The 60,948-nt window shown below is 33.4% G+C and overlaps 5 protein-coding genes and 1 long non-coding RNA gene across 8 annotated transcripts; 5 read left to right on the top strand and 1 right to left on the bottom strand.

Moving 5' to 3' along the window:
• Window positions 1–745: 745 nt before the first annotated feature.
• On the top strand, window positions 746–3,939 carry LOC126771355 (uncharacterized). The gene is made up of 5 exons (XM_050491211.1): window positions 746–847; window positions 1,254–1,377; window positions 1,897–2,161; window positions 3,011–3,130; window positions 3,811–3,939. The coding sequence occupies exons 1-5, from the start codon at window positions 781–783 to the stop codon at window positions 3,937–3,939; spliced, it is 705 nt and encodes a 234-aa protein (XP_050347168.1). The 5' UTR covers window positions 746–780.
• Window positions 3,940–4,631: 692 nt separating this feature from the next.
• Window positions 4,632–12,408, top strand: LOC126771201 (uncharacterized). Its single transcript, XM_050490958.1, has 5 exons — window positions 4,632–4,650; window positions 6,451–6,577; window positions 7,379–7,649; window positions 8,219–8,341; window positions 12,292–12,408. Exons 2-5 carry the CDS (start codon window positions 6,534–6,536, stop codon window positions 12,406–12,408), a joined length of 555 nt encoding a protein of 184 aa, XP_050346915.1. The 5' UTR covers window positions 4,632–4,650; window positions 6,451–6,533.
• Window positions 12,409–13,903: 1,495 nt separating this feature from the next.
• Window positions 13,904–20,723, top strand: LOC126771200 (cytochrome P450 4c3-like). The gene is made up of 9 exons (XM_050490955.1): window positions 13,904–14,054; window positions 16,937–17,046; window positions 17,456–17,546; window positions 17,797–17,982; window positions 18,062–18,441; window positions 18,575–18,643; window positions 19,080–19,248; window positions 19,838–20,017; window positions 20,091–20,723. The coding sequence occupies exons 1-9, from the start codon at window positions 13,904–13,906 to the stop codon at window positions 20,252–20,254; spliced, it is 1,500 nt and encodes a 499-aa protein (XP_050346912.1). The 3' UTR covers window positions 20,255–20,723.
• Window positions 20,724–26,892: 6,169 nt separating this feature from the next.
• LOC126771271 (cytochrome P450 4C1-like) lies at window positions 26,893–35,492 on the top strand. 3 transcript variants are annotated; one of them, XM_050491065.1, is made up of 11 exons: window positions 26,899–27,074; window positions 28,189–28,340; window positions 28,580–28,686; window positions 29,726–29,835; window positions 30,383–30,473; window positions 30,587–30,772; window positions 31,328–31,704; window positions 32,001–32,069; window positions 32,361–32,529; window positions 32,910–33,089; window positions 34,276–35,492. In XM_050491065.1, the coding sequence occupies exons 1-11, from the start codon at window positions 26,976–26,978 to the stop codon at window positions 34,437–34,439; spliced, it is 1,704 nt and encodes a 567-aa protein (XP_050347022.1). In that variant the 5' UTR covers window positions 26,899–26,975; the 3' UTR covers window positions 34,440–35,492. The 3 variants fall into 3 exon arrangements, with proteins under 3 accessions (XP_050347023.1, XP_050347022.1, XP_050347024.1); XM_050491067.1 differs by lacking the exon at window positions 28,580–28,686 and having other exon boundaries at window positions 27,036–27,074; XM_050491066.1 differs by lacking the exons at window positions 28,189–28,340; window positions 28,580–28,686 and having other exon boundaries at window positions 26,893–27,074.
• A 2,240-nt stretch (window positions 35,493–37,732) lies between these two features.
• Window positions 37,733–41,963, bottom strand: LOC126771382 (uncharacterized). Its single transcript, XR_007669529.1, has 3 exons — window positions 41,871–41,963; window positions 40,793–40,900; window positions 37,733–40,610 (listed from the first exon to the last, which is right to left on the bottom strand). It is a non-coding gene; the product is annotated as an uncharacterized LOC126771382 (long non-coding RNA).
• A 3,072-nt stretch (window positions 41,964–45,035) lies between these two features.
• LOC126771279 (uncharacterized) lies at window positions 45,036–51,442 on the top strand. The gene is made up of 9 exons (XM_050491077.1): window positions 45,036–45,372; window positions 45,748–45,894; window positions 46,207–46,359; window positions 46,719–46,881; window positions 47,411–47,646; window positions 48,112–48,229; window positions 49,206–49,399; window positions 50,193–50,322; window positions 51,045–51,442. The coding sequence occupies exons 1-9, from the start codon at window positions 45,238–45,240 to the stop codon at window positions 51,407–51,409; spliced, it is 1,641 nt and encodes a 546-aa protein (XP_050347034.1). The 5' UTR covers window positions 45,036–45,237; the 3' UTR covers window positions 51,410–51,442.
• The last annotated feature ends 9,506 nt before the right edge of the window (window positions 51,443–60,948 follow it).

The raw sequence follows: 60,948 nt of genomic DNA, 5'->3' as shown, positions 1-60,948 counted from the left end.
AATTCACATATGGCAGAACTTCAGTGAAATTAGACACATGCAGGTTTCCTTACGATGTTTTCCTTCACCGTAAAGCACGAGATGAATTATAATCACAAATTAAGCACATGAAAGTTCAGTGGTGCTTGCCCGGGTTTGAACCCACGATCATCGGTTAAGATTCACGCGTTCTTACCACAGGGCCATCTCGGCTTTTTAATTAATTACTTTATTCTTATTTATCTCGTCACTGTAAATATTATGAGTGTTTGAAAAAACTATATTTAAAAGCTAAAAACGTACTGGAATAATCCATTCCTAATAACTAATTAAATAATTATATAATGTATATTATAATTAACTAATTAAATTTATAATATCGCAATATTACTCCCTATGTAACTTTAATAGTAACAAATGGCTAGACACGGTTGTAATCTAGTTATCGCTGAAAATAAAAAGTATTTAGAGTATTATTTTAATTTAAAGTAATGTGTGCAAATTTTATTATATATAATATCAATTATTATAAAAAAGATTAAAAGTCTACAAAAAACTTCTTTAATTCCTTTATTAAATGAACTTCAATTTCGTAAATATTTTATCTAAGCTTAATAATTATTTTGAAATCAGCATTTAAGACGTTATATCAGTAATATGATGACGCATGAAAGGCAGCTGATAAGGAAAATTATAAATTTTAAAAGTGAAACATATTTACATTGACAATCGAACATATATTAATATTTTTAGTTCTTCAATTAATATTTATATATTTTCTTATATTAATGACATTTCAATATGAGAAAAGAAATATGTGTCTTCGTTTTATTTATTAATTACATATTTGTAGCAAACGCTTCATCTGGTAAGATTTACATAATATATTATTAAAACTTTAATTAAATTAAATATTAGTGTGTATCTCAATTGAACAGTTTTATTCGCGTTTGTTTCGTGTCAATTTCACGAAATTGTCTAAGTCACTAAAAACAGGAGTTCGCTCCGTGTTATCGTGTGACGTCACGGGATCGCCTGCGGACATGACTGTACCTTCCCAACTAAACAAAATACATTACATTGTCAACAGTTAAATTGTATTTTGTTTAATATATTTATATGTATACATTTTTATTTATATTGGTTACATGACACAATCATCTCTTCAAAAAATAAGAGATATTTTATTATACTTTTTCGGATAGACACAGCATAGAAGATAAATAATTTAAAAGTTTTTAAACATTATATAAAATATATACTTTTTGTTTTAGTGTCTCTTGTTCGCTTAGTCGACCACACTAGCTTTGCGCTGTCCATAATACAAGAGACGATGAGTAGAGTTGAAAAAAGTCACTGGTGTAGCCTGAAATTAGAAGACATGTTTATTAATATAAGGTTAGATAAAATATTTAAAGCTAAATGTTATTTTGGGAGTTATAAATAAAACAATATCGGTCTTCTTCTTTTGAATGTCATTATAGATTTGACATCATTAGAAATCAGTGTCATACCCGTGAAACAACGTTTATAAATAAGGTCGTTAGTGATTTATAATATTTAAATTAATTTCTCGCTTCCGTGCTGTCAAAAAGGCTAATGCAATACCTTTTGTCAATACTTACCTTGCGTCAATACGTACCAACATAGACCTCATTGTTAATTTCCATCGGGCATTGCAAAGCAGGAAACATATATTTATTAAAAGTTTCAGAAATGACTGAGGCTTGAGCGCAAATAGACTGTAAGAGGTCACTATATTATAAAATGTCATGAAGATTATCAATAAAATATATTTCACGTTTAACCTTGTCATTTGCTAGCTTACTTTTAGCTTGCCCGCGTAATTTGTAGCTTTTGGGTGTTAATATTAAGCTAAAATATGATTAATAAAAAAAAATAACTATGATGTTACAGCGACGATATACTAGGAGTGCCAACATCAGCTGATGTTGAATTTACTAACGGTTTCTTGGTATCACTTCGAAACATAGATATAGTGAGGAGCACCGTGCAACAAGTATGGATACCATTTACCGGGAACACAACGTCCGTCGAAGTACGCGCTACGATGAGAATGCTTGATGCTGTTATTGGATATGACGTTGTTGCCAAAATGCAAAAAGGAATATACCGATCGACAGGAACGATGCGGTACCCTGAAATCCAGTTTCCATTTGTGGTGAAGTGTTTTATATTCTATTGTATTTTCAGTACAATTACTGTTACGATTACTTTAAGTTATATGTAGTAACCCATTTGTTCAAAATGTTTAAATTTACTTGTAATAATAGAAAGTCGTAACAGTCCGTTTATATCTCACTGTTGGTTTAAGGCTTCCTATCCTTTTAACAATCAGTGAAGTGTAACCAGCACTGGAGGTAGGGTTCTCCTACCTCCAGCGGGGGTAGATGGATTCAAATGTTGCTCAATTTCATCCGACATAAGCAAGTTACCCTTTATCCCCAATAACGAGATGAATAATAAACACAAATGCAAACGTGCTTTTGACATGAAATCTCAGTGGTGCTTAAACGGATTAAAATAAGCGAACTGAGCTCTAGATCCACTTTTTTAGGTTATAGGTAGGCGGACGGCATATTCGGCGCATATTCGGCGCCGGCGAGTCCCACATACCCCCCCACTTCAGTGGGGAAAATGCGTAAACGCGTTTTTCCAGCGAAAAAAAAAAAAAAAAAAAAAAAAAAAAAAGCGGACGGGCTAATGACCCACCTGATGTTAAGTAGTCACCACCTTCCATAGGCGTTGGCCTTATTAACCTTTCATTACATCACCAATGTGCCATCAACTTTGGGAACGAAGATGTTATATCCCTTGTGCCTTTAGTCACACTTCTCTTTATATACAAACCCTTCAAACCACAATACCAAGTAGCAATAGCACTACTTAGTATTGTCACGTTACTTCTCAGACGGGTTTGCGCAAGGCCCAACCACCAAGACCTTGTTCCGTCCACTAAATCGGCTTCCTTGGAATATCACTGCCATAAATGAAATCGTATGTTTTTCAGATAGCTAAAAACTTATTTACGGATGATATAACAGTCACCGTGCGCAGCACACCGGTGATAACATCAAATCTTATGCATTTAACGCCAGAAGACGAGATAAGCAAAGTCGTAACAGTTTTGGTAAGCATATTCAATTGTATGCATTAATTAATTATTTTTAATCAAAATCTTAATTATATTGTAACTAGTTATCGCCCGCGGCTTCACCAGCGATTTAAGGGTAGGGGGATTGCAGGTGTTACTTAAAAAAAGTAGCCTATATCCTTCCTTAAGGTTCAAGCTTGCTTCATACTAAATTTCATAAAACCGGTTCAGTGGTTTAGCCATGATGAACTTAATTACTTTCGCATTTATAATATAAATATAAATGTATTTACGTCAGTATAATTAAAATATTATGTGGACTCGGTATTATCGCGACGTTAATTTTTTGTGTAAAACTGGTTGTTATAAACTCCATACAATTATCAAATTGAATATAATGTTATCGTTTAAATTAATTTATATACGTTTTTGTTTTTTAAAAACATCACTATAATATCACTAGCTAATCGGCTCAGTTCCACACGGGTAGATAAGAAGAAAAATGTATTTTTGAAAAGGATTTACGTAGAATCCGTTCTCAGTGAGCGTCTACGTTCGGGAAGAAGTAACTGGGACAAAAGTCAATCGTCGAGTTTAGGAGATCTCATGATGAGTGTATTTCGCTTATACACACTTGTTCGCTTATGTACACGTGTTATATTTCACTTATATATACTTCTTTTAATTAAGGTCCTTAATAAATATTTAATTTGCAGTTCGACTGGAATTGTACAGCTAGCAGCTTCCTGAGCTGGGCTACTGATATATTTGCCCCAATCGCACTCGATCTGGTGAAGAATGAAATTGAATTCCCTAGAATATGTTACAATTGTAACGTTCAATAAATATTTTTTAAGAGAAAAACAAGCATTTTACTTATTCTATTGCATTGGCAAAATTGGGTGAACTTTGTCCTGTCTCATTTTATAAAACAATGTATGTTCTACTGAGTTACTTACTATTAAGAAGTTACAACAAAATATATAGCACAAAATTCTTCTCCATGAAATAAAAGTATGAGTGTCAATTTTAGCTACCTATTAACCTCATTAATTCAGAAGTGCTTGTAATCTATCTCTTTGATTCAGAAATGCTTGCTAACTAATATTATAAATTTAAAAGTGATTTTGTTTGTTTGTTACGTTTTCACGTCTTAACTACTCAACTGACTATTAAGAAAAAACTTGGTAAGGATACCTAGCGGAAGCTAATAAATAATTTTTCATTTTGATTACTGAACAAATATAATATTAATAAAATTTCATATCTGATTTCGATTACGTCTTTTTTGTTATCAAATAAATTATACATATCTGTGAAATGTCTGGGTGATTGCTACTGTAAGGTCACTATTATCACATAATATGTTTATCAGGATAATTTTATTGTATAGCTGTTTTTATTTAGATTTTATTTATTTACTTTCAACTTTCTTTTAAGTGCCGATGATAAAACACGATTTTATAACGAGTTAGCTACATTAAAAATAATAATTATGCTGAAATGTCTTACGTTTTTTTTTATTGTCATAGTAGCTGTCAATTGTCAAAATTGGGGTGAGTACGTGTGATGTTTTTAATACGATTAATCTTAAGTATAGGGCTTTATTATGCACGTGCTAGTTACATATATTAGTGGTTATTTAAATAAAAATAAAATTCGTTTCTAGTACGTCAAAAGATAAAGTTTTTATGTCAAATTACAATCATAAAAAATTAAAATAACGGTCTTCGTATTTTTACTTCAGCGAAGGTGTAGAAATTCGCGCAAACAAGTATTTTATCGTCACATACAATACTTTTTATGCAAATATCATTTACATTATAATAGTTGTTCAATCAGCTTGTGAATTTTGCATTATTTGCTCGACAGAGATGAGTTTTCTCAGGATATTTTACTTAACCCGTCGTTGTGGGTACCACCCAATAATCACAAGTGCCGCTAAAGATCACTATTTTTTATTCAGTTTATTCACAGCACGAGGGAAATAATTTCTGAGTGGCGTATAGCTTATATAAAAAAATGGTTAATATATCTTACAGCGCCAATGTATATTGACGCTGTATGATAGCATGGGGGGTGCAAGTCCACCTACCTATAAAAAATTATATAAATTCATTTTTTTATCTTTTAGTAGCTCAGATTATACTCGAATGAGTTAAAAATATTTACACAGAATTCATGCATACATTATCGTTTTAATAACAATTAAAATTATGTTAAAAATAAATTTGTATTTTTTTCAAACATCTAAAAAACAAAAGGTTAGTGACTTGTCTGACTCAGGCACTCTGTAGACATTTACAATCTTGCCTGTTTTATTTACAAATATGTCATTATAAGAATTCATGATTTATAAGAATTATGTCATACTAAAGTATGCTTTATAGTATCTGATAACCTGGTACTATAGTCTCTAACTTATAAAGCCGCAGATCCCGAGATTCTGGGTTAAAACCCTGGAACGGGCCAATACAAAAATTTACTATTTTTATATCGGGAAATTCTCAGTCTGATACAGAGTCTGAACTATCAGGAATTAGTGTTTACACTCTGGTACCTCAGAAAGCACGTAAAACTTGCACAGTATATATGCGTGCATGCTTGTGCACTATAATAAGTCCGACCCAGTACTGCTCTCGTTTACTAATGGCCGTCTGGACATCATCACTTCATAGTATATACCCTTATATCTTAAAAATCATGTTCGTAAATAGTTTTATGGCTTATATCTGCGGCTGTATCTATTTCAACTGTGTAAGTTTTTACATAAAAAAAACTTTTATGTTATACTGTTCCGTAACAGCCTGTGAATGTCCCACTGCTGGGATAAAGGCCTCCTCTCCTCTTTTTGAGGAGAAGGTTTGGAGCTTATTCCACCACGCTGCTCCAATGCGGGTTGGTAGAATTCACATGTGGCAGAACTTCAGTGAAACTAGACACATGCAGGTTTCCTCACGATGTTTTCCTTCACCGTAAAGCACGAGATGAATTATAATCACAAATTAAGCACATGAAAATTCAGTGGTGCTTGCCCGGGTTTGAACCCACGATCATCGGTTAAGATTCACGCGTTCTTACCACAGGGCCATCTCGGCTTTTTTTTATACTGTTCAATAAAAATATAATTAAGAAATAAGTAAATATAACAAAAACGCTTATCTATTACGATACTTATTTAACATGTTAAATTATATTGGCTATTTTACATATTCTTTTATATTTAAATTTGTGATAATATTATAAATTATGCTAATTCCTTGATATGATGATTAACAAAAGCTTATAGCGCAATTGTATATGGAAACGTATATACTTACAAGTATTTATTTATATTGTTTAACAATTATTTTCAGGGACAAGAGCCTGTTTAGTTAATCACAATGGATACTATTTGAAAATAATTCAAGAGGTCGTCAGCAGACTGGAAAAAAATATCATGTGGTGTAATTTGAAATTGAATGATGTAAATCAACAAATTAAGTAAGAGTTGAATAAACCTAACTACTTTTTAATTTAACATATAAATGTAGACGAGCCATTTAATGATACCACCATTGTCCATAGACATTGGCAGTGTAAGATATTAATCATTTAATTAAATATAATTGCGTGCTCAATATAAGAAAGGATCTAAGATGTTATGTATTTTAAATTGTTATTTCATTGGCTCTCTCGTGTAATGCTATCAGAATGATTTTATTAAGTGGGAGTTACTTGAACGTGGATGGTGGTAGAATAATTGATTTTTATAGGTTTCTGCTAAGTAAGACGATACGTGTTGAATATTATTGAGCGTTCATATGTTTATAAATGGTAATATTTTTAACGGAATTAAATATGATTTATAAATTTTAAATATGATTTATAAAATATCATATATATACAATATCGTCATATATCATATGTACAATTATTATCTGACATCGCTCGTTAAACGCACACTAAGACCGACTGCTTAAAAATACCTCCTGTCTTCATGAGTAGAAGGCTTAAAGCTCATTTCACTACGCTGCTTTGATACAGATATAGTTTTGTGGACATAGAAGTAACGTTATATTCGGTTTCATCGAGGTCATTTGTAGAATAATCAAGCATGAGATAGAATATAAACAGATTCAGGACATGAAATCTATATGGTGATTGCCCTGATTGCAACCCACATTACCCGATTAACATATATATATTCTATCCACGGGGACATCCCTTTTAGTATATAATAAGCGATTATATATTGATTTTAAGTTAAAAAAAAACTTTTTAATGTACTATTTTTTTTTTCAGCGAACGTTTATTCAAGTGGCATGCCCAAGGAACTGCGAACTACACAAACGGATTTCTCTTACATTTTCGAAATATTGACGTAACAAATATTCGCAGCTCCTTTTCCAATAGATCAGTCGATGGAACTGTGGAGAACTTTGTCTCTGTGGACGGATTACTTAATATTAGAAACCTTTACGTTGGTTACGATGTTGTCGCTAACATAGAAGGCTTTGATACCCAATACTACACCGGAGTGTTCTCGTATAGTTTGGTTACGATGCGGTGCATGGTTGGTATAACTTCTTATAAAATTTAAAAACATTTCTACTAATATAACCTTAACTTTACTTGATAGCAGGGCTTCTTACAAGCCCGTCTGGGTAGATACCACCCACTCATTATACCTTCCAACACCAAACAGCAATTCTTAGTATAATTGTTGTATTTTGGGATGTTGTGTGTCGGGTGTTGACGGGATTGCAAAAAGCCCTTCCTCGAAATAAAACTATCTCGAAGTTCTCCACTGTTTCGTATTTCATTCGGATAATGAGAATGATGGCATAGGAGAGCTCTGAGAGAGATTATGTTCACTTGTGTACTATATTTATAGTGTGCCACCGAACTTTGAACCATGTTGTACATTAACATGTTGAAATTTCAAATTTATGCCAATAGAAATTCAGATAATGACTGTGGGTGAATTATTTCCCCGCTATGAACAGGTCTGCCTTTTTTACTTGTGACAAGCAATTAGAAATTTTCAGTTCTAGATCTGAAGATTCACATAGTTAAGGTTTCATTCAAATTGATTTGGTAAATATCTTATAAAAATAACGTTATAACCGTATCCGCTTTCAGATAGTTAAAAACTTAAAAACAACAGAAACAACGGTTACAACGACAGTGGTTACATCGACTCCGGTTGCGCGACGAATGACGTACATGCCCCAAGACAGGATATCAGAATTGTTATCGAGACATGTAAGATATTTTCTTTTCAATGGCAACAAATCTATTTAGTACTAACAAAAGCACGGCTTCGCCAGCGTGTATTCCTTCAAAATCTGCCATTTTAAAGATTATACCTATTTGAATTACATACGTACATAGATATAAATGACGGTGTCATCTGGCTGACTGATTATCTTAGTTATGATAACTAGCGAATAGCCATATTAACTTAAAATACAGGCAGTTTGAAATCGCAGACAGACATTTCAATTTTAGTTATTTCTATAGATAAGAGGACTGACAAATGGGCAACCTGATGGTAGTGAGTCACCATCACCCATAGAAATTGGCACTTCAAGAAATATTAACCATCCCTTACATCGTCAATGCGCTATGAACCCCCCCATACCACGCTGTTTGAGGTCGAGTTCTCTAACATCCGAGGACTCCACGCTAACCTCAACGCTGTCCACCACCATCTCGAGACAGCACGGCCAGCAATGTTGTTTCTCACGGAGACGCAAATACTCCGCCCTGCCGACACCAGCTACCTTAACTATCCCGGCTACATGCTTGAAGAATCTTTTAAAGCGAAAGCCGGTGTATGCTTGTTCGTCAGGGTGGATGTTTGTTGTCACCGATTGCGCTGCTTGGAGGACCCCTCCTTCTCCATGTTGGTGGTACGTGTGGACCTGGTTCGTCAGAGTCGAGTCTACGTGTGCCTCTACAGATCCCACAATGGTGACTTGGAGACAAGCCGATTATTTGACCATCTTAGTCGGGTGGCAGATGCTGCGCAAGAGCAGTTTCCTACCGCGGAATTGGTGTTTTTGGGGGATTTTAATGCTCACCATGAATCATGGTTGAAATCCCTCAAAACTGACCATGCTGGAAGAACTGCTCATGCTTTTGCTCTCACACACGACTTGACCCAACTGGTTGATCAGCCCACCAGGATCCCAGAAATTGATGGGCAAGCGCCTTCTCTACTGGATCTTCTGCTGACTTCTCTCCCGGTGGAATATCAGGTTGTGGTTCAAGCTCCACTTGGTTCTTCGGATCACGGCCTTATATCTACCAAAGTGCCACAGGCCAAGCTGCCGCCATCAGCGGTATGCAAACGTCGCGTTTGGCACTATAAGTCGGCAGATTGGGACGGTATGCGCGATTACTATGCGTCAGTCCCTTGGTAGTGCCGCTGCTGTTGCTGATGAGATCATGTTAGGCATGGAATACTACATTCCTAGCTCAGATCTCATCAATAGGGGTACGCGTAACCGTTGGTTCACTCGTGAATGTGCCGACGCTGTATCATCTAAGCAGGCGGCATATCGCGCGTGGATCAACGGCTTCATTAGCGGGGCTTCTAACATTGACTCACTGAAAGCAAACTACAATAAAAATTCCAAGTCCTGTAGGAAGGCATACACGAGAGCGGATGCACAGCGCATTGTACAGATTGGTCATGACCTTATTTCATCATTTGCATCCTAGGGGCTCCCGTAGCTTCTGGCGTCTGACCAAGTCTGTGCAAAACAATTTCTGCCAACCTTCGCTGCCACCACTCAGAAATCCGGATGGATCGCTAGCTCACAGTCCGCAGGAGAAAGCCGACCTCCTGGCTAAGCTCTTTGCCGACAACTCTGTGATCGATGATTGTAGTGCGCAACCACCAACAATACCTTCATGTGGCCACACGATGCCTGACATCAAAATCAGGCAACGTGATGTGCGTGCGGAGCTGCAATCACTTGATATACGGAAAGCTGGCGGTCCTGATGGAATACCAGCCATTGTGCTGAAGAAGTGCGCGGCGGAGCTGTCTCCTGTGTTAACGCGCCTGTTCCAACTTTCTCTCTCTTCGGGAAGTGTGCCGGAAGCTTGGAGAAGAGCTAATGTGCAAGCGGTTCCCAAAAAAGGGGATCGGTCTGACCCGGCAAATTATCGACCAATAGCTATCACCTCAGTACTTTGTAAGGTGATGGAACGGATTTTAAACAACCAACTGATCCATTACCTAGAAGATCACTGTCTAATTAATGATCGTCAGTACGGGTTTCGACCAAAACGGTCCACAGGTGATCTTCTAGCATACGTAACAAACCTCTGGGGTGAAGCTATCGACAAGCATGGAGAATCGTTGGCTCTCAGCCTCGATATCTCCAAGGCTTTCGACAGGGTCTGGCACAGAAGTCTTTTCTCCAAGCTACCGGCATATGGTCTGCCTGCTCAGCTATGCACCTGGATTGCCAGCTTCCATACAAGCGTAGCCTTCGTGTTTTAGTAGATGGTTGCGCTTCACAATTCTATGTAGTGAATGCTGGGGTCCCCCAGCATTTTGCATATCAATGATATGCTCTCCCTTGGGAACATACATTGCTATGCAGATGATAGTACAGTGCATAGTGGATACCACGGACGCGCAGTGGCTGGGCGGGCGGAAACTGAGGAGAGGCGGGAGAATCTTGTCATTAAACTCGATAGGACGTTAGAGCTCATCGCCAAATGGGGTTCTGATAATCTTGTTGAGTTTAATGCCAAGAAAACACAGGTATGCGCTCTCACAGCGAAAAAGTCACCATTTTACCCTCATCCCTCCCTCTGTGGCACACCGCTGATGATACAAAGCAAAATCGCCATGCTGGGGATGGACGTTCGCTGCGACCTTAGTCCAAGGGATTACATCGAAGCTATTATAAAAACAGCTTCACGGAAACTCGGAGTTCTGAACAAGGTGCGGCGTTTTTTCACGCCACAACAACTGTGCCTGTTATACAAAACACAGGTACGGTCTTGCGTTGAATATTGCTCGCACCTTTGGGATGGCTCCGCTAAGTACCTACAGGATGCCTTGGACCGGTTGCAGCAACGTGTATTGCACGTTGCATTATTGGCGACGTAAAGGTCACAAACACTCTTGAACCTTTACAATTGCGTCGCGAGATAGCAGCACTGAGCGCTTTCTATCGACTGTATCACAGCGAGTGCTCTGAGGAATTATTCTCTCTAATTCCTGCTTCCCCCTTCATTCTTAAGTCCACGCGAGCTGGTTCTCAATGTCACCGCCTAACTGTGACATCAATTCCATCGCGCACAAAGAAATTTGGCAACTCCTTTCTTTGTCGCACTACCAAAAAATGGAATTCCTTACCAGCTCACGTGTTCCCCTCCTCTTACAACCCGGGTTCCTTCAAACGAGGCGTGAAGAGGCATCTTGCGGGCCGGCAAGGCGGTGACGGCTAGTACAGAACATTCTTCTCGACTGTACTGGCCGATGAACCTTGTAAAATAAGATGTTATGTCCCTTGTGCGTGCGTGACTTACTCAGCCTACAATTAAGAACACAAAAATATATATTATATATTTTTACGGCCAGTTGGCGTGGTTGGTAGAAACTTGCCTTTCACGCCGAAGGTTATAGCTTCGATTCCCACCCAAGACAGACATTTGTGTGCATGGACATGTCTGTTGTAAGTATCTATTTACAAAATAAAAGTAGCATATGTAGTGTATCAGTTGTCTGGTTTTCATTGCACAAGCTCTGCATAGTTTGGGATCAGATGGCCGTGTGTGAATAATGTACCAGGATATTATATATATATATACTAGTACTGCTGTTTAGCGAAAGAGTATTGAATGAATGGTTAGAACCTACACAAATGGGCTGATGGAATTAAACACATCATAATCGCTTAGTTACATGTTTTATATAATAATCAGAAAAATAAGTTAAAATCAAATTGTTACATAGCAATGCGTTAGGATTACGCAATAAGTCAATATATGCGTTGTGTATTATGTGTAATTCAACGTGTTTATATGATAAATATAATTATTGAGGTTGGAAAAGATTATCAATGAAATTTTAGGTATAATAAAATTAATATATTTTTTGTAAGCATCGTATTTAATTTTAATATTATCTATGTATTTGATTTTTTACATGTTTTTAATTTGGACATTGTTTTTTTTTTTTTTAGTTTGCATCCTTTCACGTTTCTTTAAGTCGATGGGGAACCGATTACATCGCACCACTCATTTTGGAAGTTGATTCGGAGACTGAATTGCCTGAAATACGTTACGATAACAGATGTTAAAAATATTTGCAAATGTATTACATTAAAAAAAATATTTTCTATTAAAATTGTGTATCACAAGAATAATAATAATAAAAATGATTTAAACGATAAATGCTTTCTTTTAAATAATAGATGAACGTTTTATTATGTAGTTTAATTTTAAAATTGTACAATTGTTAAAATTGCTAAAATTGACGTTTTCGACATGTAGGTTAATTTTAGCCACAGATTGTGAAATAAAATCCGGACAAGCACTACTGTTGGAGTTTTATATGTGTTTATAATCTATTCTGTAATGTAACTGATCATCTCAGCATTCCAATATCGTGTGATCAGCATCGGCCCTGGCCCTTGATCAGGTTAAAGAGAAATTGTCTTTCAGCGCCCGTTAATCGATGTCTTCGCTTCACATAAATTGCATTTCAGTTAATGTTATAATAATTTTTTTATTTATTTGTAATAGCCCGCTTACAACAAACATATAAAGCATTGAAAAAAATAATTTATAAAACAATAATAGTATATCTAATATGCATGTCAATTACAAGTGTACATAGAAATTCCAGATTCAATCTTATCAAATTTAAATTAAGAGTAACAAAAAAATCATCAGTAATTTTTTTAAATGTCAAAATTAAATATTAAATAATGTCATTGTTATAATAAAAAAAATCAATCGGCGAAATCATTATTAAAATTATTAAAAGCATTAATTAAAACTAAGCATGCATTTTATAATAATTAAGTAACTTATTTCTAAGGATTAAGGGAGAGTCATATAATAATAATTAAAACATTCATTTATTGGCCAAAAATATTCAAATTTATCACGTCACATAATATAACGGTAAAAAAACTAGAACAGAAAGTAATGTATATCTTATTGTTTGATATCATTCTGTTGTGTTCAAATGATTTCTGCATTTCATTATTTTTCAAGGATTCCGTAGTGAAACAAGATCATCGTCGTCATCGTTATGTTAAATAAAAGTTAAAAAAAATGCATCAGTTACTCTCATCGAAAGTTAAATAATTTGTAAAACGATAAAACCATATAACATGTCTTACCTTTACACGAAATTAAAATGTCTTGGAACGAATTTCAGTCACTGGAAAACTGTCATCATTCATAGTCCGATGAGATGACAATCCCACATCACAAGAAAAAATTTAGTATGCAGGATCAATAGCTTAATCTACATTAAAAAACGATGAAAATTACTGCATTTTTTAATTTTCTTGAAACAAAAATCCAACGATTTTTTATTTGTCCTATCCGGAATATGAACTCGGGGTCAGCAACCTTATAAAAAACCAACAAGACAGGAAAAAAAAGGTTAAAGCTGATTATGTCTATTAAGTCCGTACTTAACGCAGAACCCTGTTTTGCAAAATAATTAGTGAATATATATAAATTAATTTCATTTAACATACATTACTATCTATGTTAAATGAAGTACGAGCGTTATATATAAATATAATTCGTCGTATTTAGTTAGTTATAACAAATACAATGTTTGTTGTGCTTCTTTCGTTAATTGGTATCCTTATAATTTGGTGTTTTTACTTAAGATTTTCGAGAAATGGAAGACTGTACGCGAAGATCCCAGGTCCAAAAGGTTTACCTATATTGGGTAACGCCTTTCAGTTTCTGATTTCACCAGGTAGGAATAAAATTCTTATTTAATAAATATTAAGACATTGGTAGAGCCGAGATGGCCCAGTAGCTAGAACAACCTTAACTAAATAATACAGGATAAAACTCGGGAAGCACGTCTAAATTTGCATGAGATTAATTTATGTTTATAATTCATCTCGTTCTTAGCGGCGAAGAAAAACATCGTGAGGAAATCTACATGTATGTCCACCAACTCGCGCTAGTGCAGTTTAGTGGAGTAAACTCCAAATCTTTTCCCCAAAAGAAGAGAACGCCTATAAATAGCCTGTAGCACTTAATAAATTGCATAGACTGCTGGCTAACTTAGGGGATTACGATAAAGTTTGCTGCCTTTTGCCACTGTATTGCGATCAATGAATCTGTACGGGGTACTCGTTTGGTCTCACAAACTCTCGTGTTACCGTCTCTGTAAAACTAACATTATACACACTGGCATTTCGGCGCAGTTAGCGCTTTGTTAGTTATTTAAAGGTTTAATTTAGTTGTTTACTTTTTTATTCGTTGAATCCGACCAACAAATTCTTGTTCCTTTAATGTTGCTAGGAGATCTGCTGTTTTGTAGAAGTAGTGCTGCTACTCAGGCGTACTGCTGTTGCTGGTACTGTTTGCCTCCTTACTCCGGATTCAATTTCTGTGATTGAAATAGTATTTTAGAATTTGCTTATAGAGCCTGCGTGGTTAGTAGATACTTGCCTTTCACTCCGAAGGTTGTGGGTTCGATTCAATTTGTCCTGAGTCTAGGTGTAATTATTTATATAGGTAATAGTAATAATTTACAAAAGAAAATTAGTGTATGTAGTATATCAGTTGTCTCGTTTCCATAGTACAAGCTCTGCTTAGTTTGTGATCAAATGGCCGCGTGTGAATAATATCCCAGGATATTATTATGTAGGTACATATACTAGTATACTAATTACAGAAATTAAATCAACGGGAAATTTAATTTTGAAGAAATTTAACAAACTAGCATTATAAAATAACTATCAAAAACGTTTAAAACAATTATAGATAAAAGTTATATTATTTAAATGTTTTTTACGAAATTATGATAGTATTTTAATTAAGTAATTCCTTATAAACCTTTTTTACATTAGAGTGCAAATTATCACACAATAATTACCAACTGTGGCCAAAATGGGTTTTACATTTTGTATTTATAATATTGGTTTAATAATTTATGGTCATAGACACAACAGCGCCATAAAAAAAAACCAGCTAAATAAAGTAACTGAACTAAAATGAATGATATGCGATAATTAAATAACATTTCCAGCGTTCTTCAGCGTTTTTGAAAATGAATCCCATATTTGCATTTGGGATGACAGTTTGTATGGGAGATTGTCATCATTGTAAATAGAAACAAGAAATTTCGATATTTATGGTTATGTTTAAATAAAATGTATTTATTACAATGATTAAAAAAAATCATTACCTAAGAGTAATTAATGTACATGTATTTTTAAATTTTCTGACATCTGAAGTGTTAATATTAAATAAATATATTATTTTTCCAAAAAAAAATTAAGAAAATTTTATTTAAATCAGTGTTTTAATTGTTAAAATTAAGCCATTTAAAAAAAACCGATTCATATTGCTGTTTTAGTATTGAGTGCATTTGTTACATAATGAGAAGAAGCCAAATGGTGTGTTACTATATCACGCAGTCAAGACCTTTGGTATTCTGGTTTTGAAATATACATATAAGTTAAAATAATTTTACAAGTCAAAAACGATTAATTAATGTAAAATAGTATTTCATTCATCATTTGAACAACAATTTTTGCCGTAAATAGTTATATGTAAGCTAACGTTTGGTTTGGCATCTAGTAAGCTTTTGTGGCAGTGTCCGTTACTCAAACAGGTTGACCTTCAATTCTAGACTTAAAATAAAGTATTCCGCTGAATCTTAGTTTATTGCAGACATACTTGTTAGCAGTTAGCCTTTTGGCAATGTATAAATAAATAAAAACAAAAAAGCTTTTATTTGTTCCAAACACTGACTATTTAAATGACAAAAATCGAAGTTTTGTTAGTTGGTTAGTATTAATGTACTTATATCCTATATTAGTAATGTTATTTACTCCTCGTAAATGACGGTCCTTACACCGAGTAAGGACCGTCATTTGCGGTAAAAGCTTCCTCCAACTCCTTCCATCTCTCTCTCTAATTTGTTATCCTGGGCCAAAGATTCTCAGCTATTTTGATGATGACATCATTCCATCTTCTCAGGGGCCTACCTCTCCTTCGTTTTTTATTTCTGGGTGTCCAGTTGGTCACCACTTGGGTCCATCTGTTAGAGTCCTGCCCATTTCCATTTAAGTTCTAATATTTTATGACATCTCTTGCTTTGGTAATTTTCCATATTTTCTTATTTCTACTCTATCTCTTAATTTTATGTTCATAAAGCTTCGTTCTACGCGCGGCGCGCTGGCAGATCCTAATTTTTTTCATGTTATTTCTTATTAGCGGCTATGTCTGACAGGCGTATTTGAGACAATAATGACGATGATGACATTAAGCATATATTCATTGCTTTGGTTTTTAATCTCGTTTTGGCAATGTAGGTCCCAAGAAATACTTTAGTCCTTTAAAAAGAATTGGTAGATTTCTTAATAATATTACCCCACTCCTCCATCGTACTTGTATTTGTCATAACTATTTATTAGAGCAGAGCGAAGCCCGGTCGCCCAGGTACTTTAGTTTGAAATAACTAAAACTTAAATTAGTATCAAATGCTGTTTATGATTTACTATGTGCACTGTCAATGGATATACATTTTATATTTTGGTTTAAAAATATTAAATTGTTTGCATTTTTTATTATTACCTTCTGTGTAAAACAAACTAAATCATATTTATATGCTTACAGACAAATTATTCACAATTTCGCGAGAACTGTACAAAACTTACAAAGGTGTAACACACTTACAGGCATTAAACTTTCATTGTGTGAATATTTACGATCCAGAGGATACAGCGGTAAGAAAACCATATATGTACAATTATTGTCATTACCAAAGCGAAACAATTGAAACTAAGAATGTAAAATATACGTAAAACGTCAAACAGAAAAAAATATTATATATATATATATATATGTCCCCCACAGAAAAACTATTTTTGGAAATCATATACTTCTATAAAATTAAAGCTTATTTTAAATGTTTATGCTGTCAAGTTTAAAGTTATAAAAGTGTAGGTAAAACAAAAAACAGATTGCATCGATGCTTGTAAATAGCATGCTTTTTACAAGTTCGTTTCCTAAACACATGTCAATCATATGCTACTAGCCTCAGCTTAAAATTTTGAAATTGCAGTAAAGATAGAAGATTATCATGAATAAAATATATTTTTTTCTCACATTACATACTGGAATTCATATTTACAGATTATACTTTCTAAGGCACAGTTTCATGAGAAAGATGTTCCATACATTTTTTTAAAACCTTGGCTCCGCGAAGGCATTCTCACAAGCAACGGTAAAAAACACACATTAAGTACTTTATCTAAGTTATTTCACAAGCTATTTATAGATTCTTGCACGAATATAATTCGACGTATCGAATATAAACGAGTATCTTATACAAATATTGCATAATAAACTGTTTTACTACCATTTTTCACTTAAGCTACTTAAGAGTAAAATGAATTTGCGCAATTTTTAGCTCAATTGACTATAATAGCTGCTTTATAATGTAATATAAAAATATATTATACTTATGTAACTAGGTCAGAAATGGCATTATAGACGAAAGATGTTGACGCCTTCTTTTCATCTAAATATCCTAAAGAAATTTTTACAAATTTTCGTGATACATACGGAAGATTTAAAAAAAACCTTAGACACAGAACTATTAAATGAAAAAACAAATTTATACGAATTGATCTCGCATACAACACTTAAGATAATGTGTGGTGAGTGAAGCTATTTATTTTTTTTATTTTAATTTTATACGTATGTAATATTTTTTATATAAATATAATAATTTTTCAGAGACTTCAATGGGTGTATCAAAACAAAGCAATCTAGAAGCTTTGCATAGTAAATATTTATACGCTATTGAAAAAATTGGTGATTGTATCGTCCAAAGAGTTTGTCGAATATGGTTATTCTTCGACTGGAGTTTTAATATTTCAAAATTGGGTGAAGAACAAAAAAATATAATACAAGAACTACATGCGTTTTCAAATGACGTTATTCGTGATAGAAGAGAATTTATAACAAATAATACACAAAACAAATACGATGATACTATGGGGATCATTGAAAGTAAGGGTCGTCTTGCAATGATTGACTTGCTTTTTGAAAATGAAAGAAACAATAATATTGATGAAAGCGGTATCAGGGAAGAAGTGGATACATTTCTATTCGCGGTAAAATATATTCTGAATTTCATTATAATAATATATAAGCCATATAAGAAACTAGAAGCAAATGGAATGATCTTGCTTCTGAATAGGTTTTTTTCACGATTAATCACTTTTGTATTACAAAAACTCTTTTCAGGGGTATGACACCATATCCACTACTTTAATGTTTTTCATCATGAGAATTGCAAATGAACCGACAGTTCAGGTATATTGATAAATTCTTACTTTTTTATAAAATAAAATTTTGATTGCCATGTATTTTTTTTTATGTATATTCTTCTGAAAAATAAATGAAGTCTAAACAATATAACTTTAATTCTGTTTTGAGCCCTGGAAATTTACTTTGATATTTTATTGACTAGCTCTAAAGGCAAGGCCGAACTTAGAGATCCCAGGCCTCTAGGCACTTGACCTTTGAGTCCCCTATCCCATGCTTTGTAGGCTTAGGCATAAATGGACTGTCTAAAAATATACGTAATGTGAGTTAATAATTTAAGATTTTGAGTTATATATTCTAATATAAAGATCGATCATTTTAAAATAGTAGTATTCAGTTTATAAATGTAATTATATTATTTATAGAATAATAGCTGTTTCTTTGTATCAAATTTCTTTCATTGATTATTTTATGTATAAAACAGGAAAAAATTCAAGAAGAAGTTGATAAAATATTCGGAAACTCTACGCGCACGCCTACCATTGAAGACTTGAACGAGATGAAGTATATTGAATGTTGTATAAAAGAGACTCTACGAATTTATCCCAGTGTCCCGTATATATCGCGACATCTCAATGATGAAGTTGTACTCGGTGTGTAAATGTATACTTTTGTTTTATTAATTATTTTTCTTTTAATTCGAACATTATTATGTGTTTTATTTAATATTAAAGATTTTTTAGCTTTCTAATTCTTTTTGAACTTTTATATATATATGTGTGTTTAATTGAATAATGTATACATTGTATGTATTGATTACGGACCAAGCATTTATTGCGCAAACGCGCAACTTTTTTTATATGTGAAGTAGATATACCTATGTTATAGATTTTAATTTTATTCGTCTATAATTTAAATGACGTTTCGGATGAGCGTCGAAATTATATTTTTAATATATATTTTTCCACTTGTTGCGGCGCTTCACTATCTATCATCGCGGGGTGCGGGGACGCGCTCCCAACTTAACTTCACTTGTCTTCTGAACTCGCGTGTGCGACACACATCACTTCTTCATCTTATAATTATTTATCATTAATACAAGTATTCAATTTCCAAAGTCTTCGTTATTTTTACCACCACAAAAGCAGCTATCGAAGCTAACACCATTATAGATTGGCAATCTAACTTAATATCGTGGTGTTGATGAACTCAACTTATTTTATCACGTTGCGTTTCTCACAGGTGGCTACAGGGTCCCAGCAAACACGCAAGTGAACGTAATGATATACGACTTACATCACAGAGAAGACATATATCCGGAACCAAAAAAGTTTATCCCGGAGCGATTTCTACCGATCAATCAAATAAACAGACATCCTTTTGCCTATCTTCCATTTAGCGCAGGTCCTAGAAATTGTTTAGGTAAGATTAAACATTTTGTTAAGGTTTTTCTTAATAAAAATATTAAGTTACTTAATTTTGTATATATTTACAGGTCAGAAATTTGCTATGTACGAAATGAAAACATTGATATCAGGTATAACTAGAACGTTCCATATTGAGCCTGTGACCAAACCTGAGGACATAGTCTTCACAGCGAACATAATCCTTCGAACGACAGAACCAATTTATGCTAGATTCAGAAAAAGAAATTTTTAAGAACAAAATATTTATGACACTTTAGTTATTGTTAATTTAAAATATACACATACTCTTGCAGTATTTTTACTATATTGTATTTGCTTTGTTTTCCCGTTTGGGAAACCACTCATTTATCACATATTCTAAAGCCAAACAGCAATAATTATATAGTATTGTTAAGTTCCGGTTTGTAGGGTTGGCGAGCCACTGTTACCACAGACACAAAGTACATAACATCTCAGTTCCCAAAGTTTATGGCGCATTGACGATGTAAGGAATGGTAAAAATTTCTTAGAGTGCCAATGTCTATGGGTGACGGTGACCACTCAATATCAGGTGCCCCATTTACTAGACTGTCTAACTATTTTAAATAAAAAAAAATAGAAATTAAATACAGAAAAAAAATATATAAGAAAAAATAAAAGTTGTTCTAAGAAAACTATTGTTTCTTGTGTATTTTAAGGGTTTGTTTTTCTCACTATAACGATTGTTTCTCACATTCTTGAATATATAATATAATATAGTATATTTTATATCATTATAACCATTGTGTTAAGTAAGGTACATCTATTGTAGCAAGAAAAAATATTGAATTGTTCTACATTTTTGTACTAATACAATAAAGATTATAGTTGTTATATATTACACTTATTTAAATTTCCACGTATATGACAAGCGTGTCTATACTCCCAACATAATTGTATCAGATTTTTTTTTTGGCACGTATATATCCAGCTAAATCAGTTTGGAGACATTGTTGCGTTTGTAGTAGGTCACCGTGAGCAGATGTTTAAATAAACGGATACTTTTTATTTATTTTTTATTATATATATAGGTAATCAATAATAGTAATATTTGTATAAAATATTATAAGATTTCTTAATCTCGAACCTCCATGACTCTAAACATGTCGTAGTCATCCTCATCCTCGATTTTATCAGATAAATTATTTATGTTATTGATAATTCATTCTGATCTTATAAACTAGGCCATAAATGCATACAAACATTCCTCAATTCTTTTGCAGTTATAGCATAATGTATTTCGTTAAAGCATTTATTGGAACGAAGTTCTTTTACGCGGCTTATAGAAGAGTGAAATGGCAGATAATGTCGGTAACGAAATAGCGTTATGCCTACTCGTCTTTTTCTTTTTATTACTGTCTCTTTCTTTTTTATATGTTTGATGTGTAAACAAAAGTTAAATTAGTTAAAAATGATAAAAAACTTATATTTTTAATGTCTTGTTGATTTTTAATAATTACAAAAGACACTTGGAAAATGTTTCATATCTTTTCATATGGCAACCATAAATTTTAAAGCAACCCAATATTGTTAAGAAGATAATGAAATAACCTATCCTTTAATAAAAAAATTAAATAAATGATGAGGGTATATTAATGATGGCTGTTTACCTGTTTGTACCTGGCAATTCATAGTTATAGGATAAAGAATTGATACCTATATTTTTCCAATTCCTCGTGTAAAATTCTCCCGTTATAATAAGAATAATTTAAGGACATTTTATCAAGACACGAAAGTTACAATTCAAATTTGTTACTTATGCGACAAAAATTATGTATCACATCGGTATCTCACACTGCCCTCCCAATATGATCAATAATAATCGTTACCATAGCAACCGTTAACAAAAAATAATGAGAAAAACAAAAGAAAAAAGAAAGAAAGAAAAGAATTATTCTGTCATCGGCTCATTTCCAAGTGTGAGACCCGAACGCGGCCAGGCACGTGATGGTAGACGTCGTTGATAGTGGTGTCCGTTTTGCGATATTCAAGGCCCTAGCGATTTGTTAAAGACGCACTATACCCGTATGTAATGTAATTGATAGGTATTGGAAGGTTTTTTTTTTTTTATAGAATAGGAAGGTCGACGAGCATATGGGCCACCTAATGGTAAGTGATCACCAAACGCCCTTAGACATTGGCATTGTAAGAAATGTCAACCATCGCTTATAGCCAATGCGCCACCAACCTTGGGAACTAAGTTTTTATGTCCCTTGTGCCTGTAATTACACTGGCTCACTCACCCTTCAAACCGGAACACAACAATATCAAGTATTGCTGTTTTGCGGTAGAATATCTGATGAGTGGGTGGTACCTACCCAGACAAGCTTGCAAAAAGCCCTACCACCAGTACAAAGTTTTTTGTGGTTAGTTACATTTACAACAAGTTATTTAGTTTTTATTTAAATTACATGTTTATAATACTATCACAAACACTAATTCACAACAAAAGAAATAAAAACAACATACAATTATTTCATACAACAAATGTAGGTAGTAAAATATATATTTACTTACTATGGATGTTAAGTCAGGTCAGTAATACTAGTGATATTACACGACACTAATAAGCATATAATGAGAAGAAAACACGTGAGCTCTGCAGTATACATGTTACATTTATGTATGTATGTGTATTAGCATAATAAGTACAGGCGGATAGACCATTGTTATTGATTTTTTTTAATAATTTTATTTAATATAAATTACAAGCTGAAAGGCAACTTAAATTAATTTAACTTAAAATTGCAAAATGTCCCGGCAAGCACCATTGAGTTATCACTAAATATGTGCTTAATTTGTATTATATATTCAACGTGAAGGACGACATCTTGAAGATGTGTTTGATGAAATTCTGCGACTTATGTAATCATCAACCCGCTCTCCTCCCATCTTCTTGAAGAGGAGAGGAGGAGGCATAGCTTCGGCTTCAAGCATTTATGTTTGTGAGGTAATTTTTTTTTTTATTTATTTTACAATCAAAATATGCTTTTCGTCATTTTATAAGGTTAATTTTAATATAAGGATATTAAATATAATAAGAAAATAAAAATAATTTTAAAATTATGCTTATTTTATGAATAAATATGAAAAATAAGTGTTTAATGATTTAAATGTTGTCATTTTCATTTTGAACATATAATAAATATTAAGGTTAAAAACCTTTCGAATATATGTCTGTAATTTGTAAAAATAATATATATAATAATGATTCAATAATAATACTAATATATTCAATAATAATAATAATATTAATTCGAGATTTTAATATTACTGTACCTACTCAAGGACTTATAATTACATATAAAGACTTACAGTAAACAATGTCCATTGTTCTTTGGAAAAAAACGTAATTTTCTTATTTGCTAATATCTAATTAATAAGTTATTAACGATGTTTTAATTAATGTGTATTAAAAAACATGCAAAAAATTTAAAAATTAATTGCCATAAAAGTAAGAACACCGGAATATCTGCTTTTGACGCGAATCCTTCCGAAAACGACGACTCTTGATTTTTATATGATTTAATGTAGTTTACATGAAATGCCAACACGGCAGACCTTAATTGTTGTATTTATTTTTGAAGGATGTCAGAAAAATAGTCTGTTAATATATCGCCTCTACGATATCATTACCACGCCTTAAAACAGCAACATTATAAGCTCACTTTTGCCTCTTGGAAGAATGTTTGTGTCTTAAATTTACTTTTAATTCAACACTCGTGCCGTCTCAAATATATGTTTCAAAATTTTAATTAAAAAGCTTTGTCTAAAACATATAAATGCAAGTATGTTAATTTTAGATATAAGCAAACGATAGAATATGTTTAAAATAATCGGATTCTAAGTCTGTACACCTCATAATCAGTGAGCAAAATTTCTGTGACCATTTTGCAGAGCCAATGAATGCAACTAGAAGAATAAACAAATAAAAATGAGGCTTAGTAGAGCGTCTTGGCAACAAATATATCAAGCATTACATAAAGCTATAAGCTTCTGGATTCTTCTTGGATCTTTGCGTTGATTAGTATTTTATATACATAAATGCAAAGATCCCTTTGTGATTTTAGACTAATATTGAATATTAAGTTTTAAATTTAACATCTTACTTCAACCGCTTTAATGGTACGCTTCTCTTGTAATTTAACCATTGTAATCCTCATATTAAGCGAGGATGTTAATTATTCATTTACGTCAATGGAAGTCACATATCGTTATATATTCTAATAGATTATAACGAAGCGCAAGACTTTTTAGCCTTAGGCCGAAGAATGTTAATAATAATAATAAATAGCTTCCCTTGAATTTTTTTGTTAGTGTAAGTAAGAATACTATGGTAAATAGATCACCTGATGGTAGGTGGTCACCAATGCTTAGACTTTGGCACCGTAAGGAATATTAACCACTTCTTACATCTCTAATGACCTACCTTGAGAACTAGGATATTATAATCCTTGTATCTGTACTTATACTGGCTTACGCATCCTTTAAACGGGAACATAACTATGCAAAAATCAGCTAAATACTCTTTTTTTATATTTATCTCATACATATTCTCATATATATTGGCTCATAAATATTACTAACTGTGTTCTAAGCTCAATGTTTTATAAATACTGTTTGTTTTCAAAAAAAAGCCCTCCTGGGAAGGTACCACCCACTCATCAGATATTCTACGGCAAAACAGCAATACTTGGTATTATTGTATTCCGGGCACACAGGCACAAGGGACATAACATCTTAGTTTCCAAGGTTGATGAACCGCTGATGGTTAACATTTGGCACTCATGATGGTTAACATTTCTTAGATGCCAATGTCTATGGGCGTTGGTGACCACTTACCATCAGGTGGCCCATTTGCTCGTCCGCCTTCCTATCCTATAAAAAAAATACCTATTTTTAATTTTGAACTGGATTTGCCTATGCAAAATCAAATAAAAGATTAGCAATTTCGCTTATCTACGTTATTAAACAGCAAAGAAGCCACGCTCAATCTTCTGATTTTACCAAAGAAATAGAATGCATAGAACTATTGTAAACCTTTCCTTTCTTGGTCCATTTCTCTTAATTTATACTTTTTTTTTATATTCCCCGGGAGGGCAAATGACTCTACTCCACCTGATGGTAAGTTGTAGTAGAGTCTAAACGCGACGACGGCCAGTACAGACGGGAAAAACGTTCCGCACTAGCCGCCTTCGCCTTGCCGGCCTGCAAGATGCCTCTTCACGCCGTTTGAAGGAACCCGGGTTGTAAGAGGAGGGGAACATGTGAGCTGGTAAGGAATTCCATTTTTTGTAAGTGCGACAAAGAAAGGAGTTGCCAAATTTCTTTGTTAGCGATGGAATTGATGTCACAGTTAGGCGGTGACATCGAGAACCAGCTCGCGTGGACTTAAGAAGGAAGGGGGAAGCAGGAATTAGAGAGAATAATTCCTCAGAGCACTCGCCGTGATACAGTCGATAGAAAGCGCTCAGTGCTGCTATCTCACGACGCAATTGTAAAGGTTCAAGGGTGTTTGTGACCTTTACGTCGCCAATAATGCGTACGGCACGTCGCTGCAGCCGGTCCAAGGTCTCCAGTAGGTACTTAGATATATATTTATATAATACACAAATACGACTTTCATTTATTGCATATTTTAGACAGCAAACGCGATTTTTTATTGTTACTAATATACATTAATTAATATATAACGATGTGATCGATGCTCATTGATATAAGCGATAATCTCTTTCTAACAGATTCGGTTACGGCGGCAGTTCTTAAGGGAAACTACCCAAATATATCGATGCAAATATAGAAAATATTATATTAACCAAACATACGTGCTAATACATTTGAGACCAGATCGGTAACGGCCGGAAAGAGTTCAGGTGTACGATCAACGGATTTAACTGCTTTCATATGCAAGTATGTATTTTTTTTAATGTGTAAACACAGCCCAGTCAAAATTTTAAGCTGCCACTGAAATATCTTTACGAAAAACTCAAAAATCTCATATTGTGGCTTGTTTCGTGGTTTGAAACTAAGACCTCAATATAATAGCCATATAAGGTAGCCATACAAACGAGGCAGTTAAAATAATATAGTATAAAATAAATTATATTATTAATAGTATTAATAATTTACTCAGAACAGTAATGAATCAGTTGTGTGACTGACCTGATGCCCATTTACTCGGCGTGTATTGATAAAAGGCAATGCCCTGACTGACTGACAATGCACAGTCATTAACTCTTCTCATAATAAAATACGATGTAGGTATTAAATTGAAACCATAATATGGCTGTATACTACCAAAACGGGTTATAACTAAATACAATACTAAGTTTTGTTGTTTGGCAGTAGAATATGTGATGTGAACAAACCATACCACCAAAACGATATGTAAGTTTGCATACAATTGAATTTTTGCAAAAAGCGTTACTTAAGTAAATCGTTGCTGAGCTGAGAAAATGGATTAAACTGATAATGATCCTAATTGGTTTAATCTATTTGCTCAGGCGTTGTAATACACCAATACAAATAAATATGTTCATATATGTTATTTGGATAAGAACAACTGCTCTAAAAACGCACTAATCTATTACATTTTTTCGCATAAAAGTATATAGTGCGAATAGATACGTTAACATTGTCAATCTACTAGCACCTCACTCTCAAATATGTTCTCAATTAAATATCATAATAAATTAAAGCAAGGACTCAACAGTAAATATAAAAATGTTAATTCTACAGAACCATTTAAAACAGATACATTCTTCATACATTTATAATTAAAGTTGTATTCTTGATAACATTTATTATACAGGTATATTAGTATACGGCATCTTATTCATGAGTACATTTTACTGACACGTGTCTCACTGTAAACAACATGTTTGTTTCTCTTGTTACTATTTGTCTGTTCGTTGGACTTTTAGTTACTTTACTTTATGATCAATATAATCGAGCAGGGAGGCTCGTACGCCAAATACCAGGCCCAAAGAGATGGCCTATTGTTGGTAACACAATCAATTTCTTATTACCACTCGGTAAGTGAAATAATAATTATTATTTAATTTATTGTTTTTTATTTATTGAGTTTGTTTTTATAAAAATGTTATTATTGGTAAAAATGTTACTAGCACATTCAAAAACACTGGTCAATAAAAGAGTTGCAATGAAAAGCCTAAGCTCATTCGTTAAGCTAAGATATATAATTGTGTTTTAATGTTAATTGCCATTCTATGAACGTCAAAAGCTACCTTTGATTTTTGTTTGCCTTGTGAGTTTTGTCTATCTTTCTTCTATTATACCAATGTGTGTATTTAATAATATTAAGTGTAATTTAACCTACCTTTGTGTGTACGATTTTTTAAAATCTCGATGATTTTGTTCACTCGATTTGTCTAATTTGACAAGAACATCATGAGTGTTCAATTTCAATTTGGAATAAAGTTAATCCCTCTGAAAAAAAAATGGTGATTTGTCATCTGTTTCCTTTAATCGGCGCTGTTTATTTTTTATCTATCTTATAATAATTATACAAACTAAATTCTACATTTATTTATTTTTTGCAAAATCCAATTTCAAAAATTAGCTTGCATTTACGAAAATATCTAAATGTTAAAATATAAAGTAAGCAGTCGCTACTAACATTTAAAAAGCCCATGTTTCAAATAGAAATATTGCTATTTTTTTAGAATTATAACTTGAAAAATGCATCATTAGTATAATTCGTTGGTGTTTATTCTCCCCTCTACTTATAAAGAAATGAAACAATTGCTATTAATTTAAAAAGGCCATTGTGCAGTACGCACATATTTTTCTTTTTGTTTTCTTGACATTTTTAACCTTTAAAATTACCAATTCTATGTGGCATACAATAAAGATTTCAATGAATAAAAAAATATGATTTATGAACTTGTGAAACTAATGGGATAGTAATTAAAGAAAAAAATCCCAAAATCATTGACGCCAAAACGAATAAATGAATGAATGAATAATATAAGTTCCAAATATAAATTTTTAACTGAAATTTAGTGATCTGAAAACTTTAGGTTTATGTACTTAAAAATAAATTTCCTACATTATCGTATTATTTTTATCCTAAAAACGTATCCCTTTTTTCTCTGGAAAAACACATTAAGCGTTTCCCCACATGAGGTGGGGTATGCGGGAGTCGGATCTGAGGTCCCCATCAGCAGGCCTGGCGACAGTGGAGGCGATCCGTCCCCACTTGAGTCGCTGGGTAACGAGAAAAGGCGGCACACTGACCTTCAGACTGACTCAGGTGCTTACTGGACATGGGTGCTTCGGTAAGTACCAGCACGGAATAGTCAGGCGGGAGGTAACGCCCTCCTGCCACGAGTGTGGTGCGCCTGCGGACACGACATGCCACACTATGATGGAGTGTGCCGCTTGGGGGCCTCAGCGCCTTTCCCTGGCGACTTTAATCGGCGGAGACCTTTCGCTGCCGAGCGTGATAAATGCCATGCTTGGTAGCGAAAGGTACTGGATGGAGATGGTCTCCTTCTCGGAAAATGTCATGTCGCAGAAGGAGGCCGCGGAGCGGGAGCACGAGGAGAGTGCCTCAGCTGACCCGCTTCGCCGAAGAAGACCGGGAAGAAGACGTCGGCGCTATGCGCATCTTCTCCTCCCGCCGTGAGTGTCGCCGGAGCTAGGGGGTCTCTGTACCCCGAGAACCTCCTAAGATTTGGAGGCCCGCAGAAGCGGGCCAACCGTCGGGACGGCACGGTAGCTTGCGCAAGCGATCCCGTACGTCCCCCGACAAGACGGAGTGGGTACCGCTGGTTTTTTAGTGGGTATTCGGCGCCTTCAGCGCCAGCGGGTCCCACATACCCCCCCCCCCCCATCTAATGTGGGGGAAACACATAAATGTTTTTTTTCCAGCGAGAAAAAAAAAAGAAGGGGGATGCGAGACTCGCGCGTGCTGAAGGCACCGAAATACCACTAAAAAATCAGTGGTACCCAGCGATCCCGTGGAAATTGGGCAGTCATTTTATTAATACTAATTAAAACCTGATTTCATTAATCACAAAATGTCAAATAATATTCGAATCTAAAATTTAATAATATCAAATCTTTAAATACTTCATCTTGTGTTTGATATAACCAGTTGTTTTTTTTATTTCCTTCGCAAAAAATGTTTATTGTCGATAATTATTAAAACATAATACTTATGAATTGTTGTGTAATTTACCTGCGCAACAGCACACAGGCGCAGAAAATAGCCACTAAATCAAAGACTAAAAATCATTAGTAAAAAAAAAACATTTTATAAAACAAACCTTTATATAAATTCTCTAAAAAGAAGAAATAAACTTTGAATTAAATAAAACCCATCAATTTATCACATTATGCATTTATATGATATAAAAGTTTGCCGTTAGATATACCTGTGTAAATTATTTTATGAAATACATACGAAGATTAAGGTGGGGAGCAACATGCAGGTTTCCTCACGATGTTTTCCTTCACCGTCAAGCACGAGATGAATTATAAACACAAATTAAGCATATGAATATTCAGTGGTGCTTGCCCGGGTTTGAACCCACGATCATCGGTTAAGATTCACATGTTCTTACCACTAGACTATTTCGGCTTATAAATAATTATACCTAAGTATTTTATTAACACAACGAAAACAAATTATACTGGTTTAATTATGACTTTGTTTCAGACAAGTTATTTTTATTTATTCGGAATTTGCCCAAGGAGTATGGAGATGTCGTACAGATACATGCGATCAATGAGAGAACTATAGGGTTTCTGGATCCTGATAATGTTGAGGTAATAAACATTACCAATAACTTCATTCGAATTTCAAAGGATACAAAGGGAAAAAAAACTATCGGCAATAAACAAAACTACTTAGTATTGTTGTGTTCTCGTTTGAAGGGCGAATGAACCAGTGTAATTACAGGCACAAGGGACATTACTTCTTAGTTCCTAGGGTTAGTGATGCGATGCCAGGAATTGTTAATATTTCTTACGGCGCCTATATCTTTGGACATTTGCAACCACTCACCATCAGGTGACCATTTGCTTTGCAAAACGATTTAGTACTTATTAATATGACATGTGCATAGGTATTAAGAGATAAGCGACATATAATAAATAAAGATACATAATATAAAGAAAAAAAAAACTATTTATTTTTAATATAAAATAACCTGGACCATGAAACTAAGATAACTCGTGACTTGGGGGCTCAGAAAATACCTTATAATGCTATCAAAGTTTCGCCTTAATAAATGTAGGCATTTCTCTCAAATAAATTAACAATTAATTCAATCTCTAATAGATCGATAGTTACATTTTCTAATTTTTTTTTCAGACAATTTTATCGTCACTTCGTTTTTCTGACAAAAATATACCATACAATTTTATGAGACCGTGGCTTGGAGAGGGGCTTCTCACAAGCCAAGGTATGCAGCTTCTATAAAAATAATAAAAGAAAATATCCAATCCATACATTAAATGAAACAACAATTACCTATAAATAATTAATTGTTAATTTGGAATATGACTTTAATCTTAGGTTTAAAATGGCATCAAAGGAGAAAGTTATTGACTCAAGCTTTTCATTTTAATATATTGAAGAAATATTCGATAACTTTCGTTGAACAGACAGATAAGTTTTTGCATGAAGTTCAAGAAAAGGTCAATGAAAAACACGTTGACATAGTGCCTTTGATAACTTCAACGACACTTCGTATCATGTGTGGTATGTGTATAGCTAATTAATTACGAGAGATTAATAACTGAGTTGTTTACTTTTAAATGGATATAATATATAAATAACTAATAATATGACTAAGATTGGAATCATTTTATATTTACAGTGTTTTGTGTCAGATAAACCATATTGGTATTAATCTTTCTAAAAACTGTTATTTAACTTTACATATTATATATTCGTTCACATTGCTGAAATTTAAACTCAGTTTTGGTGTTGTTGACGAAATAATGTAGTATTTACATTACATTTTCGTTTCTGTTCTATTATACCGTCACGCTCCCTCTTCGCCATTTGTTCGTGTATAGCGCGAATACTACACTTCGTCGTTGCTGTGATGAATATAATAATGAGAAAAATATATTTATTTTATTAATAAAATTAAATGATGGTATTTATTTGTTTACGCCGTATTTATGTATTGTTTTTAATTGTTAATTCTTTCAATAACCATAAATTTCGATGATTCACATCGTTCGACATATTTGAAGTAAATCTTTTGACAGCCACTGTTTTTTTTAACATAATTTGTTCTCATTTTAGAGACAGCAATGGGTACATCGATGCATGAAAGTATTGAATCTGTGGCGAGTAAATACTCGAGAGCAATAGAAGTCGTCGGAAAGGCAATTGTCGAAAGAATGTGCAGAATTTGGCTACACGTAGACTACTTTTTTAAATGGTCGAGTGTTGCTAAGGCGCAAGAGGCCGCCCTAAAAGACTTGCACACTTTTACTAATAAAATTATCAAAGAAAGAAGAATGTTCTTAAAAGAAAATAGAATTGAGACATTCGAAGATGAAGAAAGTTACGGTAATAAAGGAAGATTGGCAATGTTGGACTTGCTTTTAGAAAAAGAAAAAGTAGGAGATATCGATGTTGACGGTATCCGAGAGGAAGTTGATACATTTATGTTTGAGGTATTAATTGTTTCTTATAAAACTACGAATAAACTAAAACCACTGCTGGATATATATATTTAAAACTACGAATAAACTAAAACCACTGCTGGACTAAGGGCTTCGCTCCTTTCTCGGGGAGGGCTTTGAGATCAATCAACCATGCTGTTACAATTGGGGTCGATAGATACACTGACGTGCTGTGACAGATTTTCCTCCGATTTTACTGTGAATTCTTTTTGCGTCAAAAATAACAAAACTGAAAATAGACCGTTTATGATAGGATTAATAAATAAACATCTAAATATTTCTTCTAGGGTCATGATACAACAGCGCAGGCATTGTCTTTCTTGATAATGACGATCGCTAACGAGACGAAAGTGCAAGTAAGTTGAATTTATTTAAAATATATATCACGTTTTTATTAATATTATTAAATAAATAGGCGAACGGGCAAATAGGCACTTGATGGTAAGTGGTCGCCACTACCATAGACATTCGCTATATTTAATAGTAACCATCCCTTACATCGCCAACGCGCCACCAGCATTGAATTTAAAATTAATAATGCCCAGTAATGTACGTAAAACATGCACAAACATCTTCTTCTCTATTTCAATATTAATGTCTGTAATTTGTTTTCAATTAATGTAAGAATTCCTAAAAAAATGTTTTAGGATAAGATTTACGAGGAACTGCAAAATATATTTAAGGGCTCCCAAAATACGCCAACAACAGATGAATTGAATGAGATGAAATATCTAGAATGCTGCATAAAGGAATCTTTAAGATTATATCCTAGTGTGCCTATTATACTCAGATATGTAACAGAAGAAACTATTATAGGTTTGTATTGACTGACTACCGTACAAAATCCTTTTTTTATTATTGGGCTAAATCCCCCTCTATTCTAAATGAAAAGGCGCCATGTATGTCGGGATAGTATTAATTTATCAAAACGTTTAATAGTTTTGAATGCAATATCAACATATTATTATTAGCAACAAATATATCTCAGTAGTTTATCTCACTCATAATACATAGTTTACATATATAAGGAGTAATCGAACCAAATAAAAAATAAAAATATATATATTTTCTACAAAAATAAATTCAAGAAAAAACATACATATGGATCCTCTTAAGTAAAAAAATAGCTGTGTAAGGATGCCAGAGACCATTGCAGTGTTATGTTCTATTTTTAAAACGTATATAATATTTTATAGGTGGCTTCACCATACCCAAAAATAGTCATATCCATATATCTATATATGACTTGCATCGTCGTGCGGATATCTTCCCAGAACCAGAGCGCTTTATACCCGAAAGATTTCTACCAGAGGTATGCGCTAAGCGACACCCATACGCGTATATACCTTTCAGCGCTGGTCCTAGAAACTGTATTGGTAAGTTAACATTTTTTTCTGTTTCTGAATGATTATTATATGTATAATCCGCGCGAGAGCAGAGTGGGATGCTGCTAGCCCGGTAACGATAACGTCGGCAAACTTGCGTCGAACCGCTAGACGTTGTTATTTGTTTGGTAGTGTCGTTCGACAATTGTTACTACTTTAATTTAGAGATGAATGGTTGTGTGATTATTGTAGTGATTAATTAAATTAATAATAATATTTAGAAAGAGATGTCATTTAAAAAATAATTTTGCAAAACAATTCCCGCCATTGAAGATATCAAACATACAAACACCATTATAAGGTCCTCCAGACCGATTTCAGCCACGGCGGCCAATCTCAAATGAGATTAGCCAACTGCGCAGGAGATATTATAGTAAACAATTGTGTGCGCAAACACAGGTGCACTCCCTTTTCCCTAGCTCTCATAATCCGATGGGACGACAACCCGACACGACCGGAAAGAGTTCAGGCACAGGACCAACGGCTTTACGTGCTTTCCGAGGCGCGTGAGTTTACACACTAATAACTTCCAGACTCCGGGCATTAAGAATTTTCGATAGAAAAACCCTAAACCTTTTTACTGCCCCGACATGGGATTTGAACCAGGACCTCCAGGTCTGCGGCCTTACATTTAGCCACTAGACCAACGAGGCAGTCTACACCATAACAAACATACCTAGCTAGACATAATCTGTTAAAACCATACTCCATTTTTACCTTTGCTATCCTGGATAAATTATTATTTTTCTGTGTGTCTAGTCTAGTGCGAGTGCTTTTTACTTAATCTATACCGTTGACGTTAACGACGATTTGTATGGAATAAAAACAGCGCCGCCTAGTGACAATAATCGGAAATCCAACAAAGACAGGATTTCTTTGCTAACGCTCCTTTGTTCAAGAACTGTCATTTTCGATTTACTTTGACAAAGTTCCATCAAATTCTGATAGATCGCGCATTATATATGATTTACTTAATTTACACTGAGTTTCTTGACGGTTCTTCTAGGTTGAATCTTTGCTCCGAACTGGTAGGTAGGTAGTAATTTTAATGTTAAATGTATGTTAATAATGTAAGAAAATGAAAATATATTTTGAATTTTAATAAAGTGTAGACTAACGTTATCACTAAGTGTTATCATTGTTGTGTTATTATAATAAAAAATATATTAAATTTCAGGTCAAAAATTCGCTATGTTGGAAATGAAGACTTTAGTATCATCTTTGCTTCGGCGGTTTCGTCTGGAAGCTGTGACTAAGCCTAGTGATCTTAGATTCAGAGCTGACATTCTATTACGTACTAATAATGAATCATTATATGTTAAATTTTTCAACCGATGTTGATATATAATGTGTGGAAAGAAGTTTATTCATTATATCGATCTTATTTAAAGACCTAATATCAATCAGAATAAATATTTTCTTAAATAAATCTAAATTTAATTATTAATATATTGATGTAAATTAAGTCAGAACTTGAAATTTTAAAATTCAATAAATACATAAGTAATGTATATATATACGACATGAGCCGTACAGTTCTTCCGTGATACTATATACTACCAGGATATTACAAAATTTAAAATATTCTTACACAAAGTATTATCGAATATTGTTCAGATTATTCATAAAGTACAATTATCACATTCATGACATCTGTATCGTAATTGTGCAAAATATTAATAGTAAAGATATTTAAAAAACGCTCGGAATAATATAAAACTAAGACTCGTTTATCTTTACTCTTTCGATTGGAATAGGGTATAGACATATAGCTCACAGAAACATATTAGCCTATCATTAAACTATCGCTAAACAAAAATTGCGCTCGAAAAAACGACAAAGTCGAGCTGATATCGAGCTTACAATATTTTAAAGGTGCTTATCAAAACAAAAAATAAAATATAATAAATCTTCAACAACACCGAAGAGGCATCTTGCGGACCAGCAAGGCGGGGGCGGCTAGTGCAAAATATTCTTCCTGACTGTACTGGCCGATGTCGCGTTTGGACTTTACTACCACTTACTATCAGGTGGAGTAGAGTCATTTACCCTCCCGGCAATTTAAAAAAAAAGACACTGTAACAATAATATAACAGAATGAATCATTTATAATTAAATATAGTGCCAATGACATGTTTAAGCGGTAATATTCGCTGGTAAATATAATATACTAAACTATTTAAAAAAATAGTATCAATCAGTAAAAAATAGTATTAATCAGTAAAAAATAGTAACAATAAATATACTAACTATTTAAAAAAATTAAAAAAAACGACACTGTAACAATAATATAACAGAATAAATCATTTATAATGTATATCATTAAATATAGTGCCAATGACATATTTAAGCGGTAATATTCGCCGGTAAATATAAACTAACTATATAAGAAAAGATGAGTCATTATCGTCAATATTCATGTACCTAAATATTAATTTACTAGTGGCGTACACCGACTTTGTCTGACTTGAAATCTTATTTATCTTAGTATAAATTACATAGGTATCATTTATTGTAAAACGACCTTATCACAATAAGTATTAAGTGAAAGTCACGGTCAAACGCGAAGTTTGTCACCTTCGCGTTAGGTCCCATCCACCTCCCATAATTTGGTCTTCTCAGGTCTCGTTTGAGTGCTGTCTACGGCTTCTATGTGGGAGTGGTAGCTCACCGTACAATCGTCTTGGAATATGACAGTTCTCCTAAAGGCTCCGGAAGTTGGCCCGTTATTTCCAATTCATCGGGTCCGCTGCCCCGCCATCGTATCTTTGACCATAATTTTTTTTGTTGCGCGAGGGTTTTAATTTTGTTATAACTACTATATTAACTTAAACTATATAGTGTAAAAGACAAATATTATTATATTATTCTTAATTCGTTTGAGAGACAACGCGATTGCTAAATATTTTATAGAGCGTTAAAAAGTGAAGTTTTTAAAAAAATAATAGAATTACATCCTTACTACTCAAGTACTTCTAGCTGACAAAGAAAATCCTTGCTTTTAGCATTTTTATACCCATCAGTGTGAATGTCCCACAGCTGAGCTAAGGCCTCCACTCCCATTTTGAGGAAAAGGGCACCACGCTACTCCAATGCGGATTGGTGGAATACACATGTAATACCCATAATTAATTAATACCCATCGTATCTTCTAAACGAAAGGTCCGATTCGAATAATTTAAAGAGGAATTGACATGTGCCTACATAATTAACCTTTATTATGAAACTATATAGTTAGATAAGGATTAATATCTTGACACGATCATTATTCGATTCTACTCAGGATTGGATTGACAAAATTGAATTTGGAACGATACAAAATTTTTAATTGTGATTCATATTTAATTAGATTTCGCACAAAGCTGTTAACCTTCACTTTTAATTCGAACATGTTTTTTATTTATTATAATGGCGCACAATTTTATTAGCGGCTTGGTAAATTCTTACTCCGTTCAAACTGTCCGATTATGGAACAAAGTACCTGAGCATATAAGGAAAGCTACCTCTAGATTTACTTACAAGACTCGTCTCCGTGAGCATATTTTCTCAGAAAGCTCCTAGTTGTCTTCATCTTTGACATCTATAATGCAATATTATTCATATGTTTATATATTATAGCTGTGTTTTTTTTGTTGTTGTTATATTTGTGTTGTAATTATAGACATCACCTCCTTGACAACTAACTTTATTTCTTTATCACCAGCCAGGTATAGACTCTACTACAGCATCTTCCCTTTTTTTAAGTAAATTAAAATTAAAGTTAAACAAAACAAAAACTTAAGTACTAAAATAATAAATATAACTAATTAATATAACTTTAACAAAAAAACTCAACTACAACATCTTCCCCTTTTTAAGTTAATTAAAATTAAAGATAAACAAAACAAAAACTTAAGTACTAAAATATGTATGTGAGTGTGTTAGCGCTCTGTCAACTTGATATTTCCTTTTTCAATAATTCTTCAAGATATTCATTGTGTTAAACGGTTTTGAAATCATTTTGTATAAATAAATATTTTTACACGTTGCATATTTTTTATTTGTTTCTTGAAACCTTGTAGTGTCTCGGATCAGATTAAAACTACTTCATTTTTATTTTTATTTTAATTGCCTGTAGTTATAAATTTTTTCGCTTTTAACTTTGTTTTGTTATTTTTTAAACATTGTTGTTGAAATAAAGTTATTAATAAATGTATAATATTTAAATGTATTAATATATATATATTGAAATGAATATGTAGTAGCGTAATATGAACAAACTGTAGTACCTAGTCATTAATTTAAATACGAAATATATATTTTTTAATTGTGCATAATATGTGCCTAACGTTATTTTTATAGTAAGTAGTAGGGCAGTGTAGTTTTTATAATGTAGTACAAGTGTATATAGGAGGATACTTCTTTTTTAATTTTGCGTTACCTTGAGCAAATATTGCACGATAAAGAATTGGTTCAGTGTTTGTCTTAATTTTATAACCTTTAGTTTTTTGCAAATCCATAAATATATATATATATATATATATATATATATATATATATATATATATATATATATATATAAATATATATGGATACATATTCATTTTAATATACATATAATACATAAATCAATACGTATAAATTTTCTTGCAACGCTTTGTTTTTTTTTGAAAGGAGAAATGCCTGAGTAACCTTTAACATAAATATTAACTAACCTTTAACATAAATTAAAAATAGGATCAAAGGCTGAGTCTAGCGGTGCAGAGAGGCAACAGTGCCAGCGTCTTGGGTACAATGCCACAGGACAATCTTTTAGACGGCGTGTTTCTGCTTTAAATTTGTAATGTGTATTTTTTGTGTATTTCTTTTTATTTTAATTTTGTATTTTATAAAAATGTCTGTATGTTAGGTCTCATAAAAAAATGAATAAATCGTTTTATAAAGACTAAAAAAGTTTCGACCCTTAAAAATAGGAAAACTTTATAATTCTCATTATAAAGTTATAATTCAGTGTAAAAGCTGTAATATCTTTAATATAAATAGACTAATTTGTTACAATTAAATATGTTGTTAAGCCACCGAACACGAGATGAATTATAAACACAAATTAAGAACATGCAGCAAAATTAAGTGGTGCTCCCAAAGCCCCCACCGCACCCCTGATTTAACCGCACCACTTCTTCGGTAAAAATTCACATGTTCGTACCACTCGACAATCTCTGTTTGTTATTGGGTTATACAATACAAAAGTTTGTACTCGTTGTTTTCATAAATGACTATTTTCAGAAACTAATATCTTTTAACCGTCTGCACACTTTCTCTAATAAATAGACTTCAATAACAACGCATTGACATATAAATACAAAAATTTCTAATGCTGTATAGTCACTATTATAAAAATGGAATTCCATCGAATAAATAAACAATCTGGACTTTGAAAGCAATGCTTACAAAGTTGAAAGACAGTAATGCATTGATAGCCTTGTTGAAGTGATTTTAATTATTTGTAGTATACTCATCGTATTAAACTGAGCAAATAAGTAGGACACCGAAAATCAGCCTTACATATGGAAACCAATCACATGGACAATCAAAAAGAATTGTTTCTTTCTACTTTAAGTAAAAATAGTGACCACCAGTAATTAAAAGCTTTATACGAAAGAGGCAATTACTTCCATTTCGAATTTGAAAAATCTGTCAAATCGATCTTATGTCAATATCAATTTAACTAAAAGTTTTTATAAAATGGGGCAATTTTCCGTTTTATCTAAACAATCAATGTATCTGTATAATGATCTAAAGTATAATTAAATTAAATGAAACGGGGACGTGTTTGTCGAGTGGCATCTAATTGATTAAGCTTAATTCCGATTAAAAACATTATTTACTATAGCAATTAGATAGCTTTAGATGTATTATATATGATAAAATCAATTTGTAAGCGAAAATGAAAATGGATAGCAACGGTCGACGGGAATTGGCGAATTCATTTTGTGAACTTTCATTATGATCTTATCACATCTATATATAACGCTCAACGTAATCAGCGTAACATCAAGTCACTTGTTAAATCCACAAGTGGTAGAAATTAAAAGACCAAATCCGATCAATTCTAAAAGACTTTCTATCTTTATAGCTGGAAGACTTTCCACCTATACAGCTGGATTACCTTCCACCTATACAGCTGGATTAGATTGAACTTAAGCCTTTTTTGAAATACTTAGTTATCCCTTACCGAACAACCGCCATTTATTTTTTATAGAATAGATAGGTGAACGAGCTTATGGGCCACCTGATGGTAAGTGGTCACCAACGCCCATAGACATTGGCGTTGTAAGAAATGTTAACCATCGCTTACATCGCCAATGCGCCACCAACCTTGGGAACTAAGATGTTATGTCCTTTTTCTTTATTATCCTTCTTTATCTTCCTTATTATCCTTTTATTGCACTAGCTCACTCACCCTTCAAACCGAAATACTATAATACCAAATACTGCTGTACTGCTTGCGGTAGAATATCTGATGAGTGGGTGGTACCTACCCAGATGAGCTTGCATAAAGCCATAAAATTATTTTACCACCATTAAATTTTGGCCAGTTCTTGTTCAAATTTCTGTACTCTTTTAAAACAATATTTTTGCTAATACATATAAGTATACTAAGCTTTAAGTTTATAAAATAAAACTAACACAACAAGGAAACGTTCATTCGATCATACATACATAACGTATTACATACATATTGATTTAACTAAGTGGACAAGAATTTACGATAAATATTAGTATCGTTTATTTGTCCTGCTAACGAATAATATCATTAAAATCTACATCAATGTGACTACTTACATTAAACATTATAATTTTGCGCTTAATTTAATTTTCAATAAAAAAAGAAAAAAACCTTTTAATTATACTAAAAATAATATTTATGCACTGTCACAATCATATGGTGCATATCACTTTCTGATATTTCGTGGCATTTTCTGCAGTCTTACTTTCGAATTTTTATTCTTATAGAATAGCCTAACAAGCCTTCAAACCTCCAGCATACTGCATTATAATAATAATATCCTAGGACATTTATCACACACGGCCATCTGATCCGAAATTAAGCTTGTACAAAGCTTGTGCTATGGCAACCAGACAACTGATATACTACATATACTACTTTTCTTTTGTAAATACATACTTATATAGATAATTACACCCAGACTTAGGACAAACAGACATGTTCATGCACACAAATGTCTGTCCTGAGTGGGAATCGAACCCACAACCTTCGGCGTGAAAGGCAAGTGTTCTACCAACCACGCCAACCGGCTCGCATTGTTGCATCCTCCCAGCGACCGGACGGTTTGTTATCTTATATTATTAATTCGTCTACTTTTCTTGACAATATCGTTGTATTAGGTACCGTCATTTTGATAAAAACCTACACTTATTTTCTCATTAGATAAATTGTAATAGAAGTTAATTAAATCTTCAGACGTTAATTATGTCCGATTGCCTTTTAAATTTCGTTCTCCATAACTTCTGAAATAAAAATGTTAACGGTTACTAATAAGTAATGAATTGGTTACGTGGTTATTATTTTACGAATACATATATTCAATGCGTAACCTTAACGCAACTTTTGTTGACTAATGCTGAAGTTAAAAGAAATATATTCGTCCAAAATTTTATATTTATTATTAATATACTAAGTAGGTACATACCAATAAAGCTTTCCTGAATTTAGATGACATTAGACTGAATATAATTGGATTCAAGATGATACTGAACCAACTGTTTATCAGTAAAGTCCTGTAATTGATATCCCAAATCTGAAAATAAAAATACACAAACAACAAAATCCTATATTAAATGGAAACCGTTATGTTCCTTAAAGTAAACAGCCTGTAAATGTCCCACTGCTGGGTTATAAGTTTAGAGCTTACTCCACCACGCTGCTTCAATGCCGGTTAGTATAAAATGAAATTCTGCCATATGTGTATAAACACATGTGGCAGAATTTCAGTGAATTAGACATATATATATTTCCTCACGATGTTTTCTTTACCGCCGAGATAAATTATGTAAAATAAACACATGTAAATTCAGTGGTGCTTGCCCGGGTTTGAACTCGTAACCACGGTTAAAACTTGAAGATTCCAGTCCTTTAATCACCAGTCCATCAAGGCTTTTTATATCTTATTTGCGGTAAATTAAATATTACGAGCACCCGAGGTACGTAAAGGAAAAAATGTACTGGGGGGATTTAGGCAGATGGGCAAATCGGTCTCATCTCATCATTTAAATCCAAACAGCAATTGAAAGTATTGATGTTTGACGGTAAAATAACTGATGGTACTATATGTTATCTATCTTTAGCAATATACCCCAAAAAATTACCGTAGAATAATATCTTAAATTACAATTATTGCTTTTTATCTCTTTACGAAACTGTTTTAATTGATCGTAAATATTTGTTCCCGGTGGAAACATTGACATATATTAATAAACACCATAAATTTTATTAAGTTGCTCTTTAATTTTGGTTATTGATTAAATGACTGATGAATTACGTCTAAATAACGCACTGCAATTCTATAAGAAATTACTTCGTATCTCACTCCTGAAATATTGACAAACGTTTTAAGGAGATTAGCTATTTTGATGCAATAGGATAATCATATTAATTTTATAGTCACTAATATCAATTAATGTCATTTCACAATCGTTTTCTCCTCTAAGTTCGAGTTTATTCTCGCAAATAGCTTTGATCAAATTTAAATATTTTATGTTAAAACTTACTCGATCTAATTGCATAAGTTGTTGCATGTCACAGAAGAAAAAGAGCAAACGGTTGCAAAAGAATGGCAGCCAGCAGATCAGGAACGAAATTGTTATGGCTACTGAAAATAAATACATATTAATATACTAATTAATTATTTTCGTAAATTATAATTTACGTGTTAGCTAATGAAATAAGCTATATACATATTTTATTAAAGTAAATTGTTATTGATAAAAATCCAATACATAATATATATTAATATTTAAAACTACACCTACTAGTATAACGTTTGCATTAAAACTTTTAACGTCAATTATCTAGATAAACTAGATGACGGTGACGTTTATAAGTATCTAAGAGTAATAGCTTAATGCAATTAATAAAGAAAACAACGTATTCGGAACTTAATTGTAAAATTGAATATGATCATGATATATCTATCAAATAATATAAGAAAGCAGAATCAATACAATTACAATAATTGTAATTAATACAAATTATCCACAATATACACTATTATTATTAAATATTATTACCAACGAGCTTGTTAACTTTTCTTCTATTATTCTTATGATTAAATATTGTTCTCCTCGAATTCGATATTTCACTATTATTCACTTTGAGTGCAATCATAACGTACACGAATAACATAATTGAAAGAGGAATAATGAAGGTGACTAAACCTAAAACGCCACTAATAACTCTAGCCAAAGGGCTTGGCACTGTGAAGCAATATGACATTTTGTCCGTTTTAACTAATTCCACGGTCCACAGTTCAGGTATAGTCTCACAAATTGATATAATCCAAATTACAGTAATAATTCTCATTGCCCTTTCCGTAGATGGGACAAACTTAGACGACAGAGGATACCAAATAGCGAAGAATCTTTCTATTGCAAGTGTCGTCATTACTAAAATGCTATTATTCCATAGGAGTACTACGAAGAAAAAATGGATCTTGCAAGCAATATTTCCAAATAAATATGCATCAGTGAGATATAAGTAAACTTCGAGGGGGATCCCGAACGAGACGAGTAAATCTGTGGCGGCCATGTTAAAGATGTAGTGATTAGTAGTCGTGTGCATCTTCTTATCGTAATAAATGACTGTGCAGGTAAGAAGGTTGCCGATGAAACCTACTACGAAAATTATAATAAGCACTGAAGCCGTTAGGATCTGTAGCCAACCAGCGTTGTTTCCGATTACTTTCTCTAAAAAATATGTCCACTTTTCTATATCATATTCGTTTGTTATATTTTTTAAATTGAACATTTTATCGATATTTTAAGCACTTTAATAACTAAGAGGCAAGAAGTGCTTAATGTTTAACCGCCACGATGTGACTGTCCTTATCACCCTAATGTACTCAACAGGAGCGTAATGGTCACCGTTGTTGGTTTAATACGTAATATCACCTTAATGGTGTTTACAGAATAAACTCTTATAGATTAAATTCCTGAACATTTTTATTGTTTACTCGTGGATTAACTAAACGATTATTTTTTAATATTTTGATGATATGTTTAGGAATCGAAAAAAAACGCGTCATGCCTTTTTCGTCCGAATCGAGTGAAATTGACTCAGATTGGTCTAGAGGCTACCTTGTAAGAGCTACCGATTTAGAGGATTCGGGTTCAAATCCCGAGTCGAGGTAGAAAAGTTTTTAGTTGAGAAATTTTCAGAAGCAGCTCGAAGTTTCGAAGTTAGCAATTTTTACACTCACAAGCCTCCCCTTCGAACCAAACTCGTTCCGATCGATTTGGATACTTACCGGACACGGCTGCTTCGTACCTGCACAAAATAGTGCGGCGGAAAGTGTCACCTTCCTGCCACGAGTGTGGTGCGCCATCGACACAGCATAACACAAGCTGGCGGAGTGTGCCGCGGGGGGGGGGGCCTAGAGGCATTCCCTGGCGGCAGTTGTCAGCGGAGACCTCTCCTTTCCGAGCATCATCAACGCGATGCTTGGATGCGAGGAGTGCCGGTCGGAAATGGTCTCCTTCTGTGAAAGTGTGATGTCGCAGAGAACGCCTCTGCAGACCTGCTCCGCTGAAGAAAACCGAGGAGAAGAAAGAGGCGCTATGCGCACCTTCACCCTCTGCCACAATAGGCGTCGCCGGGAGACTAGGGAGGTTCTCAGTAACCTAGTAAAACTCCTAGATGGAATGAATGATAGAATGGAAGCCTGCATAGGCAGACCGTCCGTCAGAGCGTCACGGTAGCATGCGCAAGCGATCCCGTGGCACTCCTCATTAAGATGGAAAGAGTACCGCTGGTTTTTAGTAAGTATTCCGATGTTCGGGGCGCACTCGGCGTCTCGAAAACCGGCGAGCCCCAAATACCCCCACCTTTCCCGTGGGGGAAACGCGTAATGAGTTTTTCCAGCGTGAAACAAAAAAAGGGCTACTTTTCTGTAAGAACAAACACGAAAGTCACCGCAGAAAACGGTTGTGAAATTCCCTGTTTGAGATTATATAAAGTGATAAATATTTCCAGTAATCAATCAATTTTAATTTTAAAAAAAATATTGATTGTAGGACTGGTGGTAGAGCTTTGTGCAAGCTCGTCTGGGTAGGTACCACTCACTTATCAGATATTCTACCGAAAACAGCAGTACTTGGTATGGTTGTATTCCGGTTTGAAGGGTGAGTGAGCCAGTGTAATTACAGATACAAGGGACATAACATCTTAGTTCCCAAGGTTCATGGCGCATAGGTGTTGTAAGCGATGGTTAAAAATTCTTAAAATGCCAATGTCTATGGGCGTTGGTCACGACTTACCATCAGGTGGCCTATATGCTCGTCCGCCTTCCTATTCTATATAAAAAAAGAAAGTACATTATATTTTAGTGAAATATATCTTTGTTTTCCTTTTTAAAGAGTATACATATTTTTTATCAAATCAACAAATTAAAACAAACAATTGGACTATGTTGTTACGAGTTGTCTGTTTATATGTATAATTTCCAATTTCCAAAATTCCTAAAATAGTAATTGTATTGACTGTAACATTTTTTAAAAGGCAAGTCTTTTTGGTCATATAATATATAATTTAATGATATTTTTTATACCTTTTACAAATTGTATAATATCATCTGTTATAGCTTAAATAGTTTGTGTCCGGGGCTCTAAGTGACCTGTCATTGTCATTGTCTAATGTCTTCACACATTTGTTTTCATCTTCAACCCATGTCGTGTTTTTGATTGTAGAATTTTGGCGTTTTAAATAATTTCCTTGAATATATAGTTATTTTTTATACACAAACATTTAACTAAGGGGTGAAATGTTCTTTTTTTATAATCACGTGAATATACAATAATTATGCGCTTTGATAAAGTTGTTTTGTTTTACTATTTAAGCATTGTGTTTTAACATTTCGGTATAATGTCCAACTTATCCACTTTAAGCACTAAAAATCACAATAAAAAAAGTAGCAGTCGTGATCGCGATAGAAACAAATCCGTTGCTTCCGAGTCTGGTGGTTCTAGCCAGTGTGATACTCCACCACTAATAGAAAAGGTAGGTATTAAATACTTTTAATTTATTAATACAACGATTCGGTTGTACAAATATCTGTCATGGACGTATCTATAAATATCTTGAGTACCACATAAATATTATAGTTAAACATTTATTTGCATACATTCTGTGTGCATGTGTACATTCTGGCATGAAATGTTCATTAGTTGTATACAATCAAATAACATTATTTTGTAATATATTAGCATTTATTTAGGCACAACCATATCTGTATATAATATTAATTATAAAATCATATTCTTCTGCTTAAAATATTAAAAAGGAAGTTCAATAGGTGCTTACTATTTAAAATTTTAACAATGCACATTACAAATTGTTTATAAATATTCATTACTGATTTCACTTTAATGTAAGGATGGAGGTTCATCACAAGGCAAGTTTGCTGGAGTGGGTGCAGACTCGATACAATGTATGGCGGAACAAATTGGTGCAGAAATTAATGCTGAAGCAGCAACAAACCTCGCTGAGGATATTAGTTATAAGCTCCGGCAGACAATTAGTGTAAGTTATTTTATATTTGATCACCATTGAATGTAAAAATAGATAGTGAACAAATTATATCACACAATCACCCTCACACACCACACAATAGTGACGGTGACAATATGAGTATTTTATTTATGAGATTAAAACAGTTTTTTAAATGTCATAATTTATATTTATTATAAAGTTAAATTAGATATTTGTATTTTGTTTTAAGTAGGTAGACATATGTATGGTGCACTAAGTGATAGTAAATGGTCGCTACCGTAAAAAATAAAAATGTTATCATTCACTTTTGCTATAACTTAATTCGCATACTATGTATTACAGACAATTGCATTACACAGTGAGATGATGAAGAAAACATGTGTTGATAGCTGGGACATTAATACAGTACTAACTCTCTCAGATACTAGTCCGGTAGTGGGTGCAAATGTGCCACAATATATCTCAGTGGGGGAAGAAAAGCTTTGCTGTGAACTGGTAAGCAAGCTACTAAGACCCTCTATTATTTTTCTCTATAACTTTAGATTACCCTCTGTTAAATATAATAAATTTTTTATTGGTACGGTAAATCTATTTCTCATAAGATAGATACTCTTGTTAATATAATATTTTTTTTATATTGTGAAATACATAATTACAGTTCCATATTCAAAAATAAACTTATACTATAAGATAAGTCAAGATGTCGCCCTATAATTTATTATTATAACACCATTTTTCTTAAAACATAAGAATTCAATCAATTTCTTTTTTATATCTGTAACATTAGATTATATCATTATTTATATTAGATTATATGTTCTTAATTAATAGCATTGATTATTGTTTGTTTTTAGGAAACTCATATAAATATACCAGAATACTCAATGACCACACAAACCTATGTGTTCTCTACTTTACCAACTGTGTCTGTGGAATGGATAACAGATGATAAAAGTTTAAATAATAGCAATAATATTAGTGTTAATCTACAAAATTATTATACAAAAATTGCAAGAGGTAAGTTATAGAACTAAAAAAATGTTCTCCAAATGTTAATAATTTAGATAAACAATAGTTATCTAATATTTTTTTCTGCTATCTGTTATGTTAGAAAAGCCTTCTAGCATTTGTATAGTAGTAATCTATTTCCATAACTTTTATAAGTTTGTTGCCTAAAGCATATTCTTTATAGCATATTTCAATTAAAGGAGTAGATGAATATCTACAACAATATTCCATGACTACTTATTCCACTTTAATTTTACTTGCTAAGTACCGATAACAACATCGGCGACATACAAAACTCCATTTTATGCATTGGTATTGTTAGAACTGATTGATCCAAATCAGACCACAGCACCGAGTTCATCAAAATCATGGTCATTGGTTAAACAAAACATTTCAAAGTAACCTTCAAATGTCGGTTAAAATTCTGCCAAATGTGTATTAACCAAATCAAATGAGAGCAATATAGTGGAATTTGCCTAACATGAGACATTTACAGGTTGTTACTTCATATAAATAACAAATATTATTTATATTTCAGCAATATTAAATTTAAGGAAGAAACCCAAACAGCTGGCAGTAGAAGATCTCACAACGAATACTCGTATCGGTCCCATATTCCCAAATCTGTTTAATCTCGCCGTGCTAGTTCTCAACGATGATAATTTGAATGCTCTGAACGTACCGGCGAAGAAACCTTTGCAGTCGAACGTATTGGACATGGTCGACGCGCTCTGTTCGAATCCTTGCAGCTTGGACACAAATATACAGCAACAGGTATGTATGTTCTTTTTTTTTTAATTCCGTCAATAAAGAGATATGCTTCATATTATTGTGCACAAGTGTAGTCTCTATTTATCTCTATCTTTTTTAATTACTGAGAGTTTCTTGATGAAGAGAAAAACCCAATAACCTCTATTAGTTCTACCCAGGACTTGAGCCCATGACCTTAAGATCTGCAACCGACCAATGAGTCAGTTGGAATCCATATAAAATATTGTTCGTCATTAAAATTTATTAATCATTTTTCATTTGCTTCACTCGACATATTTCTATCGTTTTAATTTATTTTAAATATATTGTGTTGGAATAAGCTCTAGACCATCTCCTCAAATAGTAAAGGAGGCCTTAGCCCAGCAGTGGGACATTAACGGGCTGGTACTGTTACTGTAAATTTATTGTATTTAATAAAAAAAAGCATTATTTCATTAACTCTGGTTTAATTGTTATTATACATTTCAGTTTCAAAGACTATTTCCGGTTATGGTGTCAAATATATTAGGTAATGGAACGTTAGCAGAGAAGATGGTAGCGATACTAACTAAAATAACTCGGACATGGCCCTCGTTTATTGCAATAGGTACGTAATATTTATATTAAAATAATAGCAATTTATTTATTTATTTATTTAGGATTACCAACATGGCATACAGTAATAATTACAAATTAAAAGTTTACAAACTAATAGGTCTAAGGGTAAAAGTTGCCATACTTATAAAGTGTTTTATAAGTATGGCAAGTTTATATAAATTACTACGGGACGACAATAGCTCAAGCGGCCAGGATCGAACCTGCGACTTTTACAGCGGACTCTGGAATGGACTTATATACATATAAATTTTTACATGGCTGTCACAGTTACGATTTACATCAAACGCGTTTCGCGTCACAACATATTTTAATCGCGGTAAAGGAAATTGAAGTGTCCACCCCATAATTAAAGTCCATATTTGAATGGAACCCGCTTGTCTTATTTTCAAATATGGACTTAAAATATTTTGTAAACAATTTAATTTCCATTACCGCATATAAAATGCACGCGCTTTATGCTAACGTTGGTAAATATTTCGATGAATGTGGACAAACATTGTTCCCAGTTTGTATTAGTATGGAGCCCACCATGTGTGTGATTTAACATGAATTCGCACGCTCCAATTACTTTTAGGATTACCAATAAATGTTATTTAAGAACTGATTAGTTAAAGAATTGTCTTCTTTTAAATATAAAAATTCTTTTAAATTTGTAAAGTTCTTAATTTTAATTTTACCATTTATATTAGCTGTTACTTAGTTGTATGTGATGGGTGCTGTGGTTTCCTGTAACTGGGAGCACATACATGGGATACTTATAACTCGCAAAATGTATTTAAAGCTTGTCTGTCTTGTGTACTCCTTGCTGGTGATCCTATTAAAAAAATTAAAAAAACAGAATAATTGATGACAGAAAGAGTAAAATCAGTGTTTAACTAAACACTTACTAAACAACGCTTATAAGTAAGTAAGTGATATTAAACGAGCTAACGTACTTGAAATCATATACTTATTTATAATTTTAGGAAAAGGCATATTATTCGATTACCTATCGCAAGGCACGAAGGAGCGTCTGACGGCACCGATGATACGATGTTTGATGGCATTGGGGAGGCAGGCCCTTGTAGAGTGTTTGGGTGAACATCTTGAGCACATAGACGACCGTGTGCACGCACAGAGGCACAAGCACACACAGAGAGATCTCCGGGAGACCATACTCGTGAGTGTTATACTCTATAGTGTATTGCAATCGCAGGAGGAACGATAAATGAGCCTTTGATTTACAAATTTCGATTTGCTCTGCTCTATGCACTACAAATATTTCTTGATTGATAAATATGCGCCATCAATCTTGGGAACTAAGATGTTATGTCTCTTGTGCATGTAATTACACTGGCTCACTCACCCTCCAAACCGAAACACAACAATACCAAGTCCTGCTGTTTTGCGGTAGAATATCTGATGAGCGGGTGGTACCTACCCAGACGAGCTTGCACAAAGCTCTACCACGCTGTTTTTACATCTAAAGGTCCGAAAGCAACGTTGCCGACCTTTAAAACGCACACGCAACATGTTGACATGCCAATTTAAGGTCATTTAATTCATCATAGTTCATTAGTGGAATAAGCTCCAAACCTTCTTCTCAAAAAGGGACAGATGGCCTTAGCCCAGCAGTGGGATATTTACAGGCTGTTACTGTATATATATATACTAGTATATAAAGTAAATAAGGAAATTTAGTGAGTTTAAAACCATTCCTTAAAACATGAAGTTCGTTATGGAGTTTTTTACTACTTGTGATAATAAGCTTAGTTAATTTTTAGTAAACTATTTTTCGCCATAAGAATCCGCATTCTTTTATGAGTAAGCCAGTTATAATTCCTTGAAACTTATTAAATAATATTTTGAAATTTTTTTGTTCTAAATAATTTAACTAAGCCTACTACTTTCACTAAATCTCCATATAAAGCCTATTTATCTGTTAAATAATTTCGTGATATTTTTGTTTTCAGGATGTCTCAACTTGTCTCCTTAGATCTGAACCAACAAATTTTTTAGAAGATTATGTAATGACTGACTATACTTTATATGAAATGTTAGGAGATTCAATTTTACCGAGGAGAACATTATTTCCTATAAAAGGTATGGTTTTTTATTATACATTTTATAAATTTATTTACTTCAATTGATAAAAAAGGCTTAACAGAATTAAATTTCATATCTTTTACAGTAAAGTAGTAATAATAAGTAATAAATAATAAAAAGCCGAAATGACCTAGTGGTTAGAACGCGTGAATCTTAACCGATGATCGTGGGTTCAAACCCGGGCAAGCATTACTGAATTTTCATGTGCTTAATTTTTGTTTATAATTCATCTCGTGCTTAACGGTGAAGGAAAACATCATGAGGAAACCTGCATGTGTCTAACACATGTGTATTCCACCAACCCGCATTGGAGCAGCGTATTGGAATAAGCTCCAAAACCTTCTCCTCAAAAAGGAGAGGAGGCCTTAGCCCAGCAGTGGGACATTCACAGGCTGTTACTGCTACTGTTTTAAAATAATAAAAGTCAAAAATGTTTCAAAAAGTTTGCCCCTCCAAATGATTTTCTATTCTTATTCTTTCATGAAACAAAATTAGTCAGTTATCAAATATTTAGGCTTTCTCCTCAATTCATCATAATCGCTTTATTATTTTAACGTTATTTACATTCGAAATTTGATCACGTGACATCAAATAACAATTTAAAATACATACATATGTTCTTAAAAACGAATTCGCCCATTAATATTAAACTTTGTCGACACATGCTGTATACTTTTCGCGCAAATGTGTACGATACTTAATATAATTGAACATTTTAGAAATGGAATCGAAAGAGGACACCAACGAACGAACTTCGGATGAGGAATTCTCGTATCTACCTCTTCGGCCAGCGATAAGACGGCCCAAGGTCAGGCTGATACTGCAGCGTAAAAACGGAACTGTTCACAGGGAAGCCCCGTTCGAACCAACGAAATTCAGTGGGAAAATAAACACTATACACATAAGAATAAAGGGCTGCCGATCCGTCGACGTTTCGAACAAGAGAAGGAACACGATTCAAGCTGGCAGTGTGCTGGCCAGCAGAACCAGTGGGGTGGTCGTGGCCAGTGGACTCTTGAATAGATTTAGGTATAGATTAAGCAAACCTGCCGCATTTCCAATATTTGGAGCTTTAACATTTTAAACTATTTTTAAAGAAATATAATTTATTATTTTATTTTATTCTTTTATTTTATTGTTAATGATGGTTTGCCTTCAAGGTCAAGAGTCTCGGTTTGTAGTTCATTATTTTTAATACGATATTTGTCTAATATTAAGGAGCCGGTGGCATAAATTTGCTAAATTTGTGTTTATTATTCCTCTCGTGCTCGGAGGTGAAAGAAAACATGCATGTGTATAATTTCACTGAAATTCTAACGTATCCAACACTTATTAGAGCAGCATGGAATGAGCTCCAAACCCAACCCTCAAAATGAGAGCAGGCCTTAGCCCAACAGTTAATCATTCATAGGCTGTTACTTTATTTAATTAAAAAATGTTTCATTATTTAAAAATCAATTTCATTCGATAGTACGCAAAATATTAAACATTTAATTCAGCACGTCTCGAATACAAAGTGGCGTGCCAGCGCTTTACTATATAGCCTTTAAATAGTAAGCAATATGATACGTCTGCAATCAGTATTAATGATTGTTCAAATATTTAATTTTGACTTCATCGTTCGTTCTTTCTCGTTCTAAAATAAATTGCCCGTCGGATACTAGTTTCAATGTTTGAAACTTATTTGGTAAGCACCATTACCAACAATTGGGACTTTCATTTACGATTTACTTTGACAACGTTCCATCCTATTATGACAGCGCAGATTATATTGTGTATGTATGTGTGTTTTAGTTCTCAGTACTATTTATAAACCAGCAAGTCCTCGAGCGATAAACAAATATAATATTACCATACTTAAAAAAGCACAATAATTTGTTTTCAGAAATGTTACTTAGTGGAGAGGCTTTGTTTGAGAGGCTTATTACTTAGTGCAAGCTTATCTAAGTACACATTCATTACTTTTTCTAACGCCAAACAGCAATGGTATTCTTTTGTTTACATTTAAAGGGTTAGACAGCCATTGTAACTTCAGACAATTTATAATTGATTATATAATTACGTCAGAAATAATTACAGGTTAAAATTAAGAAAATTAAAACAATAAAAATAATAACCTTCGGAAACATGACGAGCAATATTCGATACTTAATGTAATAAAACCGGAATGTTAAATAAGATTAATATGAACACTTACGACTCCTTTAGTACAAACTACAAGTTTTTGATTTCAATCTAATGTTATCGGAAACGAATATACAAGTGGAGAAAATTTATAGATAGAGAATAAATACCGTCTTTTGAGTCAAATGAAAGGGAGATTGTGGGCAGAATAAAACGAATACAGACCAATATAATAACTTAATGCGAAGGTTGGCAGTCCTAAATTAGCAGTATAAAGTATATATAAGTAAAATTGGCAGCTTTAAATACTCCTTCTTGTTCTTCGCGAGGCGAAAGAGTTCGGCAGCACTCGCGATTCCCGTCCATTCACGGATGTTGCACAGCCAAGACTTTTTTCTGCGCCCAAGAGCTCTCCTTCCGGCAACTTTTCCCATCATAATGAGTTGCAAAAGTTCATATCTTTCATGCCTAAGCACGTGTCCGAGATATGCAACTTTTCTCTTCTTGACAGTCTCTATAAGTTGCCGTTTTTGGTTGACGCGTCGCAGAACTTCCACGTTCGAGACCTTTTGAGTCCAACTAATGACCAACATACGTCTATATGCCCACATCTCGAAAGCTTCTATACGTTTTTTGAGGTCTTCTTTAATTGTCCACGCCTCGCATCCGTAAAGAAGTATAGGCCAGATGTAACAATGTAGGAGTCGTATGCGCACAGGGATCTGCGATTGCAGAGTACTTTTTTCAACGTGCAGAAGGCACTTCGAGCTATTTTGATGCGAGTCTTTACCTCCTGTTCACAGCTCCAGGTGTCAATAAGCCATGTCCCCAGATATTTGTACTTGCGAACCCTCTCAATTTTTTGGCCTGCTACAATGATAGCAATGTCATCGAAGCTATGTTTAGATAACACCATGATCTTCGTTTTTGATAGGTTCATCCTCAGACCAGCGAGCCGATGAGCCGTGTTAATGAGTGCAGTGAAAACTGCACTCATTAACACGGCTCATAATTAATTGCAGCTCTTCAGGAGATGATGCTATTAGGACTGTATCGTCAGCGTATCTGATGTTGTTAATATACCGGTCATTTATTTTGACTCCACATCCTTGGCCTTCAATTGCTCTATATTTAATAACTGCTAATTCTTCAAAACTATATTGTCTTTTTAAGAAAAAAAAACCTTGTTTATGTTTAAAATTCTTGTTACATGTTTAATATCAATGTGATTTAACGAGATAATTATTTACGTCAATTGTAAAGCTGCGCCTCCAAAATGAGAAAAATTTCGATGGGTTGTCACAAAAAATGTTTCCAAATTTATATATTTTTTTTCGAATTTGTGAACATTTGCAAACACAAATTACCAACTATTTCAGTGGTAACGCATCATTACATTACAATAAAATTAATAGAATTATATAAACACTCTTTAGACAGGCTATTTATAGTCTTAGCCTTGACATATTGAAATTAAAGATATTATGTTTTTATAGATATCAAAGTGACAATGGCGCCACCTGCCCGGCGTCGGCGCGACCATATCGCGTCACGCGCCGTGAATATCAATTTAAATATCTAATATTACAACGAATTTATATTTTTTGCGTGAGATATCAAGTATTTCTTAAGGATTACATCGCGATAGTTTCGTTAAGCAGGTTTTCTTCGCATTCAAATGTTAAAAAGAACATTTCGACCATAATATTCAATGCTACATCACTTGCCCTTGTCCTATGAATAAAAGATTTGAAGTTTTACAGTAGACTATTATATACGGTCGGTACGGATTTATAGCTCATATTTCCTTTATTCCGCTCTTACTTACCTACAATACAATTATAATTTCTTAGAAAAATAATAGTTCAACAGTTCATTGGCTACGCTATACAAGAAATACCACGTTCACTCACTTTAACATTAAATATAGGTTATATTTACATTATCAAGAGTCCATGTTCTTGCGTGCCGTTCTTAAATGTCAACCCATTTCCATTGTCAAAGAGAAATTAAAGAGCTGATTGGTAAAGATTACCAAAGCCTGGATAATCATTTTTAAAAAAAGAAGATTTTTTTTATTGAGTAGAAACGGTTGTCGCCCATCTGGTGGAAAATTACTACAACTGCCCAAGAACATTTGCAACAACAGAGGCTTGTAGGTGCGATGCCATATTATATTGGGTTTTATAAGAATGTGGAAAACCGTTGGTCCTAAGTTATGCGTATGTATCCGTAACTACACTGACTCACCGTTCATTTCTGGAAAATATGTCATTGATTTTTAGTTGCTGAATAATAAGCATATCCTGGATGCCCAGAAATATTCCCCACATCAAGTGAATTTTATTTACAATATTAATTGCTTACAGAACTGCAACACCTCCGAAATTCTAATACTGATGATGTCTTGATTTAATCTTTTGTGATAAATAATAAATAGTGTAGCTGGATATTGGTTCAGCCACGTAAGAAGTCACTACTTCTTCTGATATCACTATATCATATCATAGACAACAGTTGCAAAAGTCTTATAAAAATTTCCTTTAGTTAAATAATATCCATGATTGTTATTTTATAATGAATTAATTAATCGTAGTGCAAAATTATAGTAAAAAAAACATATTTCACCAAAAAAAAAAACACTGTAAAATATAAAGTAAGGCCGATCTTGAAAATAAAGATCAGGTGCCGAACTTAAGGAAAAAAATCGGACCAATAAGTTGCTTACGTAATTAAATTTGTTGAAAAATGTTCTCCTGTTTAATTATTAATATACCTTAATCGATATTCCGTTACCCGATTTCGGTCGCGAGAAAAATTCTCAAGGGAAACTATATGCAAAACATTACAGAGATCAGGTCATATGAGCGAAAAAAAAAATATATATTCTCTCACCCTCATATTCCAATGGGACAAGAAATCTGACACGACTATAAAAAGTCAAGCCACGTTTTCAACGGCATTACGTGGTTCCGAGACAAGGTAGTTTTAACAATGGCAACTTTTAGATTGACAGCTCCTACTGAGAATATTTCGACAGGAAAACCCAGGACCTTGGGATCAGCTTTATACAGCTCACCTCCAGAAGACCATCATTATCATTTTGGCTTAATTATACATTATTTTGTAATGATTAGTCTTCAACATATTTTACAATTATTTTTATTGAAATATACCTCTTCCCATTTGGACCAGCAATAAGTGCACAATCACTGAAAAGGAATCGCTAATACGATGCAAGTATATGAGTATAGTGACGTCCATTTATATAATGTTACACATTTTTGGTATGAGAACTATCCTCCATTTCCTTTGTAATCAATATGTGGCGCCCGCGCAAATTATTGTGTCTACACGTAATTGCACGAGGCAATACAGTATTATCAGAAGGCGTCATGCTGTGAAATAGAATGATTATACCTATTGACATTGAAAGTTATAATATGTGATTCCATATAAAGATTTTTTATCTTAAACTACTGTTAATTAATTATAAATTATGATAAGTCACATTGTTATGTCTATTTAAGCTTAACTAAAAACAATACATGGTATTAATATTTACATAAAAGTAATTGTATTGTTTTCACAACAAACAGCCCAGCTTGTAAGCGAACGTTTCTTTTATGTACGGCTTATGTTTTTATCTTTTAAACTTATCATACTAATATTTTAAAGACGTAAATCTCATATTCTAACGCAAACAGCAATTCTTAGTATCGCTGTGTTTCGGTTTAAAGGGTGAGTAAGGCAGCGTAACTACAGGTACGAGGGATACAACATCTTAGTTCCCAAGGTTACATCAACCAATGTGTTTTTGTGGTGTCGACCACTTTCTATCAAGTAGACCACTTGCCCGTCCACTTACTAAATCTATTTAAAAAAAATACACATTAACTTCTTATTACAATAACTAAAAATATCTAATCAAAAAAAATAACACAGCTATATCAGTCGGATAGTATTGTCACTTGTGAATACACCATCCATCCATCAGACTTACTGGTGGTAGGGCTTTGTGCAAGCTCGTCTGGGTAGGTACCACCCACTCATCAGATATTCTACCGCAAAACAGCAATACTTGATGTTGTTGTGTTCCGGTTTGAAGGGTGAGTGAGCCAGTGTAATTACAGGCACAAGGGACATAAAATCTTAGTTCCCAAGGTTGGTGGCGCATTGGCTATAAGCGATGGTTGACATTTCTTACAATGCCAATGTCTAAGGGCGGTTTTACCACTTACCATCAGGTGGCCCATATGCTCGTCCACCTTCCTATTCTATAAAAAAAAAAATAATAAAAAAATAAAAAAGACATCGTGGTAGAATTATCTCCAAACCATGTCATCAAATGATATTTATAGGTTGTTTCTATATACTACTACTTTATATATTTAATCATAATATTACATACATTACCAACCACTGCATACTTATCTTTTGATTGATATTACATTTGTTTTATATTGTTATAAACAAAACGATACAAAGCAAAGAAACAACAAAGTCTTCCATCTTGCACCTTTGCATTTTTTTTATAAATATACAATTGTCAACATAATTCGACAAATGTATAAGAACTTACTAGGTGGTAGGGCCTTGTGTAAACCCGTCTGGGTCGGTGTCTAAATCACAAATTCAACCGTCAAACAGTAATAGATAGTATTGTTGTGTTCCGTTTGGAAAAGTGAGTTAGGCAGTGAAACTATAGGCACAAGGGACATAACATCATAGTTTCCAATTTGGTGGCGCATTCTTGATGTAAGGAATAGCTAATATTTTGTTACGGCGCCAATGACTGGCTGGTAGTGAACACTTGCCGTCACCCATATGCCAGTCCGCCTACCTATATTATAAAAAAAGGGAAAACATCTGGCACTAATCAGAACAAATTAATAGTATCGTACCTTGATAAAAAAAAACAAATACAAGTCAGAATTATCTTATGTGGTATCTACATATAAACTTCATTAGCATAAATACTTTTTGGTACCTATATATAATTTGCATAGATACACAATTTCTTGTTTCTCGAGTACCGCCGTGTTTTTGGCGTGGGTTCAGTCATTCAAACTGACAGCAGATGATCTCATTGTGGACTGATGATGGAAAACGGCCTAAATAATTCATAAAGTACTGAGTATGTCGACCTTGACAATGCCTCATTATGCGTAAAATTAAAGAATATTTTAAAATAAGTCGTAACAAATGATATAAAGCTAAATTATACGAAATCAGTCGCTAAAATACAGTTTTCTCTATATAGGATTACACAAAATCTTAAATATCTTAAATACGACCTTATATATTTTCACCTCTCTTGTTCCTCTGATGATATTTCTTACTTTATGTGTGTAGACTAGCAAACGGACACGGACCGCTTGACGGCAAGTGACATTCGCCCATAAATACTACCTAAACTATAATCTAATACTACGTCATACCCCTTGTACTTGAAATAACATTACCAATCATGCAAACCAGAACACACCCATGCATATGTACCATAGAACAATCACAATGTACATTGCTCTGAATAAGGGAATTCAGAGCAATGTACCACTGATTGACAAGTTACCTAATTGGGAATACTTATATCGTGCTATGTTAAAAATACACAAAGTAATAATTCCCGTGCTTATAATAAGAATTACTATAAATAGGTATACCGAAGTGAATTTCGTACTCACATGCGAATAGGCCATGCGTCATGCCAACCACAAAACATTTAATAGGTACGCTTTTCTCAAACGCACTGAAGTTTCTGTTTCATGCAATAAATAACCATTGCCTTCAAATAATAAAATATATTTTACACGGCGTACTCATGGCTTACTAATTTCTTTAAAAATTAAACATGACTTAACTGAAATTGAATTTCTGTTTATGTTTTCTTTTAATGTGATCGTACTCGAATGAAATTAATATTTTATCATTTTAAAGTTTTATTAGCAGTTCATATATTTAAAAGTAACGCGTGTTTGCTTTTCATTATTCAAAATTTCGAGCAACTATTTACCAAATAGTTTTCAAATAACTTATTCATATGGATTTAACAAATAACAACCCTGACTTATTAAAACTTTTGCATTAGGGATAAATTAAATTTCGTTTTTGGTTTACCTGCAGTTGGTATACAATAAATAATACATTAAATTTATTATGTCACTTATTTTATTCATATTATCGAGTTAGGACAATAATATGTAGTAAACTAACTTGGGCGTAAAGTAAAGGGTACCTTGTAGGGGCGCAATTTAGGTGTCATTCATTATCGTTACCCATACTTTGTTACTTTTTAAGTTCTTTTCTAAAGGAACTTAAATAATCTACCTAATCAACATCACACAAGTACTCTAAAACTCATTATTAGGCACCAACCTACTCTTAATTATTAACCAATATTTAGTACCTTTTTCCTTAATTTTTGAGAGGCGGATGTTTTTTGTGCCCGGGGCGCTAAATATTGAAATACGCTACTGGATTGAGCATTTATCAAGTAAGGCTTTAACCGATATACTATCACGCTACGACCTATGACGCCGAGCTGAAAGCTTACAGTGGATTAAAACTCGTTCAGGACGTAGTCTGCTTTATAAAACTGGACAGTTTGTAGTTGAAAGCTCTAATTCGAAGAACTACTGATCCAATGTCCAACTGTTACCGTGGATTGTTACAGGCTAGAAAACTTAACGCTTTTAACGGTCAACCAATATGGCATACGGTATCAGATGAGTATGTAGATACAGATAGCTATGTATAATTACATAATTGTATACAAAGATGCCAAACACAGTATAAGTTATTCAAAAAAGTGGGCGAACTTTTGCACGGTACTTTATACTCATTTAATTCGCATAATTGCAAAGGAACAAAGAATGAGATTTCAAATGTGAAGACCTATGCCCCGCCTTGATTTATTCTTTACTCACCTTATGTAAAAAGCCTTAACGGCTTCACTTTAATCACTTTAATCCATCATTGCATTTCATTCCAAGCACCATTGAATATTTCATGTATTTAATATTGTGTTTATAATTTATCACGTGATTAACGGTGATGGGAAACATTGTGTTGTGTGTGTGTGTGCTGCACGCGTCGGATGAGTACTTGCTATATACGTATACACCAATCCGCATTGGAGCAGCGCGATAAAATAAGCTTAAAAACTTTTCTGCAAGTGGATAGGAGGCCCAGCGGTAGCACGTTTAAAGGAATGTTACTTTTGTTACTTTAACTTAAGTGATATCAAACAACATGCATAGCCGACCGAACATATGTGTGACAAAAATGCGTGGATTGAATGATCGCTGGATCTCGTGTTGGAATAATAATAATAATAGTCCTCCAGACCGATTTCGGCCACGGCGGCCAATGTCAAGAGATATTAGCCAACTACGTAGGACATGTTATGGTGCATAAGTGTGTACAGAAGCACAAGTGCACTCTATTCCCTAACTCGCATAATTCAATGGGACGGCAAACCGACATTATCGGAAAGAGTTCAGGTGCAAGATCAACGGTTTTACGTGCTACCTGCTTACGGAACTGAGTGTATGTAATTGATACTGTATTTTTGTTAAAAAAAAGAGTAGCTACTGAGTTTCTTGCCAATTCTTCTCGGCACAGATTCCGAACCAGTTTTTAGCGCTTGACGATTCATAAGTACTTGTAAAATATATATTTGAATAAAAAATATTTTGATTTGATTTTGATTTTAAATGTCTATTTAATTTTTTTTGCTTACAGTTATCCGATAAGACGCGCGCCACCTACTTTTTCGATCTGTCAACAACAACGGCATTAAGTTTCAAAACAAACGGTTGAATAGTTTACGAATACATACGGCACAAATATAAACATTCAGTTTTTTATATAATTACCAATACATAGATTATACATACTTCCATCTATATAGCTTGCCTATTGATTGTCAAAATAAACCAACTGTACGGAGAACATATTAAAAGAACCGGAAAAACAATATAAAAAATATACGGTACTATTAAATTTATATTATAAATACTCATTTAAAATTAGTGTATATTGTTCTTAAAATGTTAAAAAAAATTGGTATTTATATGAAACATCTATCGACTTGCGTTCTTTCGCATTAAATCCTTCCAATAGCGAGACGATCGCGGATGGAGATGATATTTTGCGGTCAGGCCGTCAGCGTCTGAGTAAAAATAGAGAAAGCCGTGTGAAATGCATGAGGAACCCAATCTACTTTATTGATCATCAAACACTCTCGGGTAATACTTGACACATAACATTCTTACTTTAATACTATGAGGTAAAGGGCGGGACATACTTCAAACAGACCAGCTTCTCATTATTTATTTAATAAGGCAGACCACCAATGAATTCAAAAACCTATTACAGATTATAATATTGTCAACAAGCTGTACTTTAAAAGCGTCCCCAATAACTTAAATAACATAATTACACTGCAAAATGATTCACTTTAAACGATCGATTTTTACTGGTGGTAGAGCTTTG

The sequence above is a fragment of the Nymphalis io genome, chromosome 10 (assembly GCF_905147045.1).
Source record: "Nymphalis io chromosome 10, ilAglIoxx1.1, whole genome shotgun sequence".
NCBI classification, from domain to species: domain Eukaryota; kingdom Metazoa; phylum Arthropoda; class Insecta; order Lepidoptera; family Nymphalidae; genus Nymphalis; species Nymphalis io.
The sequence above is the reverse complement of the archived record's forward strand: the minus strand, read 5'-3'. Positions and strand labels throughout refer to the sequence as shown.

Excerpts from the sequence above, each read along its gene's own strand:
- LOC126771355 (XM_050491211.1), top strand. The coding sequence starts at position 781 with ATGAGAAAAGAAATATGTGTCTTCGTTTTATTTATTAATTACATATTT. Across the intron at positions 848-1,253 it reads TGTAGCAAACGCTTCATCTG|TGTCTCTTGTTCGCTTAGTC; the intron begins GTAAGATTTACA and ends TTTTTGTTTTAG. Across the intron at positions 1,378-1,896 it reads GACATGTTTATTAATATAAG|CGACGATATACTAGGAGTGC; the intron begins GTTAGATAAAAT and ends ATGATGTTACAG.
- LOC126771201 (XM_050490958.1), top strand. The coding sequence starts at position 6,534 with ATGTGGTGTAATTTGAAATTGAATGATGTAAATCAACAAATTAA. Across the intron at positions 7,650-8,218 it reads TGGTTACGATGCGGTGCATG|ATAGTTAAAAACTTAAAAAC; the intron begins GTTGGTATAACT and ends ATCCGCTTTCAG. Across the intron at positions 8,342-12,291 it reads CAGAATTGTTATCGAGACAT|TTTGCATCCTTTCACGTTTC; the intron begins GTAAGATATTTT and ends TTTTTTTTTTAG.
- LOC126771200 (XM_050490955.1), top strand. The coding sequence starts at position 13,904 with ATGTTTGTTGTGCTTCTTTCGTTAATTGGTATCCTTATAATTTGGTGT. Across the intron at positions 19,249-19,837 it reads CAATGATGAAGTTGTACTCG|GTGGCTACAGGGTCCCAGCA; the intron begins GTGTGTAAATGT and ends CGTTTCTCACAG. Across the intron at positions 20,018-20,090 it reads AGGTCCTAGAAATTGTTTAG|GTCAGAAATTTGCTATGTAC; the intron begins GTAAGATTAAAC and ends ATATATTTACAG.
- LOC126771271 (XM_050491065.1), top strand. The coding sequence starts at position 26,976 with ATGATCAATATAATCGAGCAGGGAGGCTCGTACGCCAAATACCAGGCC. Across the intron at positions 29,836-30,382 it reads TGGATCCTGATAATGTTGAG|ACAATTTTATCGTCACTTCG; the intron begins GTAATAAACATT and ends TTTTTTTTTCAG. Across the intron at positions 32,530-32,909 it reads AACAGAAGAAACTATTATAG|GTGGCTTCACCATACCCAAA; the intron begins GTTTGTATTGAC and ends AATATTTTATAG.
- LOC126771279 (XM_050491077.1), top strand. The coding sequence starts at position 45,238 with ATGTCCAACTTATCCACTTTAAGCACTAAAAATCACAATAAAAAAAGT. Across the intron at positions 45,895-46,206 it reads AGCTCCGGCAGACAATTAGT|ACAATTGCATTACACAGTGA; the intron begins GTAAGTTATTTT and ends TATGTATTACAG. Across the intron at positions 46,882-47,410 it reads TTATACAAAAATTGCAAGAG|CAATATTAAATTTAAGGAAG; the intron begins GTAAGTTATAGA and ends TTTATATTTCAG.